The sequence below is a fragment of the Zea mays genome, chromosome 9, assembly GCF_902167145.1.
Source record: "Zea mays cultivar B73 chromosome 9, Zm-B73-REFERENCE-NAM-5.0, whole genome shotgun sequence".
NCBI lineage: Eukaryota > Viridiplantae > Streptophyta > Magnoliopsida > Poales > Poaceae > Zea > Zea mays.
Window position 1 is genome coordinate 152,248,261 of NC_050104.1, and position 70,930 is coordinate 152,319,190.

General features: G+C 50.5%; 2 protein-coding genes across 4 annotated transcripts; both read left to right on the forward strand.

Annotated features, from left to right (window-relative positions):
• Nucleotides 1-31,904: 31,904 nt before the first annotated feature.
• On the forward strand, nucleotides 31,905-39,717 carry LOC542215 (glutamine synthetase 3). 3 transcript variants are annotated; one of them, NM_001111827.2, is made up of 12 exons: nucleotides 31,917-32,089; nucleotides 32,285-32,324; nucleotides 32,483-32,582; nucleotides 32,879-32,882; nucleotides 37,469-37,517; nucleotides 37,881-37,987; nucleotides 38,257-38,344; nucleotides 38,472-38,600; nucleotides 38,684-38,758; nucleotides 38,910-38,963; nucleotides 39,033-39,230; nucleotides 39,310-39,717. In NM_001111827.2, exons 1-12 carry the CDS (start codon nucleotides 32,016-32,018, stop codon nucleotides 39,463-39,465), a joined length of 1,074 nt encoding a protein of 357 aa, NP_001105297.2. In that variant the 5' UTR covers nucleotides 31,917-32,015; the 3' UTR covers nucleotides 39,466-39,717. The 3 variants fall into 3 exon arrangements, with proteins under 3 accessions (XP_008659016.1, NP_001105297.2, XP_035818326.1); XM_008660794.2 differs by lacking the exons at nucleotides 32,483-32,582; nucleotides 32,879-32,882; nucleotides 37,469-37,517 and having other exon boundaries at nucleotides 31,905-32,089; nucleotides 39,310-39,638; XM_035962433.1 differs by lacking the exons at nucleotides 31,917-32,089; nucleotides 32,285-32,324; nucleotides 32,483-32,582; nucleotides 32,879-32,882; nucleotides 37,469-37,517 and adding an exon at nucleotides 33,208-33,685 and having other exon boundaries at nucleotides 39,310-39,638.
• A 13,343-nt stretch (nucleotides 39,718-53,060) lies between these two features.
• LOC100285980 (uncharacterized) lies at nucleotides 53,061-56,496 on the forward strand. Its single transcript, NM_001158869.2, has 2 exons — nucleotides 53,061-54,595; nucleotides 55,525-56,496. The coding sequence occupies exons 1-2, from the start codon at nucleotides 53,203-53,205 to the stop codon at nucleotides 56,139-56,141; spliced, it is 2,010 nt and encodes a 669-aa protein (NP_001152341.2). The 5' UTR covers nucleotides 53,061-53,202; the 3' UTR covers nucleotides 56,142-56,496.
• Nucleotides 56,497-70,930: the final 14,434 nt, after the last annotated feature.

Below are 70,930 nucleotides of genomic sequence, written 5' to 3' on the forward strand. Positions count from 1 at the left end.
TGGCTTTCTCTACTAGTAAGTAATAATCTGACCAACTAAAAGCAACTGCTTGACTTATCCCCACATAAAGCTAGTCCACTACAGCCAAACAGGATACTTGCTGAGTATGTTGATGTGTACTCACCCTTGCTCTACACACCAAACCCCCCCCCCAGGTTGTCAGCATTGCAACCACTGCTCAGGCGAAGATGAAGCTGTGGAAGGAGACTTCCAGGAGTTCCAAGATTACGACGAGTTCTAGGTGTGGGTTAGCGGCAACCCCCAGTCGGCTGCCTGTGAAGGCCGCGTTATCTACGTTTCTTTTCCGCACTTTGATTTATTGTAAGAACTATATGGACGTCTCAGACGTATGATGTAATCGACTATTTCCCTTATTAATACTATTTTGAGCACTGTGTGATGATGTCCATATTATGTAACTGCTGTGTACGTGAATAACTGATCCTGGCACGTACATGGTTCGCATTCGGTTTGCCTTCTAAAACCGGGTGTGACAGAAAGAGACCCGGTTTTTATGACCACCTCAACGGGGAGTAGGTTTGCAAGAACCGAACCTCGGTAAAACAAATCCTTGTGTCTCACTTCTTATTCGCTCACGATTTGTTTTGCGCCCTCTCTCTCGAACTCGTTTCTATTTCTAACGCTAACCCGGCTTGTAGTTGTGCTTAAATTGTTAAATTTCAGATTCGCCCTATTCACCCCCTCTAAGCGACTTTCAATTGGTATCGGAGCTCGGTGCTTCATTAGAGCCTAACCGCTCGAAGTGATGTTGGGAGATCACGCCAAGAAGGAGATGGTGACCGGCGAGAAGCCCGCTACAAGCCACGGGAAAGCTCCATCGGGAGAGTCCCGCAACAAGGGGAAGGAAAAGGAATCCCCTTCACACAAGTCACGTCGGAGCGGTGACAAGAAGAAGAAGATGAGGAAGGTGGTCTACTACGAGACCGACACCTCATCGCCATCCACCTCCGGCTCCGACACGCCGTCCGTAACTTCTGAGCGCCATGAGCGCAAGAAGTTTAGTAAGATTCCCCTACGCTATCCTCGCATTCCTAAACATACGCCTTTACTTTCCGTCCCATTAGGCAAACCACCAACTTTTGATGGTGAAGATTATGCTAGGTGGAGTGATATGATGCGATATCACCTAACCTCACTCCACAAAAGTATATGGGATGTTGTTGAGTTTGGTGTACAGGTACCATCCGTAGGGGATGAAGACTATGATGAGGACGAAGTAGCCCAAATTGTGCACTTCAACTCCCAAGCCACCACTATACTCCTCGCCTCTCTAAGTCGAGAGGAGTATAATAAGGTGCAAGGGTTGAAGAGCGCAAAGGAGATTTGGGACGTGCTAAAGACCGCGCACGAAGGAGACGAGGTGACCAAGATCACCAAGCGGGAAACGATCGAGGGGGAGCTCGGTCGTTTCCGTCTTCGCCAAGGGGAGGAGCCACAAGACATGTACAACCGGCTCAAAACCTTGGTGAACCAAGTGCGCAACCTCAGGAGCAAAAAATGGGATGACCACGAAGTGGTTAAGGTTATTCTTAGATCACTTGTTTTCCTTAACCCTACTCAAGTTCAATTAATTCGTGGTAATCTTAGATATACACTAATGACTCCCGAGGAAGTGATATGAAACTTTGTGAGCTTTGAATTGATGACCAAAGGCTCAAAGAAAATCAACGAGCTAGATGGCCCCTCCACATCCGAAGCACAACCGGTTGCATTCAAGGCAACGGAGGAGAAGAGGGAGGAATCTACATCAAGTAGAATACCCATCGACGCCTCCAAGCTCGACAACGAGGAAATGACGCTCATCATCAAGAGCTTCCGCCAAATCCTCAAGCAAAGGAGGGGGAAGGATTACAAGCCCCGCTCCAAGAAAGTGTGCTACAAATGTGGTAAGCCCGGTCATTTCATTGCTAAATGTCCATTATCTAGTGATAGTGACAGGGGCGATGACAAGAAGGGGAGAAGAAAGGAGAAGAAGAGATACTACAAGAAGAAGGGCGGCGATGCCCATGTTTGCCGGGAGTGGGACTCCGACGAGAGCTCCACCGACTCCTCCTCTGACGAGGACGCCGCAAACATCGCCGTCACCAAGGGTCTTCTCTTCCCTAACGTCGGCCACAAGTGTCTCATGGCAAAGGACGGCAAGAGGAAGAAGGTAAAATCTAAATCATCCTCTAAATATGTATCCTCTAGTGATGAAGATAATGCTAGTGATGAGGAGGATAATTTGTGTACCCTTTTTGCCAACCTAAATATGCAACAAAAGGAAAAATTAAATGAATTGATTAGTGCTATCCATGAGAAGGATGATCTCTTGGACACCCAAGAGGACTTCCTTATTAAAGAAAACAAGAAGCATGTTAAGGTTAAAAATGCTTACGCTCTAGAAGTAGAAAAATGTGAAAAACTATCTAGTGAGCTAAGCACTTGCCATGATGTTATTTCCAACCTTAGAAATGAGAATGCAAATTTAGTTGCTAAGGTTGATTCAAATGTTTGTGATGCTTCAATTCCCAATCTTACAAATGATAATGTTGATTTGCTTGCTAAGATTGAAGAATTGAATATCTCTCTTGCTAGCCTTAAGATTGAAAATGAAAAATTGCTTGCTAAGGCTAAAGATTTTGATGTTTGCAATGTTACTATTTCTAACCTTAGAAGTGAAAACGATATATTACATGCTAAGGTTGTAGAATTAAAATCTTGCAAACCCTCTACATCTACCGTTGAGCATACTTCCATTTGCACTAGATGTAGAGATATTAACATTGATGCTATTCATGATCACATAGCTTTAATTAAACAACAAAATGATCATATAGCAAAATTAGATGCTAAAATTGCCGAGCATGACTTAGATAACGAAAAATTCAAATTTGCTAGAAGCATGCTCTATAGTGGGAGACGCCCTGGCATAAAAGATGGCATTGGCTTCCAAAAGGGGGACAATGTCAAACTTAATGCCCCTCCTAAAAGATTGTCTAATTTTGTAAAGGGCAAGGCTCCCATGCCTCAGGATAACGAGGGTTACATTTTGTACCCTGCCGGTTATCCCGAGAGAAAAATTAGGAGATTTCACTCTAGGAAGTCTCACTCTGGCCCCAATCATGCTTTTATGTATAAGGGTGAGACATCTAGTTCTAGACAATCAACCCATGTAAAATTGCCTAAGAAGAAAACTCCTAAGGCATCAAATGATTCTAACATTTCATTTAAGACCTTTGATGCCTCTTATGTTTTAACTAACAAATCCAGCAAGGTAGTTGCCAAATATGTTGGGGGCAAGCACAAGGGGTCAAAGACTTGTGTTTGGGTACCCAAAGTTCTTGTGTCTAATGCCAAAGGACCCAAAACCATTTGGGTACCTAAAATCAAGAACTAAACTTGTTTTGTAGGTTTATGCATCCGGGGGCTCAAGTTGGATCATCGATAGTGGGTGCACAAACCATATGACAGGGGAGAAGAAGATGTTCTCCTCCTACGAGAAAAACCAAGATCCCCAAAGAGCGATCACATTCGGGGATGGAAACCAAGGTTTGGTCAAAGGATTGGGTAAAATTGCTATATCTCCTGACCATTCAATTTCCAATGTTTTTCTTGTAGACTCTTTATATTACAATTTGCTTTCCGTTTCGCAATTATGTCAAATGGGCTACAACTGTCTTTTTACTGATGTAGGTGTCACTGTCTTTAGAAGAAGTGATGATTCAATAGCATTTAAGGGAGTGTTAGAGGGTCAGCTATACTTGGTAGATTTTGATAGAGCTGAACTCGACACTTGCTTAATTGCTAAGACTAACATGGGTTGGCTCTGGCACCACCGACTAGCCCATGTTGGGATGAAGAATCTTCATAAGCTTCTAAAGGGAGAGCACATTTTAGGATTAACAAATGTTCATTTTGAGAAAGACAAGATTTGTAGTGCATGCCAAGCAGGGAAGCAAGTTGGTGTTCATCATCCGCATAAGAACATCATGACGACTGACAGGCCACTCGAGCTCCTACACATGGACCTATTCGGCCCGATAGCTTATATAAGCATCGGCAGGAGTAAGTACTGTCTGGTTATTGTGGATGATTATTCTCGCTTCACTTGGGTGTTCTTTTTGCAGGAAAAATCTCATACCCAAGAGACCTTAAAGGGATTCTTGAGACGAGCTCAAAATGAGTTCGGCTTAAGGATCAAGAAAATAAGAAGCAACAACGGGACGGAGTTCAAGAACTCTCAAATTGAAGGCTTCCTTGAGGAGAGAATCAAGCATGAGTTCTCTTCTCCCTACATGCCACAACAAAATGGTGTAGTGGAGAGGAAAAATAAAACTCTATTGGACATGGCAAGGACCATGCTTGATGAGTACAAGACTTCGGATCGATTTTGGGCCGAGGCGGTCAACACCGCCTGGTACGCCATCAACCGGTTGTATCTACACCGAATCCTCAAGAAGACATCATACGAACTCCTAACCGGTAAAAAGCCCAATATTTCATATTTTAGAGTCTTTGGTAGCAAATGCTTTATTCTTGTTAAAAGAGGTAGAAAATCTAAATTTGCTCCTAAGACTGTAGAAGGCTTTTTACTAGGATATGATTCAAACACAAGGGCATATAGAGTCTTTAACAAGTCCTCAGGACTAGTTGAAGTTTCTTGTGACGTTGTGTTTGATGAGACTAACGGCTCTCAAGTAGAACAAGTTGATCTTGATGAGATATGTGATGAAGAGGCTCCGTGTATCGCGCTAAGGAACATGTCCATTGGGGATGTGTGTCCTAAGGAATCCGAAGAGCCTCCAAATCAACCATCCTCCTCCACGCAAGCATCTCCACCAACTCAAAATGAGATGAGTCTCAAGTTGATGAAGGAGAAGATCAAAGAGATGAGCCACCTCAAGATGACGGCAATGATCAAGGGGGAGATGCAAATGATCAAGACAAGGAGGATGAAAAACCAAGACCGCCACACCCAAGAGTCCACCAAGCAATCCAACGAGATCACCCCGTCGACACCATCCTCGGCGACATTCATAAGGGGGTAACCACTAGATCTCGTGTTGCACATTTTTGTGAGCATTACTCTTTTGTTTCCTCTATTGAGCCACACAAGGTAGAAAAAACACTACAAGATTCGGATTGGGTGGTGGCGATGCAAGAGGAGCTCAACAACTTCACTAGGAACGAGGTATGACATTTAGTTCCACGTCCTAACCAAAATGTTGTAGGAACCAAGTGGGTCTTCTGTAACAAGCAAGACGAGCATGGTGTGGTGACAAGGAACAAAGCCCGACTTGTGGCCAAAGGATATTCACAAGTCGAAGGTTTGGATTTCGGTGAAACCTATGCACCCGTAGCTAGGCTAGAATCAATTCGCATATTACTTGCCTATGCTACTTACCATGGCTTTAAGCTTTATCAAATGGACGTGAAAAGTGCCTTCCTCAATGGACCAATCAAGGAGGAGATCTATGTTGAGCAACCTCCTGGCTTTGAAGATAGTGAGTACCTAACTATGTTTATAAACTCTCTAAGGCGCTTTATGGGCTTAAGCAAGCCCCAAGAGCATGGTATGAATGACTAAGAGGTTTCCTTATCACTAATGGCTTCAAAGTCGGAAAGGCCGATCCTACTTTATTTACTAAAACTCTTGACAATGATTTGTTTGTATGCCAAATTTATGTCGATGATATTATTTTTGGGTGTACTAACGAATCTACATGTGAAGAATTTAGTAGGACCATGACACAAAAATTTGAGATGTCTATGATGGGGGAGTTGAAGTACTTCTTGGGATTTCAAGTGAAGCAACTCCAAGAGGGCACCTTCATTAGCCAAACGAAGTATATTCAAGACATTCTAAACAAGTTTGGGATGAAGGATGCCAAGCCCATCAAGACACCCATGGGAACCAATGGGCATCTCGACCTCGACACGGGAGGTAAATCCGTCGATCAAAAGGTATACCGGTCGATGATAGGCTCTTTACTCTATTTATGTGCATCTCGACCGGATATTATGCTGTCTGTATGCATGTGTGCAAGATTCCAAGCCGACCCTAAGGAAGCTCACCTTACGGCCGTAAAACGAATCTTGAGATATTTAGTTCATACTCCTAAGTTTGGGCTTTGGTATCCTAGGGGATCCACTTTTAATTTAATTGGTTATTCGGATGCCGATTGGGCGGGGTGTAAGATTAATAGAAAAAGCACATCGGTGACTTGCCAGTTCTTGGGAAGATACCTGGTGTCTTGGGCTTCAAAGAAGCAAAATTCAGTCGCTCTTTCTACCGCCGAAGCCGAGTATATTGCCGCAGGTCATTGTTGCGCGCAACTACTTTGGATGAGGCAAACCCTTAGGGACTACAGTTACAAATTAACCAAAGTTCCTCTTCTATGTGATAATGAGAGTGTAATCCGCATGGCGGATAATCCTGTTGAACATAGTCGCACTAAACACATAGCCATTCGGTATCATTTCTTAAGAGATCACCAACAAAAGGGAGATATCGAGATTGCATATATTAACACTAAGGAACAATTAGCTGATATCTTTACCAAGCCACTAGATGAACAAACTTTTAACAAACTTAGGCATGAGCTAAATATTCTTGATTCTAGGAATTTCTTTTGATGTGTTGCACACATAGCTCACGAATATACCTTTGATCATGTCTCTTTTATATATGCTATGACTAATGTGTTTTCAAGTGGATGTCAAACCAAGTCATAGGTGTATTGAAAGGGAATTGGAGTCTTCGGCGAAGACAAAGGCTTCCACTCCACTCCATCAACTCGTCCTTCGCTGTCGCTCCAAGCAACTCTCCGTATTTGGTATAATCTTCACTCATATTATTGATTGCCAAAGGGGGAGAAAGTAGTTCAAAAGGGCTATAATGATTCCGTTTTTGGCGATTTATGCCAAAGGGGGAGAGAGCATGAGCCCAAAGCAAAAGGACCGCACCACCACCAATTTCAAAAATTTTAGTTTTTCAATTTGGTTTTAAAGAAGTATTTTCAAATTGGTATCTTATTTGTGATATAATTTCAAATTGATATACCCTCTTCAAAATTAACATCAAAACCCTCTCGAACACTAAGAGGAGGATTTCATTAAGGGGGAGTTTTGTCTAGTCAAAGGAAAAGCATTTGAAACAGGGGGAGAAAACTTCAAATCTTGAAAATGCTTCTCAAAATCTTATTCATTTACCTTTGACTATTTGCAAAAGAACTTTGAAGAGAATCTACAAAAGAATTTGCAAAAACAAAACAAGTGGTGCAAGCGTGGTCCAAAATGTTAAAAATAAAGAAACAATCCATGTGTATCTTATGAGTATTTATATTGGCTCAATTCTAAGTAACCTTTGCACTTACATTATGCAAACTAGTTCAATTATGCACGTCTATACTTGCTTTGGTTTGTGTGGGCATCAATCACCAAAAAGGGGGAGATTGAAAGGGAATTAGGCTTACACCTATTTCCTAATTGATTTTGGTGGTTGAATTGACCAACACAAATAATTGGACTAACTAGTTTGCTCTAGTCTATAAGTTCTACAGGTGCCAAAGGTTCACAATAAGCCAATAAAAAGACCAAGAAAAGGATTCAAACAAGAGAGCAAAAGACAACCCGAAAGGCACCCTGGTCGGGCGCACCGGACTGTCCGGTGTGCCACCGGAAGTGTCCGGTGCACCAGGGAACTCGACGCCCAACTCTTCACCTTCAGGAATTTTCAGAGGAGCTCCGCTATAATTCACCGGACTGTCTGGTGCACCACCGGACAGTGTCCGGTGCCCCAAGGGAGAGCAACTCTGAACTCGCCAGCTTCGGGAATCCGCTCCGCTATAATTCACCGGACTGTCCAGTGTGACAGCGGAGCAATGGCTACTTCGCGCGCAACGGTCGACTGCAACGCATTAAATGCGCGCCTGCGCGCGCAGAGGAGCAGAGCACGCGTGGGTGGCACACCGGACAGCCTACAGGGCCTGTCCGGTGCACCACCGGACAGCCAGGCGAGCCCACAAGTCAGAGCTCCAACGGTCGGAACCCAACGGCCAGGTGACGTGGCTGGCGCACCGGACAGTGTCCGGTGGCGCACCGGACTGTCCGGTGCGCCCGTCGACAGCAGCCTCCACCAACGGTCAAGTTTGGTGGTTGGGGCTATAAATACCCCAACCACCCCCACATTCAAGTCATCCAAGTTTTCCACTCTTCTACATCTTACAAGAGCTAGCATTCAATACAAGACACACCAAAGAGATCAAATCCTCTCCCAACTCCACACAAAGCTTTAGTGATTAGAGAGTGATTTGTCGTGTTCATTTGAGCTCTTGCGCTTGGATCACTTCTTTTCTTCCTTCATTCTTGTGATCAAACTCAATTGTAACCAAGGCAAGAGACACCAATTGTGTGGTGGTCCTTGCGGGAACTTCGTGTTCCGTTTGATTGAGAAGAGAAGCTCACTCGGTCTAAGTGACCGTTTGAGAGAGGGAAAGAGTTGAAAGAGACCCGGTCTTTGTGACCACCTCAACGGGGAGTAGGTTTGCAAGAACCGAACCTCGGTAAAACAAATCCTTATGTCTCACTTCTTATTCGCTCACGATTTGTTTTGCGCCCTCTCTCTCGAACTCGTTTCTATTTCTAACGCTAACCCGGCTTGTAGTTGTGCTTAAATTGTTAAATTTCAGATTCGCCCTATTCACCCCCCTCTAGGCGACTTTCAGAGCTCATGCACATTATTCCCCATAACTTGTTGAGGGATGAAAGTATGCGAGCTCATCCTTGTTGTACTCACCCCGAGGTCAAGAACAAGTACTGCCAAGATGAGGAGCCTGAAGGATGTCGCGATAAGTTCGTGAGAGGTCTAGGTCGTCGTCTCCCAGTCAAATATGGTTGCAGAGGATCATTGTCTTCATATGATGTAATCATTTAGCTATTTTTAACCTCTATTATGTAATAAAGATGTGGCATTCATTTCCGTATCACGAGTCATCATATACGTCGGACTTGATACTAGCACATATTTAATTCGCGCATGGATTTAGCCTTAAATCCGGGTGTGACACAAGGACTGAAGGTTCAAAGGTGTCGAGGCAAGAGAGGCACAATAATAACTACGACAAACAGGATCACTGTCATTACCACACAAATAGATGTGTTGAGAAGCCGATGAAGGATTATGATGTCCTTGTGAAGGAGACTTGTCGACGGCGTCAGCTGGCAATGTATTTGGCGAAGGCTTTGGCCACTACCTCAGCCTAAGTCCTCGATTGTTGAGGATGATCACATTGCATGGAGGAGTTAACTCGACGAACGGGAGAGGAAGACCAAAAGCGACAATGTCACTCCTGATGAAGGCAAAGCTCCCTTCTGACTTGCTCCTTGCAATAACATCTGATGACATTGGCAACATGGTCTGCGAACAGCAGCAGCAGACCACCACTCGCCCGACAAGCGAGCAATGGAGGCGGGGGGCGTCGTCTTCGGCTCCGGCAGGCGCGGGCGGTGGGCTTCAGCTCCGATAGGCGCGGGGCGGCCTATAGTCGCCCAAACCCTCACACTTCTCCCGGAAGCTGAACTTAAAGACCTAAGAGGTGCTACTCAATCTACCTAAACCAGCTCAATGCTATCCATGTGAAGCAAAAGAAAGCTGACTGAAATGTTCCCCTCTTATGTCGTTGGATGTATCTTTTGGGCATTTCCTCCCCCAAATCAGAGCCATGTCTGGTACATGAGCATGGGAACTCACCTAAACATATTTTTGTTTCTTGCCAGCTGCAACTTGGACTCCCGTCGTGCTGATGGCCAGCCGAGCAGCTTTGCAGCAGCGACAACTGGCGCCACCGATTCTCTGTTCTCATGGAACAGATCCAGCCATCCAGACTGTATATATTCTGAGAACAGTTTGCCATAAGTTCAAGAAGATGATCTGCCATGACTGACGCTCATTCATCGACAAGGCATATTTCTATCTCGCAATCGCGTGCGACGAACATGCACCGCCAAATATGATGGTTTTTGCCCACTTGGTTCCTTGGATGCCGTTCAAGTCCAACGAAAGTAGAAGCGAGGACGACGTTTCTTTGGTTACCCACACACTACCGCTCCTGTCTCGACGCCACAAGCCCACAATCACCCGTCTTATTCTGCAAACGAGCAGATCTGATGGTATGTTTTGAAGATGCAAAGATGCTTGCTGCCAAGGGACTAACTGACCGGCTGAGATGAAGCCATTTTAGCAGCTGCAGTAGCAGTGTTTCCATGTGATCTCATCATGGTTTGCCATCGCAGTGGTATTGTTCCACAGGATGCAGCAGCAGGCGTCGTTGGTTTTGCTTGCGGCCCTGGGACCTTGCTATATACTAGATCCAGGGGCTATATACTAGATCCAGATTAGGGCTTATTCGATTAGGTGTGGATTGAGGAAGATTGGATAGGAGAAGATTTAATCTCCTCCAATCACTCTCAATCCACCTTAGGTCTTGTTCAGTTATTCCAATTTCATCTGGATTTGAGTGTATTGGAATATATTGAGATGGATTTTGACTTGCTATGGATTTAAACCGACTCAATATCACCCAATCTACATGGATTAACAGTGAAAAAGGTTTGTTCGTTTCACCATTAATATATGTGGATTCTATGGTATTGAGTTGAATAAATCCATAGTGTCGGGGACCATAATTAGGGGTACCCTCAAGGCTCCTAATTCTCAGCTGGTAACCCCCATCAGCACAAAGCTGCAAAGGCCTGATGGGTGCGATTAAGTCAGGGATCAGTCCTATCAGCGTTTCAAGACCGGGGGGGGTCCCTCGGGCCGACGAGTGAGTGTCGCCGCGTGCCCCAGCCCAGATGGGTCGAGCGCGAGGGCGAGCGCGAAGGGGGGAGAAGCGAGGCGGCCGGAGACCGGCGTGAGAGAGGTGGGAATCCCGCGGCCTTCGTGTTCGTCCCGCGCCCAGGTCGGGTGTGCTTGCAGTAGGGGGTTACAAGCGTCCACGCGGGAGAGGGAAGCGAGCGGCCCCAAGAGAGCGCCTGTCTCGTCCTCGTCCCCGCGCGGCCAACCCTCTCTAAGAGGGCCCTGGTCCTTCCTTTTATAGGCGTAAGGAGAGGATCCAGGCGTACAATGGGGATGTAGCGGAGTGCTACGTGTCTAGCGGGGGAGAGCTAGCGCCCTAAGTACATGCCGTCGTGGCAGCCGGAGAGATTTTGGCACCCAGCTGGTGTGATGTCGTGGCCGTCGGAGGAGCGATGGAGCCTGGCGGAGGGACAGCTGTCGGAGCGGTTGGGTCCTTGCTGACGTCCTCTTGCTTCCGTAAGGGGGCTGAGAGCCGTCGTCGTCACAGAGCATGCGGGGCGCCATCATTGCCTATCTGGCGGAGCTAGCCAGATGGGACACCGGTCTTGTTCCCTGCGGCCCGAGTCAGCTCGGGGTAGGGTGATGATGGCGCTTCCTGTTGACGTGGCTGGCCTGCGCCCTAGGTTGGGCGATGTGGAGGCTCCTCCGAAGCCGAGGTCGAGCCTGTCTTCCGTGACCGAGGCCGAGTCCGAGCCCCTGGGTCGGGCGAGGCGGAGGTCGTCGGCTGAGGCCAGGGCGGAGTCCGAGCCCTGGGGTCGGTTGAAGCGGAGTTCGTCGTCTTCTGGGGCTGAGCCCGAGTCCGAGCCCTGGGTCGGGCAGAGCGGAGTTCGTCGTCTTCTGGGGCTGAACCCGAGTCTGAGCCCTGGGGTCGGGCGGAGCGGAGTTCGTCGTCTTCTGGGGCTGAGCCCGAGTCCGAGCCCTGGGGTCGGGCGGAGCGGAGTTCGCCGTCTTCCGGGACTTAGCCCGAGTCCGAGCCCTGGGTCGGGCGGAGCGGAGTTCGTCGTCTTCAGGGGCTTAGCCCAAGTCCGAGCCCTGGGGTCGGGCGGAGCGGAGTTCGCCGTCTTCCGGGGCTTAGCCCGAGTCCGAGCCCTGGGGTCGGGCGGAGCGGAGTTCGCCGTCTTCCGGGACTTAGCCCGAGTCCGAGCCCTGGGTCGGTCGGAGCGGAGTTCGCCGTCTTCCGGGACTTAGCCCGAGTCCGAGCCCTGGGTCGGGCGGAGCGGAGTTTCCTATGGTGCCTTTGGCAGGGCCTGACTGCTCGTCAGTCTCACTCTGTCAAGTGGCACTTCAGTCGGAGTGGAGCAGGCGGCGCTGTCCTTCTGTCAGGCCGGTCAGTGGAGCGGCGAAGTGACGGCGGTCACTTCGGCTCTGCCGGGGGGCGCGCGTCAGGATAAAGTTGTCAGGCCACCTTTGCGTTAAATGCTCCTGCGATTTGGTCGGTCGGTGTGGCGATTTATTCAGGGTTGCTTCTTAGCGAAGGCAGGGCCTCGGGCGAGCCAGAAATATGTTCGCCGTCGGAGGGGGGCCTCGGGCGAGACGGAAATCCTCCGAGGTCGGCTGCCCTTGTCCGAGGCTAGGCTCGGGCGAGGCGTGATCAAGTCGCTCGAATGGACCGATCCCTGACTTAATCGCACCCATCAGGCCTTAGCAGCTTTATGCTGATGGGGGTTACTAGCTGAGAATTAGGAGTCTTGAGGGTACCCCTAATTATGGTCCCCGACAGTAGCCCCCGAGCCTCGAAGGGAGTGCTAGCACTCACTTGGAGGCTTTCGTCGCACTTTTTTGCAAGGAGACCAGCCTTTCTCGGTTGCATTTTGTTCCAGTGGGTGCGCGCGAGCGCACCCGCCGGGTGTAGCCCCCGAGGCCTCGAAGGAGTGGTTTCACTCCTTCGAGGTCTTAATGCCTCGCGCAATGCTTCGGCTGGTCTGGTTGTTCCCTCATGCGAGCTGGCCGTAGCCCGGGTGTACGGTCGGGTCCCAAGTCCTCGGGCTGGTATGTTGACGCTGTCAACGGTTCGGCCGGAGCCGGGTTTGCGAGAGTAGCCCCCGAGCCTCTGCACAAGGCGAGAGGACGATTAGGGACAGACTCGGCTTTTTTACATACGCCCCTACGTTGCCTTTCCGCAAGGAGGAGGGGGGGAAAGCGCCATGTTGCCCTCGATGGGCGCCGAACATGGTGTCTCTGGTGAGCTGCAAGCGGGTAATCCGAGTGGACGTCCGTGCCCCGTTCGTTAGGGGTCGGCTAGGGGCCCAAAGGCATGCCCAAAAGTACCTGCGGGTGATCTGCCGGACCCGGTCCCCTGGCGACAGGGTCCGAGGGCTCGATGCCTCCCTCTGATGGGATTCCGTTACAAGATCGCTCCCGCTGGTCTCGGAAATGTCCTAGGGTACCTCGGGAGCGCAGCCCGAGCCTTGGTTATGTATCGAACGTACCCATGGTCATCCCTCGCTCGACGTCTGAGGCGGCTGTGAACCCTTCGGGGGCCAGCCTTCGAACCCCTGATCAGTAATGGGCGCGGAGCCCGAGTAGCCTGAGGCGGCCATGGAACCCTTCGGGGGGCCGGCTTTCGAACCTCTGACCAGTAGTGGGTGTAGGGCCCACGCGATCTGAGGCGGCTGTCGAACCCTTCGGGGGGCCAGCCTTCGAACCTCTGATCAGTAGGGAGGCTCGGAGCCTGGTTCCTTCACGGGGAAGGATCCTTTTCGAGGTATCCCCCTTTCCCGGTCCCTGTTGCAAGAGAGAGAAAGAGGAAAAAAGGAAAAGGATACGAAATCGAACGACGCGGCGTACCTTTTTTTTGGCGCGGTTATTACGGTGAAGGCGAAGCGTCGCCCGCTTCTCCTGCCAGAAGCGCCGCCTGTCCCGCCGCGGAGTTAATGCGACAGGGCGAGTGGTTGGCGGGGCGGCCGTTGCGCGTGCGCGAGCCGTTCGAGGAACGGATCACGGGCGTGTCATCTTCACGCCGTGAGAGGGGGTTCTCTCGCTGCCCCCGGATGGGACGTGAGCTTGGCTGACGACGTGACCGCTGCTCCTGCCTGCCTGCCACCGTCATTACTGCCGGCCCATTTTTGGCCGCATTGACCGCCGCGCCAGGCTGGCGCTGCTGGGTCGTGCGCTGGGTCGCCTTGAGTCGCGGTATTGGTTCCGCAATCGAGGAGGCGCGGTGGTGGCGCAAGTGGCGGTGCAGTTGCATGCACGAAGCAGTCGGCGCGCCGGTTGCATGACGCGTGGGCCTGGGCCTCCAGGCTGGGCGCGTTGGGAGTCGAAGAAGCGCGCCCACTTGGCGCGGTTGCATGCCGCCTGCATGGCTGCCCGCCCCTTTCGCCCGTTGGTCTGGGCAAAAGTGGAGGGTCACTTGTAACCGCTGGGCGGTCGTGTGCACCGCGCGCGGCTGTTTGGCTTCTTCTGCTCTGAGTCGGCTTGCATGACATGCGGGACCCAGCCCCCGCGCCGCAGGGGAGGGCCTTGGAGCGTGTTGGAGAAGACTCAGCCCGTGACGGCTGGGGGTGCAAGTAGGGAGAGTTGCCTTTAAAAGGAGGGTGACCCCCCTTCGGAAGGCGACCATATCTTCGCGCTCCCTTATGCATCGTGTCTTTCCACCTTCCAAGCCCCCGGATGGGGGATACCCGCCGTCTTTTCGCCTCATCGTTGGAGGAACGCAACTCCGTGGGAGTTGGTACCTTTCAACCATCGTTCGGCTTCAAGGATTTTCATCATGCAGCCCGGCTGCACCCCTCCGCCGGCGGTCACCCAAGATGGTGACCTCCAGCTTGATGGTGGGGGAAAGCGAGCCGGGCTGCGGCCTCTGCCCCTCCCTCAGCGTCAAGGATTTTCATCACCAGGGCTGGGGAGGGGAGTGTGCCGAGTTGGGGTCGGCCCTTGCGTGGGCGGTGGCCCGCTCCTTCACTCAGTGATCGGAGGGAAGGGCGGTCGTCGTCCGTGGCGCCGGCAGCTGCACCGTGCCTGACTTTCGGACGCGAGTGGCTTCGGAGCCGCTCGCGGCGCCGGCGTCTGCCACGGCAGCTGGAAGAGGTTCTTCCGCCGACGAGATAGCCAGGGCCGCCCAGGGACCGACCTCCAACTCTACGGCCTTCTGTCCATCCTTGCCTCACAAGTTTGGGCATGAGCGGGGGCCTCCTGGCAGCAGCACCCGCCCTGAGGTCAGTGCTGCCGCTGTTCGCCCCCCCGGAGCAGAATTCGTCATCGTCGCTGCTGCCGGAGTAGGCGACGGCGCGCCGTTCGTCGGTCTTCTGTTGCTCCGCAGGCCCTCCCCCATGGAGTGGGGTTGTTCGTACCTGCGGAGGGGGAACCGGAGTTCCGTTTGTAATGGCACTTTGAATGCCAGTGTTTTTTGTTCATTGTGGCTGTCGAGGCCTGAACATGTATGTAATTTTGGCACGGAGCCGTGTTTTTTCCTCATTTTTGAGCACTAAGACTCGCCTGTTGGTTGTCTGAACCGCTTCACCAAGCGTGAGTCGCCCCGTGTCAAGGTGACGAGTGAGGTATCCGTATCCCGGAGGCGTAGGAATCCCTCGGCTCGGTCGGCCTTGTTGTCTGAGGCTTTTCTAGCTTAGTTAAAGGGACCCCTTGGCCGCTCTTCGATGAGCCGAGGCCAGGGGTAGCGATATCAGCATGAACAGGGGCGAAGTTGGCTCGAAAATGAAACCTGGTTGGCCGGAGCCCAGCCGGGTCGTCCGTTAGCGGGACCGACGCCGGAGTTGACCAGCCGAGGCCTCGGGTCGGGCTGGCTCCCTTAGAAGATGGTTGGCCGAGGCTCCGGGGTGACCGGCCGAGCCGCCTGCTCGGGCCGGATTCCCGGAGAAGGCCCTGGCAGCGATTGCCCGGGCGTGGCGATGACGTCGTCCCTTAGAGCGGAGATCCTTGGACCGCGTCGCCGTCCGAGGCTAGGTCGGACCTCGTCGAAGGTGTCGTCGATGCCGAGGGTGCTGCTGCCCCCTTCCAGCGTCAAGACCCGAGCCTGCAGGATCAGAGTGTCTTGTAGCGTGTGCCTTCTGCGGCCGCCGAGGCCAGAACACACATCCTCGTTGTGTTGTAAAGCTGCGTCTCTTTTCCTCTTGTTTCGAGTATCTGGACTTTTTTGTCGGTAACAGGGATGTTTGTGCGAGCGAGAGTTGCTTCTCGCGGAAGGTGATGAGTGAGGTATTCGTATCCCGGAGGCGTGGGAGTCCCTCGGCTCGGTCGGCCTTGCCGCTTACGCGCACTTTCACCCGTTCATGAGGCTCTGTCACCGACTCAGTCAAGAAGGCTCGAAGGATCGCTTCGGCAGAAGAGCTTCCGAACGTAAAGACTTGTTCGGTCCGCGGAACCACTTATCGAACGTGAGTTACTTATCGCAGAAGGTGATGAGTGAGGTATCCGTATCCCGGAGGCGTAGGAGTCCCTCGGCTCGGTCAGCCTTGGCTGCTTACGTGTACTCCGTCGTTTTCAGGATCCACCTTTCGAAGTAGTCAAAAAGCACGAAAGATATTCTAGCAGAAGAGATCTTTTTTCGAGGAAAATTTCAACGCAGAGGGGGTGCCCCCCTTTTAGCCCCCGAGGGAGGGTCGGGCTTTGCCGAGGCGAGGCCGACCCTTCCTTGATGACTAAACTTTGCGTGGGTGCGAGGTATATGAACAACTTGAAAACATCTTAAGGGTAGAAGCGACGTAGCTGTTGGATGTTCCAAGCGTTGCCGTAGACCTCGCCTCGACTGTTGGCCAGCTTGTACATTCCGGGCTTCAGAACTTTGGCGATGACGAATGGTCCCTCCCAGGGGGTGTGAGCTTGTGCCTCCCTCGGGCGTCTTGTCGCAGCCGAAGCACCAGGTCGCCCACCTGGAGGTCTCGGGACCAGACCCCTCGGGCGTGGTAGCGTCGCAGGGACTGCTGGTACCGCGCTGAGTGTAGTAAGGCCTCATCCTGAGCCTCTTCCAGCTGGTCCAGCGAGTCTTCTCGGCTAGCTTGGTTGCTTTGATCGCTGTAGGCCCTCGTCCTCGGGGAGCCGTATTCCAGGTCTGTGGGCAAGACGGCCTCGGCCCCGTAGACTAGGAAGAACGGCGTGAAACCCGTGGCTCGGCTCGGCGTTGTCCTCAGGCTCCAGACCACCGAGGGGAGTTCCTTCATCCATCGCTTGCCGAACTTGTTGAGGTCGTTGTAAATCCGAGGCTTGAGCCCTTGTAGAATCATGCCGTTGGCACGCTCTACTTGCCCATTTGACATGGGATGAGCCACGGCGGCCCAGTCCACCCGGATGTGGTGATCCTCGCAGAAGTCCAAGAACTTTCTGCCGGTGAACTGGGTGCCGTTGTCGGTGATGATGGAGTTCGGGACCCCGAAACGATGGATGATGTTGGTGAAGAACGCCACTGCATGTTCGGACCTGATGCTGTTCAGAGGTCGGACCTCGATCCACTTGGAGAATTTGTCGATGGCGACCAGCAGGTGCGTGTAGCCCCCGGGCACCTTCTGCAAGGGGCCGACAAGGTCCAGACCCCACACAGCAAAGGGCCAGGTGATGGGTATCGTCTGTAGAGCCTGAGCGGGCAGGTGGGTCTGCCTCGCATAGAATTGGCACCCTTCGTAGGTGCGGACAATTCTAGTGGCGTCAGCCACCTCCGTTGGCCAGTAGAAGCCTTGTCGGAAAGCATTCCCGACAAGGGCTCGAGGCCCTGCGTGATGGCCGCAAGCCCCGAGTGTATTTCTCACAGGAGTTCCTGACCCTCGGTGTCGGAGATGCATCGCTGGAGGATGCCCGAGGGGCTGCGGTGGTAGAGCTCCTTCTCGTCGCCCAGCAAGACGAACGACTTGGCACGCCGCGCCACCCGCCGAGCCTCGGCCCGGTCGAGGGGTAGCTCTCCTTGGTGGAGATATTGCAGGTATGGGGTCTGCCAGTTTCGATCAGGCGTGGCCCCGCTTCGCTCCTCCTCGATGCGCAGTGCCTCACCCTCGGAGGCCGAGGGTACCTCGGGCTGAACCGAGGGCGCCTCGGGCCGAGCTGAGGGTGTCTCGGGCTGTGCCGAGGGTACCTCGGGCTGGACCGAGGGTACCTCGGACTGGGCCGAGGGCGCCTCAGGCTCGGGCGTGTCGTCGATCTTGACGGAGGGTTGATGCAGATCCCGGGAGAAGACGTCCGGGGGAACCATTGTTCGCCCCGAGGCTATTTTAGCCAGCTCGTCCGCAGTCTCGTTGTAGCGCCGAGCGATGTGGTTAAGCTCGAGCCCGTAGAACTTGTCTTCCAGGCGCCGAACCTCATCGCAGTAGGCCTCCATCTTCGGGTCGTGGCAGTGGGAGTTCTTCATGACTTGGTCGATGATGAGCTGCGAGTCACCGCGGGCGTCGAGGCGCCTGACCCCTAGCTCGATGGCGATCCGCAACCCGTTGACCAGAGCTTCATACTCAGCCACATTGTTGGACGCCGGGAAATGGAGGTGTAGCACATAACGTAGGTGTTTCCCGAGGGGCGAGATGAAGAGTAGGCCTGCGCCGGCTCCCGTCTTCATCAGCGACCCATCGAAAAACATGGTCCAGAGCTCCGGTTGGATCGGAGCCGTCGGTAGCTGGGTATCGACCCATTCGGCCACGAAGTCCGCCAAGACCTGGGACTTGATGGCCTTCCGAGGTGCGAACGAGATTGTCTCGCCCATGATTTCCACCGCCCACTTTGCAATCCTGCCCGAGGCCTCTCGGCACTGGATGATCTCCCCCAGGGGGAAGGATGACACCACAGTTACCGGATGAGACTCGAAGTAGTGTCGCAACTTCCGCCGTGTCAGGATCACTGCATACAACAGCTTCTGAACTTGTGGGTAGCGGATTTTGGTTTCGGACAGTACCTCGCTGACGAAGTAAACTGGCCTCTGAACGGGCAATGCATGCCCCTCTTCTTGCCTCTCGACCACAATCGCGGCGCTGACCACCTGAGTGGTCGCGGCGACGTAGACCAAGAGGGCTTCTCCGGCAGCTGGAGGCACCAAGATAGGCGCCTTTGTGAGGAGCGCCTTCAAGTTCCCGAGAGCTTCCTCGGCCTCAGGGGTCCAAGTGAAGCACTCGACCTTCCTTAAGAGGCGGTACAGAGGCAGACCTCTTTCGCCGAGGCGTGAGATGAAGCGGCTCAGAGCCGCGAGACATCCCATGACCCTTTGTACGCCTTTCAAGTCCTTGATGGGCCCCATGCTGGTGATGGCTGCGATCTTCTCCGGGTTGGCTTCGATGCCCCGCTCGGAGATGATGAACCCCAAGAGCATGCCTCGGGGCACCCCGAAGACACACTTCTCGGGATTGAGCTTGACGCCTTTCGCCTTGAGACATCGGAATGTCACTTCAAGGTCGGAAAGGAGGTCGGAAGCTTTCCTCGTCTTGACTACGATGTCATCGACGTAGGCCTCGACCGTGCGACCGATGTGTTCGCCGAACACATGGTTCATGCACCGCTGGTACGTCGCGCCCGCATTCCTCAAGCCGAACGGCATGGTGACATAGCAGTACATGCCGAAGGGCGTGATGAAAGAAGTCGCGAGCTGGTCGGACTCTTTCATCCTGATTTGATGATACCCTGAGTAGGCATCGAGGAAAGACAGGGTTTCGCAGCCAGCGGTGGAATCCACGATTTGATCGATGCGAGGCAGAGGGTAGGGAACCTTCGGACATGCTTTGTTGAGACCAGTGTAGTCTACACACATCCGCCATTTCCCCCCTTTCTTTCTCACAAGCACAGGGTTGGCAAGCCATTCGGGATGGAATACCTCTTTGATGAACCCTGCCGCAATTAGCTTGTGGATCTCCTCGCCTATCGCTTTGCGCTTCTCCTCGTCGAATCGGCGCAGAGGCTGCTTGACAGGTCGGGCTCCGGCCCGAATATCCAGCGAGTGCTCGGCGACATCCCTCGGTATGCCGGGTATGTCCGAGGGACTCCACGCGAAGACGTCGACGTTCGCGCGGAGGAAGTCGACGAGCACTGCTTCCTATTTGGGATCGAGCCCGGAGCCGATCCGGATCTGCTTGGAGGCGTTGCCGCTGGGGTCGAGGGGGACGGCTTTAACCATCTCCACTGGCTCGAAGTTGCTGGCATGACGCTTTACGTCTGGCACCTCTTTGGAGAGGCTTTCCAGGTCGGCGATGAGGGCCTCGGACTCGGCGAGGGCCTCGGCGTACTCCACGCACTCCACGTCGCATTCGAACGCGTGTTTGTACGTGGGTCCGACGGTGATGACCTCGTTGGGGCCCGGCATCTTGAGCTTCAGGTAGGTGTAGTTGGGGACGGCCATGAACTTCGCGTAGCATGGCCTTCCCAGTACCGCGTGGTAGGTTCGTCGGAACCCGACCACCTCGAACGTCAGGGTCTCCCTTCGGAAGTTGGAGGGCGTTCCGAAGCAGACGGGAAGGTCGAGTCGTCCGAGGGGCTGGACGCGCTTCCCGGGTATGATCCCGTGGAAAGGCGCAGCGCCTGCTCGGACGGAGGACAGATCGACGCGCAGGAGCCCAAGGGTCTCGGCGTAGATGATGTTGAGGCTGCTGCCTCCGTCCATAAGGACCTTGGTGAGCCTGACATCGCCGATGACGGGGTCGACAACGAGCGGGTATTTCCCCGGGCTCGGCACGTGGTCGGGGTGGTTGGCTTGGTCGAAGGTGATGGGCTTGTCGGACCAGTCTAGGTAGACTGGCGCCGCCACCTTCACCGAGCAGACCTCCCGGCGCTATTGCTTGCGATGCCGAGCCGAGGGATTCGCCGCATGCCCACCGTAGATCATAAAGCAGTCGCGGACCTCGGGGAACTCTCCTGCTTGGTGATCTTCCTTCTTGTCGTCGTCGCGGGCCCTGCCACCCTCCGCGGGTGGCCCAGCCCTGTGGAAGTGGCGCCGAAGCATGACGCACTCCTCAAGGGTGTGCTTGACAGGCCCCTGATGATAGGGGCACGACTCCTTGAGCATCTTGTCGAAAATGGTTGGCACCTCCGGGGGGCTTCCGAGGGTTCTTGTACTCGGCGGCGGCGACAAGGTCCGCGTCGGCGGCGTCGCGTTTCGCTTGCGACTTTTTCTTGCCTTTCTTCTTGGCGCCACGCTGAGTAGACGCCTCGAGAGCATCTTCCGATGGGCGGCCCTGGGGCTGCTTGTCCTTTCGGAAGATGGCCTCGACCGCCTCCTGGCCAGAGGCAAACTTGGTAGCGATGTCCATCAGCTCGCTCGCCCTGGTGGGGGTCTTGCGACCCAACTTGCTCACCAGGTCGCGGCAGGTGGTGCCGGCGAGGAACGCGCCGATGACATCCGAGTCGGTGATGTTGGGCAGCTCGATGCGCTGCTTCGAGAATCGCCGGATGTAGTCCCGGAGGGACTCTCTCGGCTGCTGCCGGCAGCATCGGAGGTCCCAGGAATTCTCGGGGCGCACGTACGTGCCCTGGAAATTGCCGGCGAAAGCTTGGACTAGGTCGTCCCAGTTGGAGATCTGCCCCAGAGGCAGGTGCTCCAACCAGGCACGAGCGGTGTCGGAGAGGAACAGGGGGAGGTTGCGGATGATGAGGTTGTCGTCGTCCGTTCCACCCAGTTGGCAGGCTAGACGGTAGTCCGCGAGCCACAGTTCCGGTCTCGTCTCCCCCGAGTACTTTGCGATAGTAGTCGGGGGTCGGAACCGGGTCGGGAACGGTGCCCGTCGGATGGCCCGGCTGAAGGCCTGTGGACCGGGTGGCTCGGGCGAGGGACTCCGATCCTCCCCGCTGTCGTAGCGTCCCCCACGCCTAGGGTGGTAGCCTCGGCGCACCATCTCGTCGAGGTGGGCCCGACGGTCGCGGTGATGGTGCTCGTTGCCGAGGCGGCCTGGGGCCGCAGGCGCGGTGTTGCGCGTGCGCCCGGTGTAGACCGAGGCTTCCCGCATGAATCGGGAAGTCGCGGCGTGAGGTTCCGAGGGGTATCCCTGCCTTCGGGAGGCAGAGCTCTCGGCCCGTCGGATCGCGGCGCCTTCCAGGAGATTCTTGAGCTCCTCCTGGATTCGCCGTCCCTCGGTGGTGGATGGCTCCGGCATCGCGCGGAGAAGCATCGCTGCTGCGGCCAGGTTCTGGCCGACCCCACTAGATGCGGGTGGCGGCCTGACCCTGGCGTCGTCGGCGACGCGGTGCTGGAAACCCTGGGGCAGATGACGTATTTCTCCGGTCGGGGGTTGGCCCGCCCATGCCTGCCCGACGTCCCGACGGATCGGCTCAAGCGCTCCTGCTCCCTCGTCGAGCCTGGCCTGCACCCCGCGGATTTGCTCGAGCTGTGGGTCGTGACCCCCCGCCGGAACGGGGACCACAGCTAGCTCCCGTGGGATGTCAACGCGGGGCACCGGCCTAGGGAGATCACCGTCCTCCGGCATGCCGAGATGATTGCCTTCGGAGGGACCCCCTAGATCGACGTGGAAACATTCGCGGCTTGGGCCGCAGTCCTCATCGTCGAGGCTGCGGCTACCGTCAGAACGGTCGGAGAGGCAGTAGTCACATGCGGTCATGAAGTCCCGCATGGCACTGGGGTTGCCAAGTCCAGAGAAATCCCAACAGATGCTGGGCTCGTCGTCTTCCTCGGACCCAGAGGGCCCGTAGGTCGAGACGTCCGTCAGCCGGTCCCAAGGCGACCGCATGCGAAACCCCAGAGTGTTTGGACTCGCCCCTACGAGAGTGCCCGCCAAAGCGAGGTCGCTAGGCGGGTTGAGGCTGAATCCAAATGACGTGGGTTGGGAATCGGTCGGTACCTCTTGGTCGACGAGCGGCGATAAAGTCACATCGGGGGCTGACTGCACTGTCGTCTCAGGTACGAGGGCGACGTCCTGCAGGCTCTCCGCGAGCGCGCTGGCGTCGTCCGCTTGCTCGGGATTGGCGTGTCGCGGGGAGACGGCGCTCGTCTTCGTCTCAGGCGCGAAGTCGATACCCGGTGCGCCCCTCGTTGGGGTGCCGACGCTATCGACTCGCTCGACAGCCGATGAGGCGCTGCCTCCTGCTTGGCCTTGGTTGCCCTGCCTTCCCCTCCACCGACGGGGAAGAAGGCGGGACGAGCTCGAAGATTGTTCTTCCGCCACGCGGGGAAGGCGTCGTCGATTCCGCCACCGGCGGGCGGGCTGTCGGCCGCCATTGTCGTTGTCGCGCGGCGTTGGAAGGAGCATCATGTCGTAGCTACCGTCGAGGGACATGAACTCAAGACTCCCGAAACGGAGCACCGTCCCGGGCTGGAGAGGTTGCTGGAGACTGCCCATCTGGAGCTTGACGGGAAGTTGTTCGTCAACACGCAGCAGGCCCCTAACTGGCGCGCCAACTGTCGGCGTTTCGAGACCGGGGGGTCCCTCGGGCCGACGAGTGAGTGTCGCCGCGTGCCCCAGCCAAGATGGGTCGAGCGCGAGGGCGAGCGCGAAGGGGGGAGAAGCGAGGCGGCCGGAGACCGGCGTGAGAGAGGTGGGAATCCCGCGGCCTTCGTGTTCGTCCCGCGCCCAGGTCGGGTGCGCTTGCAGTAGGGGGTTACAAGCGTCCACGCGGGAGAGGGAAGCGAGCGGCCCCAAGAGAGCGCCTGTCTCGTCCTCGTCCCCGCGCGGCCAACCCTCTCTAAGAGGGCCCTGGTCCTTCCTTTTATAGGCGTAAGGAGAGGATCCAGGCGTACAATGGGGATGTAGCGGAGTGCTACGTGTCTAGCGGGGGAGAGCTAGCGCCCTAAGTACATGCCGTCGTGACAGCCGGAGAGATTTTGGCACCCAGCTGGTGTGATGTCGTGGCCGTCGGAGGAGCGATGGAGCCTGGCGGAGGGACAGCTGTCGAAGCGGTTGGGTCCTTGCTGACGTCCTCTTGCTTCCGTAAGGGGGCTGAGAGCCGTCGTCGTCACAGAGCATGCGGGGCGCCATCATTGCCTATCTGGCGGAGCTAGCCAGATGGGACACCGGTCTTGTTCCCTGCGGCCCGAGTCAGCTCGGGGTAGAGTGATGATGGCGCTTCCTGTTGACGTGGCTGGCCTGCGCCCTAGGTTGGGCGATGTGGAGGCTCCTCCGAAGCCGAGGTCGAGCCTGTCTTCCGTGACCGAGGCCGAGTCCGAGCCCCTGGGTCGGGCGAGGCGGAGGTCGTCGGCTGAGGCCAGGGCGGAGTCCGAGCCCTGGGGTCGGTTGAAGCGGAGTTTGTCGTCTTCTGGGGCTGAGCCCGAGTCCGAGCCCTGGGTCGGGCGGAGCGGAGTTCGTCGTCTTCTAGGGCTGAGCCCGAGTCCGAGCCCTGGGGTCGGGCGGAGCGGAGTTCGTCGTCTTCCGGGGCTTAGCCCGAGTCCGAGCCCTGGGGTCGGGCGGAGCGGAGTTCGCCGTCTTCTGGGGCTTAGCCCGAGTCCGAGCCCTGGGATCGGGCGGAGCGGAGTTCGCCGTCTTCCGGGACTTAGCCCGAGTCCGAGCCCTGGGTCGGGCGGAGCAGAGTTCGCCGTCTTCCGGGACTTAGCCCGAGTCCGAGCCCTGGGTCGGGCGGAGCGGAGTTTCCTATGGTGCCTTTGGCAGGGCCTGACTGCTCGTCAGTCTCACTCTGTCAAGTGGCACTTCAGTCGGAGTGGATCAGGCGGCGCTGTCCTTCTGTCAGGCCGGTCAGTGGAGCGGCGAAGTGACGGCGGTCACTTCGGCTTTGCCGGGGGGCGCGCGTCAGGATAAAGGTGTCAGGCCACCTTTGCGTTAAATGCTCCTGCGATTTGGTCGGTCGGTGCGGCGATTTAGTCAGGGTTGCTTCTTAGCGAAGGCAGGGCCTCGGGCGAGCCGGAAATATGTTCGCCGTCGGAGGGGGGCCTCGGGCGAGACGGAAATCCTCCGGGGTCGGCTGCCCTTGTCCGAGGCTAGGCTCGGGCGAGGCGTGATCAAGTCGCTCGAATGGACCGATCCCTGACTTAATCGCACCCATCAGGCCTTAGCAGCTTTATGCTGATGGGGGTTACCAGCTGAGAATTAGGAGTCTTGAGGGTACCCCTAATTATGGTCCCCGACAAGTCCATTCGAGGGACTCGATCACGCCTCGCCCGAGCCTAGCCTCGGACAAGGGCAGCCGACCCCGGAGGATTTCCGTCTCGCCCGAGGCCCCCCTCCAGCGGCGAACATATTTCTGGCTCGCCCGAGGCCCTGTCTTCGCCAAGAAGCAACCCTGACCAAATCTCCGCACCGACCGACCAAATCGCAGGAGCATTTAATGCAAAGGTGGCCTGACACCTTTATCCTGACGCGCGCCCCCCAGCCGGCAGAGCCGAAATGACCGCCGTCACTTCGCCGCTCCACTGACCGGCCTGACAGAAGGACTGCACCGCCTGCGCCACTCCGACTGCGGTGCCACTTGACAGAGTGAGACTGACAGGCAGTCAGGCCCGGCCGAAGGCACCATAGAAAACTCCGCTCCGCCCGACCCAGGGCTCGAACTCGGGCTAAGTCCCGGAAGACGGCGAACTCCGCTCCGCCCAACCCAGGGCTCGGACTCGGGCTAAGTCCCGGAAGACGGTGAACTCCGCTCCGCCCGACCCAGGGCTCGGACTCGGGCTAAGTCCCAGAAGACGGCGAACTCCGCTCCGCCAGACCCAGGGCTCGGACTCGGGCTCGGCCCCAGAAGACGACGAACTCCGCTTCGCCCGACCCCAGGGCTCGGACTCCGCCCTGACCTCAGCCGGCGGCCTCCGCCTCGCCCGACCCAGGGGCTCGGACTCGACCTCGGCCACGGAAGACAGACTCGACCTCGGCTTCGGAGGAGCTTCCACATCGCCCAACCTAGGGCGCAGACCAACCACGTCAACAGTAGGTGCCATCATCACCCTACCCCGAGCTGACTCGGGCCGCAGGGAACAAGACCGGCGTCCCATCTGGCTCGCTCCGCCAGATAGGCAATGATGGCGCCCCGCATACTCTGTGACGACGGCGGCTCTCAGCCCCCTTACGGAAGCAAGAGGACGTCAGCAAGGACTCAACCGCTCCGACAGCTGTCCCTCCACCAGGCTCCATCACTCCTCCGACGGCCACGACATCACACCAGCTGGGCGCCAAAATCTCTCCGGCTGCCACAACGGCATGTACTTAGGGCGCTAGCTCTCCTCCGCTAGACACGTAGCACTCTGCTACACCCCCATTGTATACCTGGATCCTCTCCTTACGCCTATAAAAGGAAGGACCAGAGCCCTCTTAGAGAAGGTTGGCCGCGCGGGGACGAGGACGAGACAGGCGCTCGCTTGAAGCCGCTCGCTCCCTCTCCCGCGTGGACGCTTGTAACCCCCTACTGCAAGCGCACCCGACCTGGGCGCGGGACGAACACGAAGGCCGCGGGATTCCCACGTCTCTCACGCCGGTCTCCGGCCGCCTCGCTTTTCCCCCCTTAGCGCTCGCCCTCGCGCTCGACCCATCTAGGCTGGGGCACACGGCGACATTCACTCGTCGGCTCGGGGACCCCCCGGTCTCGGAACGCCGACACATAGCAAGTCAAAATATATCACAATCCATTCGAACACACTCCAATCCACATGAAATTGGAATAACCGAACAAGTCCTTAAAGCGAACAAGCCCTTAGGACTGATTTAGTGACTAGGAAATTGGAGGGGATCCATGGAAAGAAATTCCTTCCTCCCCGTGGATCCTCTCTAATCTCTTGGTCACCAAATCAACCCGTAATGTGTATACATAGACAATACACCCCCTTTCTCGACTATTTTGAACATAAAGTAACAAAAATGTAATTTGGATCATGTAGTAATCAATTATATAATTGTGTTTAACATTACACACCTTCCCTAAAATAGCAATTCCACTTTGTGATATTCCACATCTCGAGATAGTAGGCTAGGTTGGATGGAAGACGACGAAACATTTCCTACATCTGTTACAGTGTTACTGTTAGTTTTTTTAGAGAAGGATGACTATTCGTTTCGAATTAAAGCCAGCTGTTCGAACTGTTACATCTGCAATTCATAGTGACAAAACACCGTAAAAGTAGTAAAAACCGATACGGATTAAAACCAAGCGAACAGTCCGGACAATTGGGACAACCCAGTGATGCAATGAAGATGCGGATTCATCAAATAAATTTGCTGTCGAACTGCAACTTGAACTCTTGGACGGAAAATAGAGGAACATAAATTAGCTGACTTGTTCTCTTGGGGAAATAGTGTCACACAACTTGGCATGACATTTTGTGAGCCCAAAGGGACATCAACCATCTTCAGGTATTATTCTCTTCAACCTCTGAATGGTTGGATCATCTGAAGAGGCGGCAAAAATTGTTGCCTTGTTGCTTGATGCACCAAAGATCATATAGGAGTATGACTTCCGGTGATAGAATTGCAGACAGAGCATGCTGATGTCAGAGCCTACACAATTCTCAAAATCAAAAGATGCTGATATTGTGCTCTGCAAGTGGGCTATCCCGAACAGCAAAAGAGAAAAGAGGCTTGTTCGAAGTTTATATATATATATATATATATATATATATATATATATATATATATATATATATATATATATATATATATATATATATATATATATATATATATACCCTGGGCTCTCTCTAACTAATGGAAGCCCCGACCAGGTGCGCTGACCGCACCGTACCGACCAGACGCTGACTGTACCACCTAGTTACGTCAATTATAACTACGCGTTATGCTCAATCCTGTTACGTTTTACACACTTTTGGTGTGCACATGTTTCGCGGCATCCGGGCCCACGAAAAGATCGTGTCCCCGCAATCTGGGCAGCTTACGTCTATCGGGCCCACGAATCAAGGAACCGAGCACTCATTTTTTCAGCTCATCTCTCCCGTAACTCTCGCGGCGGCCGAACCCTAGCGTCTGCGTCCTTGCCCAGCCGCCGGCCACCACCTCCATCCTCGCTCAGATCCGTCCGCGTCCTCGCCCCCTCTGAACTCGCCCAGCCGCCGGGCACCGGTGATGCGTCCGCGTCCTTGCCCCCTCCGGGCTTGCCCAGCCGCCGGGCACCGGCGATCCGTTCGCACCCTCGCCCCCTCCGGACTCGCCCAGCCGCCGACAACCAGCGATCCATCCACGCCCTCGCCCGCTCCGGACCACGCCCGCGCCGCCTCCGCGCCCTACGAACTTCCCGTCATGGGCCCGTACACCGTTTCTGTCTTCCTCGAGAAGGGCTTCTTCTCCATCCCCGGGTTCATCCTCGCCGGCGACAACCTCATCGCCAAGTGCCCCTCCTGGTTCTGGTGCATTCTTTACTCATCTCGCCCTGCTCTTGTGATTTTTATTCCTAAATACATCTTTTATGCTAATTTGAATGTGTTATTATGCTCAATTACCAGATCTCGTGTACGCTCCGCATTATAAACACGTAGACCACCAGTTCTATATCATTTTTATGTTCTTTTGGTAAATACGTAGATCCAAGTTATATTTCCCCTAAATAAACTGGACAAACCTAGGAGCAACTACATGATTTATATAAAAAAGATATAGGCACCCCAATTCTGTATCGGCTATAACTCTGATTTGGGTAGTCTGTGTGTACATCCACACTTTCAATCAGCTCAGTTGTCGCGACCCTCTATCAGTTATGATAATGTGTTTGAAGATGCTTGAATGGTTTCTTAGTTTTCTGGAATCGGAATAATTGTTCAAACTTTTATTAGCATGGTGTAACCTAATTTGATCAATTTTGAGGAATTATTGCCTCTCCTAATAGACTTTTGCATCTTTCATGTATGTGTACATGTTGAATTATCAATACTATTTTTAGTTGTGATCGTCAATGACGTATGCTATAGTAGATAGACTTTTACCAATTACTACTATTTATGATCACTGCCCGATTCTAATTTTCTAAACATTTCTTTGCTGGATTTTGAGAGGGCCTTCATTGATTTCTATAACTCAATATTGCATAAAAATGAAACCGTTTTTCAAGTAATTGGATGGAGAGGGGCTTATAGCCATATGCATCTGTTTGTTTGCATAGTCTAAAACTGAAGTGAACTTAGGTAAGCAGGAGATTCAGTGTAGCATGGCTTTATATTAAGGATTCAGATGAAAAGAGAGCTGAGTTTTAATGTAGCAGGGTGTGTATATTTGCACCTTTTCGTCGTAATCTGATCTTCTAACTCAAGAGATTTTTCTTTTGGTAATCTGATCTTCTAACTCAAGTGTGCATTCAGTTTAGACTGTAGGTTATGTTAGTCATAACAAGCTAGAAAAGTATATCATATTAACGAGGAAAGATCATATTAACAGTTCATGTTACGTTTGCAGATATGGACCTCGATGGTTTTCTCCACATTAGGAAAGCTGGAAGAGCCTTTTGAACTCACTTTTTTTTGCTAACAATGGTGTTACGGTGGAACATAGTTTTGCGTGCATGTACCAACAACTAAAATGTAAACACGACATTATCATAGTTGAGTACAGGAATAATTATCTCTTATATCTTATTGTAAAATCTAAAACAGTTCTCCTGTAGATGGGTAGCTTGCATTTTACGCCACAATTACCTCAGATCACTTCTTGTTGTATTTACTCCAATTTACGATATTTCTTGATGCATTTTATGACAACCTCGTGCGCAGAGAGATATATTCGGTCTACATTCGTTATTATGAAACAGATGAATGATTTACGCTAAAATTCGTACTCATTTACGTTGTTTTGGTTCACGTTTTACGCATAAATCCGTCCGAGCCAAAACCCGCGTACGTCCGGTGACGCGCGATTTTCGCGCCGTAAATTTCGGCTCCATTCGCCATTACGAAACAGATATACGATTTACGCTAACATTCGTACTAATTTACGATGTTTAGGTTCACGTTTACGCTAAAATCCATTCGAGCCAGAACCTGCGCACTCGGCCGCACATAATTTTCACGCCGTAATCTCGGGACCTATTTGTTGTTACGAAACAGATAAATGATTTACGCTAAATTTCGTATTAATTTACGTTGTTTTAGCTCACGTTTTACGCTGGAATCCGCCCGAGCCAGAACCCGTGCACGATCGGCTGCACACAATTTTCACGCCGTAATTTTAGGCTTCATTTGCTGTTACAAAACATATATAAGATTTACGCTAAATTTTGTACTCATTTACGCTGGAATCGGCCCGAGCAAGGACCCGCGCACGATCGGTTGCACGCGATTTTCACGCCGTAATTTTAGGCCCCGTTTGCTGTTACAAAATAGAAATATGATTTACGCTAAATTTCGAACTCATTTACGCTGTTTTAGCTCACGGTTTACGCTGGAATCCGCCCGAGCCAGAACCAGAACCACATACTGCATGATTTATGCTGTCAAGTACATGTCATTATGCAGTCGTAAATGCTGTCCACAGTGTCATATTCATTCCACGTGTTTCGGGCGTCAAAAGATTCCTTTATGCATGGTTTACGCATCTTTATCCATATATATATGCATTCGTATATTGCCTTACGCGCTTATCGTCCTGGATTCCTGGCTGTTGACTGCATGGCTGCGCGGGTGCTGGGTTGACCGCGTCCTGGCTGGGGGAAGCCCAGGGCTTCCATTACCTCTTCCCTGGCACAATATGTTGGTTCAGAATATACATGGGCCTTTCAAAAGATAACTGGAGACATGTCAAAGAATGAGAGAAATGTGAGCAAACACTAATTTGTCAAGATGTGACATACATCATGTGACGGCATTATACACAAACAAAGTCAATGCCCGAAAAAGAAGAAAAAGAAAGCGACGCTAGGAGGGGACAAAATTGCAAATAATGTAGATGCAAAGTCAACCAATGCGGTGAATGGAAGACGTTGAAGATGCTACAGGATGCAAAAACCGTACCACCATTTGGCTTTGGTTTCTTGTTTTTTAAAAAATGTAAATCAACGTGGCAGATGCAGACAGCGTCATACAGAATCAGCGACTCCGTCCCGTCCAGATTGGCTGAACAAAGACCAGCGTTGTACATTCGTGTCTGGATCGAGGATTTGAAGCGAAGACCTCTAAAACTTGTCGGCACTGATCATCACTGGAGTTTCAGGAACGCGGCGGATCGGAACGGCGAAGATACAGCGCACACCACACATCTCTCTCTCTCTCTCTCTCTGAAGGAAATACAGCGCACACATCGTTCTTGGATGCAGTGGTTCTTGCCCTTTTCAGCAAAGCAAGCTTATTGGCAATGCAAATCCATCTAGGGCTGTGATGAACTGATGATCAATAGACCGTTATTCTTTTTAGCTTTTGCCTTGCCGACGATCCTACTGCTATATACTTTCTTTTTTTTCTTTGAAAGGCGTCCTGAATTGCTACATGCAGACACAGAACAGTGACGAAGGAAGGCCCCGTTTTCTCTAGTCCATCCTTTTCGGTAGATTGGATTAGATTCTTCTTGTCAAGGAAACAACAGTGAAAGCATGGCTCCTTTTCCGGGTGTGCGTGCTTTTCGTTTGAGTGGTTCATAAGAGTTAAGAACCGACAAGTTAAAAAAATGATACACATTCGTTGGACCCAGTTGACACGAAGCAGGAAGTAGGCATCCTTTCACCATTGCGGGACGGGTTCAGGATAAGAGGATAGGTGGCCATACGTGCCTGGCTGCCTGCTGTTTTTAGCTTCTTCCAGCACAGAACAAGGCCGGCTGGCCATTGACGAGCAAGCTGCACTGCCACAGTCCTTCCTTCTGCCTGTGATCAACGGAAGAAACAAAATGTATCGTAAATGACAATGATTATGATTCACACTCGAGTATCAACACTAATAAGTTTGAATAGACGGGTTACAATTTGTAGTGTAGTGTCAAACATGTTTTAATATTATTGGTTACCTATTACGTTAAAAATATATGAGCCAAACATCACATGCATCTATAAATTGCCGATGTCGTAATAGATTATATTAAGGCCTTCTTTGTTTGTGTCGGATTGCGTCCGGAATCGTTCTAGCTAATCAAAGTTTATATAAATTAGAGAAGCAATCCGGTTAGAAATCGTTCCGACCTACTAATCCGGCACAAACGAACAAGGCGTAAGGGAGCCAGAAAAGAAACCACACTTTATCTCTACATGAAAATGATACACGCACGCCCTTCACATCGCAGCCACCAGCCAGCTTCGCTCTATAAATAACCCTTTCGCCTCACGGCTTCTGACCATCCACTGCGATACTTCAGACAGCTCTTCTTGCGTTGCCTACTAAGATCTCTCTCTCTCTCTCTCTTGTGTTCTTGCCTTCTGCCTACTACGAGTGATGGCCAGCCTCACTGACCTCGTCAACCTCGACCTGAGTGACTGCACCGACAGGATCATCGCCGAGTACATCTGGTTCGCTCCCCTCTGTTCTCGCTCTCGTTGTCCTTGTTCAGAATCGTCTTTGCATTCAGAAATCAGAACACGATCCTTGCAAGTTGCACTCGATCGGCCGTCGCCCGAAATTTGCGGCGTCCGCGCCTTATCTCTGCAAGTTTGGCTGGCCCCTTTCTGACGTCGCGCTCTCCTGGGCTGTGCTGTGCTGTGCAGGGTTGGAGGATCCGGCATAGACCTCAGGAGCAAAGCAAGGGTGCGTCGTAGTCGTAGTCTTCTTGTTCACGTCGTTTCTTTCTGAAACCTGACCTACATCATTCACCTCTTTGGTTGGCTGTAATTGAACTATATTATTGTTGTTTCCTAATTCCTAGCACGATATATCTCTGATCATGCATGCTGTTGTTGGAGCAGACGGTGAAAGGCCCCATCACCGATCCGAGCCAGCTGCCAAAATGGAACTACGACGGCTCCAGCACCGGGCAGGCTCCCGGAGAGGACAGCGAAGTCATCTGTTCGAACCCAAAATGACCGTGCGGACGGTCCGGCCCGGAGGCCGGACGGTCCGCGGTCCGGACCGTCCGCGGTGGTGGCGCGGACGGTCCGCTCGTGCGCAGAGTCAGTTAGGGTTCCTAGTTTCTCGCGGGATTTGTTACCTAAAACCGCGGGATTAACTCGGAAATTAGTTGGAAGCGGATCCAGACCTCCCCCTTTATATAGATGAAGGGCTACGGCCGATTAAAGCCCCCAACAATCGAACAAATCAAGTCTATTACTCATTTTTACCTTATGCATTAGGAGTAGTTCTAGTCTAGTTCTAGTTTAGCCCTAGTTTAGTATTCCAATCCCCAAATTCTCCGCCTCTCCTCGACTCTACGTCGATTAGAGGAGTCTAGGTCGGCCTGCCCGAGCCTAGACAACTCCTAGGATCTCTCCTCCCCGACGGGGTCCCTCCCGGGAGTGAGATCCAGGCGCCGTCGGCGATCTACCGTCGCCCCTGCGCACGCGCGGACCGTCCGGCCCTAAGGCGCGGACCGTCCGGCCGTCAGGCAGGGAACCCGAGCTCCTGCACCAGGTCGCGGACCGTCCGGCCCTGTGCCGCGGACCGTCCGCGTCCGACCAGAGAGCGTCGCCGTCTCGCACCAGGCCGCGGACCGTCCGGCCCCTGCGCGCGGACCGTCCGCCCCTGTGCAGAGGGCACCGCCGCCGGTTCTTCTTGAGTGATTGGCGCTCCGAAAAAGCGTCAACATACTTTTGGCGACTCCGCTGGGGAATAGGTGTCTAGATCTGCTAAAAATCGGCCCATAAATGGCCGGTTCTAAGGATCACACCAAGATCTCCACTACCAACATCATCAAGCCGGCCATGGAGGCGCTCCCGGCTGATGACCAAAGGCCCTTTGAAGACCTCGTAATGCGCGATGAGAAGGAGGTGATGCGGCAATGGAACGAACAACGCGACAAGGAAGAGGCGGAACTGCTACATAAACTCTCCGAACGGCGCAAGGAGGCGGCGGACAAGTACTTGTCACACTTCACGGTAGATCGCCACCAGAAGATCGTCCGCCAAGGGGAGATCGATATGGAATCTCTCCTACCTCCACTTCAGGGTCCCGCTGTAAGTACTCCAGATCTATCTCTTACGACTTTCATGGATCAACGAGGAGATCAGTTAAAGCAATATGTAGATGAATCTATTAAAATGCATTTACGTGCATACGAGAAATCAGCTGCTCCTAACTTTCCATCGCGAGAGTCTAATACAGTGCCACCCGCGTCAAACACATCGGCTATAAATGGGTCACCCTTGACCCAGCCATCATATGGTATGCCGATGCACGCTTTCGCACCACCACCACAGCCACAACCACTAGGCACGCGGCAAGTACTGGACGCGGCCGGACCGTCCGAACATCATCTCAGACAGTCCGGTTATACCGCGGACCGTCCGGCGTATTTCGCCGGACCGTCCGACCAGATGCAGGCCCGCACACAAAACACTCAGGTCGCACCGTACATGGCCGGACCATCAGGATACAACCCTGAACACTTCGGCCCCATCACGGACCGTCCGGTGCATCACGCCGGACCGTCCGGATATGTTGCGGACCGTCCGCCATCTTACGTCGGACCGTCCGGATATGGCATGAACCGGCCGACGTATTACGCTGGACCATCCGACTCTACACGGGTCCATGCGCAGACTGCCCAAGTCACGCCATATATGGCCGATCCATCCGGGTACAACCCTGGACCATTCGGCCCGATCGCGGACCGTCCAGTTCTTTACGACAGACGGTCTGGGTACGAGACTACCCACGTAGCACCATATACGGCTGGACAATCTGGATATACCTTCAGACCATTTGGCCAGGTCGCGGACCATTCGGCCTCTTACGCCGGACCGTCCGGATATGCATACGCAGAGCCGAGAGCTGCGCAATACGCACAGTTCCCACATTCATCGCAGCAACATTATGGTGCCCCACCAGCAACACATTATAATCATGCCATACCACCTCATGGACATAGGGCTGAATACTATTCGGCCACAAGAGAGCCTGAGGGGTATAGGGCAGGAGCTGGTGACATTAATAGGACACCTAACACACACCTCAAACATACCTGGGAGGAAAGCCGACAGAGTAATGTCAGGCAACCTGAAATCTCCACCCACAAACTCAATGGATGGTCGCCAGACATGGCAGAGAGGGTCAGAGACGAGGTAGCCGGGATGTTCAGGGACAAACTCGGTGTTAGTGTGTCAGGTACAGGGCAATCGTATCGGAAGCCTTATAGCCACCGATTCGACACCGTGCCATACCCACAGGGAACTAGAATACCGGACTTCTCTAAGTTTTCTGGTGAAAGTGGGAAAAGCACACACGAACATATAAGCCAATTCATAGCACACTTGGGAGAATTGGCTGATGGGGAAGCCTACCGCGTTCGTTTATTCTCGTTGTCCCTTACTGATACTGCATTTGCATGGTACGCTGCTTTGCCACCAAATTCTATTAACTCTTGGGAAGAATTAGAGCAGAAATTTCATGAGCACTTCTTCTCAGGAGAACATGAGTTAGAATTGGCTGACTTAGCTTCAGTCCGACAGGGGCCTGAAGAATCGGTTAATGACTATATCCGGAGATTCCGGGACACTAGAAACCGATGCTTTCAGATTCATGTCGCGGAAAAAACAACTAACAGGGCTAGCTTTCAATGGGTTGCGACCCTACTTAAAAGAAAAATTAGATGGCACTCAATTCTTTTCGCTAGTGCACTTGCACCAGCGGGCTATGACATGTGAAAGCCGAAGTAAGGAAACATCAAAATCGGCTAGCCATAAGATGCATCTAGTGGGATACGATAACTCGGACGATGAATCCACGGATGTATACACCGCCGAACTGGTTTGGCCAGGGCAGGCTAAACCTTCACCATGTTCTGCTTTACAGTCGATTCGAAAGAATCGACAAGAAGAAGTTAAGTTTACGTTTAATGTTGCCAAATGCGATAAAATATTTGACGAGTTACTGAAAAACGGCAACATTAAATTAACTCATACTATTCCTCCTCCTGATGAATTAAAGAGGCGTGCTTATTGTAAGTGGCATAATTCCTTTTCTCATGCCACCAATGATTGTAATGTTTTTCGTCGACAGATACAATCGGCCATAAATGAGGGTCGATTGGCTTTTCAGGAGATGCAAGTAGACACACAACCCTTTCCTGTTAATACAATAGAACTCACATGCAAAAAGGTCTTGGTTCGGCCCGAAATGGCCGATAAAGGCAAAGGCAAGGGTATCGTCATTGGCGATCCCCGCATGTCAGATATATCACAAAAGGAGATTGCTCGAAAGGCTTCGGACGAGAAGGCTAAAAAGTCCGAAGACACTGGGGGGCAGGCACAGTTAATGAACCAAACACATCAGCCTAGCCCGAACATCGTAGATGGTCCGGCACCTACGTGCGGACGATCCGGTGCTCAGACAAACGGTCCGGCTAACTCAGCCGGACAGTCCCCCTATGACCAAAGGCGTCAACCTCTACATAAAGCAAGAAAAAAGACGCAAGGTCAAAGCACATATAATCGGCTGATCAAAGCCGATCCTACTTTTGATCAGTTGCTCTCCAAAAATGCTAGCAAAAAGACTGTTCCACGTGATCGGTCAACAAAGAAACCCTGGCCACCTGCTAAAACAAAACGGTTAAACAAAACGGCCCAAAAGGCGACACAACAAGCATCGCCTATTCATTCTATGAGACCAGGGTACTTTCCACCTATTTACTCATCGTCGGTATATTATCCTGTTCAAACATGGAATGGCACGATGATGAATCCTTGGTACATGTATAATCCCTTCGTCTATCCCGACTGGGGGGCACCTCCATTCTATTCTTTTTGATCCATTGATCAAATGGTCATGGCCGAGAAAGATACAATCCGAAACGGCCTTTATATTGGTGCTTTATTGAATAATCTTCATATCGAAAAGCCGGTGACTTACATCAGGTTTAGTTCATATGCTTTTGGTTCGTCAACCTTCACCAAAAGGCAGGGGGGCATATGTTCGAACCCAAAATGACCGTGCGGACGGTCCGGCCCGGAGGCCGGACGGTCCGCGGTCCGGACCGTCCGCGGTGGTGGCGCGGACGGTCCGCTCGTGCGCAGAGTCAGTTAGGGTTCCTAGTTTCTCGCGGGATTTGTTACCTAAAACCGCGGGATTAACTCAGAAATTAGTTGGAAGCGGATCCAGACCTCCCCCTTTATATAGATGAAGGGCTACGGCCGATTAAAGCCCCCAACAATCGAACAAATCAAGTCTATTACTCATTTTTACCTTATGCATTAGGAGTAGTTCTAGTCTAGTTCTAGTTTAGCCCTAGTTTAGTATTCCAATCCCCAAATTCTCCGCCTCTCCTCGACTCTACGTCGATTAGAGGAGTCTAGGTCGGCCTGCCCGAGCCTAGACAACTCCTAGGATCTCTCCTCCCCGACGGGGTCCCTCCCGGGAGCGAGATCCAGGCGCCGTCGGCGATCTACCGTCGCCCCTGCGCACGCGCGGACCGTCCGGCCCTAAGGCGCGGACCGTCCGGCCGTCAGGCAGGGAACCCGAGCTCCTGCACCAGGTCGCAGACCGTCCGGCCCTGTGCCGCGGACCGTCCGCGTCCGACCAGAGAGCGTCGCCGTCTCGCACCAGGCCGCGGACCGTCCGGCCCCTGCGCGCGGATCGTCCGCCCCTGTACAGAGGGCACCGCCGTCGGTTCTTCTTGAGTGATTGGCGCTCCGAAAAAGCGTCAACATCATCCTCTAGTACGATCCTCGTCTCCTTTCTTCTACCTTGTTCATTGTTGCTTACCTGGTCGCTCCTTCTGTTTTTTTCACTCTGAACTGAAGCCCTCAAGCCATTTTCAAGGACCCGTTCAGGAAGGGTAACAACATCCTTGTAAGCCTCTGCGTACCTTCTCGTTTTGCGTTGATTTCTCTTGGAAGCCATAAAAAACGGCCAATTTTTTTTTAATATACAAAAAAATATAAGAAGATGAGGAAGGAAAAGCTAGAGGGGCCAAAATGCCATCCTTACTCTGGAATTACATGATTTTGTTTCTATGTTTGTTTTTCCACTACTTTCTCTGGGATTTCTCTAAAAAAAAGAAGGATGATACAAAAAAAAGTATCTGAGTAAAGGTAGCAATAAAATATTTGAACCATGTGAGTAAAAGTTTTTTAAAAAAAAATTGGCAAGCAAGCTTAAGTTGGTTGGTTTGTTATTATGCTTCTTATTCAAACTACTATATCTGCTGTATAGGTGATGTGTGACTGCTACACGCCACAAGGCGAGCCAATCCCCAGTAACAAGAGGTACAAAGCTGCCACGGTTTTCAGCCACCCCGATGTTGCAGCTGAGGTGCCATGGTATGAATGTTGACCCAGTTTCAGATAGTGTTTCTTTTTTTTTTCCTCAGCCTACAAAAAATCAGCATTTTAATTTGCTGTAGTCGCATCACACGATCGAAGATGGTATAGTAGTGACCAAAATCGACAAAAGATATTATTGTAGCCAATCAGATAAATGTTTCAACATAGAAGTTTTGAAAAGGACCACCATGTTTGGAACTTCCAACTTCAAATTAGTGTCTTATCTGGCTCCTCATCAGAACCTCTGTCTGTCTGAATTGAAACAGGTACGGTATTGAGCAGGAGTACACTCTCCTTCAGAAGGATGTGAGCTGGCCCCTTGGCTGGCCTGTTGGTGGATACCCTGGTCCCCAGGCAAGAGATCGATCCTTTCCTTCTTCAACTTTTATCGATTGCATGCGAGTTATATGTTGGCGGAAGAGGCAGGGCTTTGCAAAGTTATCAACTGTTCGGTGTATTTTTTATTTAATTTTTTTGGCAGGGACCATACTACTGTGCTGCCGGTGCCGATAAGGCCTTTGGGCGCGACGTGGTTGACGCCCACTACAAAGCCTGCCTCTACGCCGGCATCAACATCAGCGGCATCAACGGCGAAGTCATGCCTGGACAGGTAGTAGTACTCGATGCATGCTGCTGATCTGAACTGCTGGTTCTGTTCTGAACCACCGGCCGGGTTCCTTCCTTGTCAAACAGTGGGAGTTCCAAGTCGGGCCGTCCGTTGGGATCTCTGCCGGCGACGAGATATGGGTCGCCCGCTACATTCTCGAGGTCCGTCCGTCTCGCGGTGTCGTCTTAGCTTCCAGTACTCCAGTAGTGCAGTGTGAAACTAGACTAAACTAGTACAGTGCTGCGTGCGGCTAATTGACATCGCATTGTCTTTTTTTTTTTTTTTTGCTGACTGATTGATTGGTTCTTCCAGAGGATCACTGAGATGGCCGGAATCGTTCTCTCCCTCGACCCGAAGCCGATCAAGGTGTTTCTTGTGATTCTTGGGAGTATATATAGCGACGAGAGTAGTACTGAATCTGTTTTGCTTGCACAGGGTGACTGGAACGGCGCCGGCGCTCACACCAACTACAGCACCAAGTCGATGAGGGAGGCCGGTGGCTACGAGGTGATCAAGGAGGCGATCGAGAAGCTGGGGAAGAGGCACAGGGAGCACATCGCCGCGTACGGCGAGGGCAACGAGCGCCGCCTCACGGGCCGCCACGAGACCGCCGACATCAACACCTTCAAATGGGTGGGTTGGGTTGTGTATCTGCCGCTGCGGATGGTTTCTTTCTGCTGGTTCCACTCGCCGCTCACACCATTCCCTGCAGGGCGTGGCGAACCGCGGCGCGTCCATCCGCGTCGGCCGCGACACCGAGAAGGAGGGCAAGGGATATTTCGAGGACCGCAGGCCGGCTTCCAACATGGACCCCTACGTCGTCACCGGCATGATCGCCGACACCACCATCCTGTGGAAGGGAAACTGATAAAACCACTGTTCTTCTCCTGCACGCATGCATCCGCCCCGTGCTGTCACTTTTTGTTTTTCAAATTTCGATTCCCGTCCTAAAGTTTGTTAGCACTTATTATTTCGCTCTCCAGTGTACTGCTCGGAAAGTCCGAATAAAAACGGCTCTAATGATTTTGTTTTTTTTTTTAATTTTGCCTTCGCCATAGGTGTACGATTGGCTGCGCTTCCCGTTTATTGGGTACTAGATATGAATCAATTGTCATTAACGAAACATCTCAAGACCTCAGACATATCGGCAATGCAACAATAATGAAATCTACTCTAGGATTAGAATAAAAAACAATAATTAATGTACTTAGTCGCTACATGGTACAATAGCTGTAATCTTGTGAAAGAGCAATCCGATGAGCTTACGAACAAAGGACTCTTGCAACAGTCTTTCCTCTCAAGTAGCCGCTACGAAGTCGAATAACCATGTGCTATGTGCAGGGCCTTCAACCTCTTCGTCAGCACCTCCGCATCGTCCGATTCCGGCAGTCGGCCGCCCATCGTCTCTTGGACACGGCAGGCGCGCTTCCGCCCTACGTGGAGTGTGCCTAAGCTCTTGGCCAGCGCCGCCTCTGCGTCGCACACCTGATCCGCATCCGGTCGGCAAGTGATGTACTCTTGGATGAGGAGGCGGCGATTCTGGAGGCACCGACGGTGGCGCATGATCGCGTCGATGTCGGTCGCCGCTCTCATCTTCACTAACGCCACGTGCACCTCGGCGATCTCCTTGACCTTAGGGCTCCAGTAGCCACTTTCCTTCGCCATACTGAGCAGCGTGACCTCCAACTGGATCGCCGCGTCGAGGCGTGCATTGATCGTCTCCAGCACCCCGAGGATGCCCTTGTTGGCGACGTCCGGCCGAACATCCGCGCACGCCCAGTAGTCCCCCCGTCCCCCGCCGTCGACTCGTGCTAGGTGAAGCGTGCCCCGCGAGGCGGTGATGCTCGAGCGAGCGAGGCGGTACTGCAAGTTGCTGCTCTGCTCCGCCGAGGTGGCATTCGTTTGATCTTGGCCCCCGCCGCCGCCGTAGAAGGTGTCGGTCAGGCTAATGCAGCAGTGTGTGGGGCTGGCGTTGACGCTGAGCATCGGCGACTCAGGGTCGGCGGGGTCCACGGGCTGGCTGACCTGGATCTGGATGTGCCCGTCGCTAGAAGGCGGTGCCTCAGGACCGTAGATCTCAAGCAAGGCAGAGTACGTCTGGTCTATGATGATCATAACCATGCTGTCGACCATATTCCGTGGATGATGCTAGTCGCCAAACAGCTCCTGGACACGCGGACACGGGGGCGCCGTCGTTATTGTCCTCGCGCTCGGTGATACGGTAAGACGTAGGGTAAACGCGAACTGAGACATTGATAGGGCGACTGTTGATCTCTTTGTTGATCTCTGCCTTTATATTGAGGCAATGTTCTCGGACTCCGACCGGGATTTCGGGATCGTATCCCGTGCCGTGCGGCCGTGCACAAGGACCACATCGTGCACAAATACGCAACCGTCTCCCATCCAACGGCCGTCACAAATATGCAGTTGAACCCTCCCGCAGCCCCCGTAGCTCGCCGAGTCTATTTTGTGAAAATACCCATGCGGCGTCATTCTTTCTCCCCGGGCTACTTCATTCCCCAAATCGAAGTGAAGATGCGACGCCACACGGCCTCCTGCATCCCTTGGCGACGGCTATGCAGCCGGATCTGCGCTGTCGCGCTTGAGTTCTAGCGAGTCCGAGGTCTGCCAAGCTCCAATTCCATGTCAAGCTTCAGTCTTCCAAGCTCCAGTTCCACGTCCACGGCACGCAGCTCCTCGGCACGGACACCGTCGCTAGCTGCCTCGTCCTCGTGCATGGTCGACATGGATCTGATGGTGGCCACGGTAGCTGCCTCAGGTCCGGGTGAAGCTGTTCGGCGTAATGTTCTGATGCTGCTGCTTGTCACAACGAGACTGAAGCCTCCCTCGGTCTGAAAAATGATTTTCGAGCACAATTGTTCGTTGCTCCAGCATCAATTTTGTTAGCTGTCCAGGTTTCTTGCAGGTGATTGTAAACTATTGGAGTCCAGTATGTGTGGTTGAGGTCGGCGGCGTGGAGGTGTGTCTCATGCTTCGTGCCTGCTGCGATTAGGAAGAAAGAATGAGGACACAAGGGTTTTTCACAAAACAGACTTGGTAAGGTGCAGGAGCTACGGGAGGGCTCATCTGCATATTTGCGACGGGCGTCGGATGAGAGACGGACGGCCAGGTTTCGTTTTGTGCATTTGTGCACGGCGTGGCCCTCTAGGTATGCCCAACTTTCCGCGAAGTGCGTGACGCCGTGACCGTCTGCAGGCCACGTGTCAGGGGCCTCGAAGACTTCGTTGTTTTTTCTTCGTGCGCGGAATGTAAAGTGTAATCCTGCCGCGCGAAACAACCGCTCAGAATGGACCGCTATGTCCAATCGGCCCGACAGGCCATGGAGGTCCACGTTTCACGGCATACAAAATTCTACTATTTCTATAATATTTTATCTCTATAAATTACAGCAACATCAGTTTAAACGGCTGGTTTTAATCCGAACCGAACAATCTGTCAGTGTCATATAACTTTTTTTTGCTGGTGGGCTGAGCTGGACACCTTGGCGTTGGGGAGCCCGTATATATGCCTTGGCGTTGGGGAGCCCGTATATATGTTTCCAATGGTAAATCTTACTAGTGGATGGCGCGCGCCCGCGCGTTGTAAAATTTCATTCTAGAATACTTCTAGGTAGAGAAGCGACAACCAAACCTAAATTTGATTCTAGAATACTTCTAGGCAAAGTATAACTGTATCTCTGTTGACACATCTGACATAGATTGTTTCTCAATTTTAAACAGCCTTAAAACATGTGAATTGAAGAATACTACTATTGCATCACGGTATGTGCAAGCTACTTTCTACAAAAGAAGTGCCAAGACGTCCATGTGGAAACAGAGTTCAGTAAGTTGTCTTAAACAGAGTGATGGCGACCAATTAGCTCATTCTTCTCCCGACATTGATGCAAGACATAATATATGTATATGAAACCCATATGTGATTATCCCATGATATTTCCCATAAACTGATGCTGAACAGAATGTATAAAATATCAACATTTATGTTGCACTAATAGGACAAACAATAATATTTGTGTTATCCGCTAGTTTGGCAGTAAGCTGAATTTTAGGTAATATCAGTTGTGCAACTAATGAAAACTTTGCAAAACATTTACCTGCAAATCAAGTTGATGGACATTAAAAATGTCTTTCATAGTGTGAGAGCCCTATGCCAAAACATAGGATCTATAGGCTTCTTTGGCAGATTGGTCCAGAAAGTAATTCTTGCCAACAATATTCTCTAGTTTAGTGGCTCAAATTAACTATATATATATGATAATGTGTGAAGACTAAATAAGTACATGTGTTAACAACACATTTGCATTGTATCAAATAGTGTACATTGCCCATATAAGCCATTGTACTAACAGGTTGTTTTCCAAACGCCAATTGAGGTACATGCCACAGAAAAGGATTTGTAGAACCGACAGAAATGCAAATCAAAACAATGTCCTAGGCGTACCTAATTAACTGTGTGTGCCTTCCTAGGAGCTGTATCCGGATGTTCTAGGCCAGCCCATGGACCCGGCTTCAGCCTAGAGCTTCTGGGTGAGCCAGCAACGTGACGCTACAGGGCAAGGGGGAGGGGACCGCCACCGTGACGCTACAGTCTACAGGGCAGGGGTGGCGGCGATCGGTAGCGTGAGGGGCCGAGGGGGCAGCGTCATCTGGGGGAAGGGAGGGGGGATGAACCACCTACCGGTTTGGGGGGTGGGACGACGACGGGAGGTGGTGGCAAGCATCTGTTGCGTCTGCTTATGGTCGACGGTAGGAAAGCTAGCGGCGGGAAGGGGGCGAGCACCTACTGGAAACATCGCGGACAACGACAAGAAAGCTATCAGGTGGAGGGAGGCATAACATTGAGGTGCAATCCGACGGTCAAAAATTTAAGGGTCGACGTGGACACCGTCCGCGTCGCCGTTTTGGAGTTGCTTTCATATATAGGAAATAATGTAATACTGTTGCATAATTTATATAAAAAAATCATTGCCGTTTTGTTGGCGATCACATTATTCCTGGTTCCAGTCCAATCTATCGGTGCGTGCCAGCCTGATGCGAAGGAGTCACTTATGCACTGTTTGGTTGAGGAGCCAAGTAGAACGGAGCCGTTCCATCCCTGATTCTAGGAACGGAGCCGCTCTGTTCTGTGTTTGGTAATCTGGAACGGAGCGGTTCTGTTTTTTGTTTGGTTGCAGAGTGAACGGAACGGAGCGTGACTGTGAGAGCGGGATTGGAACGGAGCGGCTCCGTCCCATTGATTTTTTGGAGCGGAATGGTTCCGGATCTGAGGAGAATATTCCCTAATTGGAGTCATTCCGTTCTAGTTACTTTGTAACCAAACAACAACAAAACTGGGACAGAACGGTTCCGTTCTACTTGGCTCTTCAACCAAACACTACCTTAGATATCCCGTCTGTCTCGTGACCACTGACCACCGAGGCACCCAAACAAATATATATGATGTTGTGTTTCTACCTATGTGCTGCTGCTCTGCAACCCTTCTTCTTATCTATTGTGGATGAGGCGCACACCGCCTTTACTAGTTAGATATTGGCCCGTGCTTTGCTCACGGGCACATATATTTTGTATGAAATAATATAGTTGTCAAAAGCTGATAAAACAAATTATGATGGATATAGAATTTTCACTTTAGTTCAACCTGCACAAGAGTTTTACTTCAGTTTCATGTAATTTGTATGCCACGTATACTGTTACTATCAGTGCGTCTTGCTAGTGCCCCATGGTGAGTGATCTTCTGTCTAAATCTAAAGTATTAAAAGACGTTGGGTTTTGGAACGCTCTCCGCGTTTCGCGTGACTTTCCCCACACCGGCCCCGACGCGTGGAAAGCGACCACTGAAGCGAATTGTTCAGCTGGTCAAACTTTTTGGCATGCGTGTCCTCTCATGAATTCTTATATTAAAAAACTTGGTGTGCCGAAAAGTTCTGGCCTCCTCAACAGTCAACAACCCAGCCGAGTAGTATGCTACTGCTACAGTGCTACTGTTCCCTCCACAGCTGAAAGGTTCTAGACGCTGACTCCATCCACCTACCTTGATGTCCGCGATCTCTTCCCACCTGCATCAAGGGTTTCCTTCTCCATCTGCGTGGAACGCTCTAGGGAACAGGGGATGGCGGCGGCGGCCGAGATGGATAGGATCTCATACCGGCCACGAAAGACGGCCGCATAGCCTCCTCCGTGGACGGAGCCAGAGCGCGAGACGACGACGGTGGCGCCCGTCCCCACGAGCATGCAGATCCCGAGGCCGCGGCGGCGCGCGACATCCCCATTGCTTGGGACCTTGAGCACATGCGGGCGCATGGCCACTGCGGGCTCCACGCCCCAGCGCGGCGGTGTGCTCTACTGCCTCCTCGCCCTCTTGTCGCTGTTGTTCCTCGCTTCCGGTGAGGTCGTCTTTGAGGAGCGCTTCGATGATGTGTCCTGCAGGCGCTCGAGAGGAAGAACCAGAAGCCGCTCTTCGAGGAACTGCTCAAGGTCAAAGAAGGTGCCTCCATTTCCCGATCTTTATATTTTCGCTTCAAGATAAGGGGTCTCCTTCGAGGAGCGCTTTGATGATGTGATGTGTCCTGCAGACGCAGAGGAAGAACCAGAAGCTGCTCTTCGAGGAGCTGCTCAAGGTCAAAGAAGGTGCCTCCATTTCCAAATCTTTATTTTTTCGCTTCAAGATAACTAAATCATAGATAATGATATAATATAGATAAAAAAGGATGGCAAAAAATATAAGGTAAAATCAGTTTTACGAGGATAAAACTTGTATGTCCTAAGTCTTGACTATCAAGAACACCGGGCACTGGTTGTCCTTCGTACAATTGAACCAAAATGAAAGAGCAGTTGGCTATTTAAAAATGTTGACAGCAACAAGACGTAACTTTTTTCAGGTATGCAATAATCCTAACACACCCTCAGTCTTCCTTTCCTTTTCTCTATGATTCCAGATAAGATACATATGTTTATGGCACAAACCTTACCTCTTTGTCTCTGTGTGATGCAGAGTTGATGCTTCTGAGGTTCATCTTCCTACTGCTGACAGTGTTTCAGGGGATGACTCAGAGGACATGTATCCCTAAAGGCTGGACATTCAGCATGCTGCCATGCAAGACACCAGACGATGAGGCCGGTGAGGCCGCCACCAAGGAGAATTTCGTTGCTATCGGAACTACCCATACGAAGGTGATCAGACTCTAGAATTAGAATTTTGGAATAACCTTATTGTCCATTACATTTTTGTTTGAGTTGTGCTGGTGAGTTAGATGGAATCTACTAAGACATGATTTTGACTGGCATCCACCAACTAATTTACTAAGAAATGGGATTCGTCATTCGAGGTGTTTGTTTTTACTTGTGTTTCGATTTAAAATGGTATATCTACGTTGTTTGTTTGTTTGTTTTATGTACCCTATATAGTTACTCCCTCCATCCTACAATAGGTGCACATCTTAGACCTCACATTTTGAGAAGCCAGACATTCTCAACTTTGACTAGATTTTTAGAAAAATAGTATTAATATTTCTATCTTAAAATATCTTTACTACACACAATGTGACTCACCTAATGATGTCTATTCGATATCATATATATTAATGTTTTTTCATATACTTAATCAAATATAGAATCCGTCGACTCGAAGTGCAAGATATACACCTATTTTAGGACGGATGAAGTATCCAACGAGAAATTTATAGCTCTACTCTACATATAAATAAATCACATTCTACAATTTGTCTCTAGGTGAAGTTTTAATTGCTACGGGTGACCAATGTACATGTTGATCAATTCTTGTGCAAAGGAAATCCTAATTTCTAAACACATGTTAAATGGACTGGTATGGTTACTTAATGACTTTAGATACTATATTCTTCTTTCTCTTTAGATATTGATGCTTTGACCTATATTGATGTATTTTTGTCTACTAAGTTTTAGAACGTGGATCGAAGTGTCTTATTCAAGTTACTTGAAGAAATATGTATCTAAATATCTGTACTCTTCTAAAAGAGATGATGTTTGACATACTTACTACAACTGACTTGCTCTTCCTTTCTATTCATCTGATATAGGCGAAAAGGTAGAAAAGAAACTATGTATTATATGGCCTACACATGTCACACAGAGGTTTCTTTTACTGGTATTCCTGCACTAAATATCTTTTTCTTATGTGTGCCAGTTGACCATTTATGGTGGCGTGATAACAGATCACTTGTCTAGGTCCTATCCAGATTCTGCTCGCATCATATGTGATTAGTTTAGTACTTTCATGGGCATCCCTTTCTCATGGATCCTCCTTACAGTCATTCCTCACTTTGTTGATTACTGGTCTACCTATGTTTTCACGCTCTTTTTAATGGGAATTACCATAAGATGGTCTGCTACTTGTGCAAACAACCCCATGTTTGCACAGAGGTAGTCCCTCCCTATCGAGTATCTTGCTAGAGTTGTGAAACAAATTTTGCAAGACCTGACAAATATGAATGTATTGCCTTCCATGTCTCACTCGTTTCCTCAGTTTATCCTGTTTTAGATATGCTTATATCTGATCTGAATGATATTTTTTTTCATCTGCCTCTTTAAAGTTGTGGCTTAGGTTGCCTCTAGAGAAGTCCAAGGCTGTGGATGACGATCTTGGTAAAGTAAAGAACAATCATCACTACTCCTGTTACCATGTGATTCACATACATAAACCTTTCTTTAGTGTCCTTATAACTATTGTTCAGCTTTGTATACGGGCGCCTCATGTTCTAGTTGCTATTAACAGAATGGAATTTAATTTCGAGTCGAGGATCTAAACCACGGGGTGTAAAGGGAAACAGAGAAATGGCGGGCCGTGCGAGACGATGCTTTTTGTGGACTAAATGGACGAGGACAGCCCAAGTAACTTGAAGCCACAAATACGTGGGCCGGATGTTGGGTCTGCTTCTGTGACCTGGCGCTCGCGTCGCAACCGCCAACCGCACAACCTTGACTCTACGATTATCATCAGCGTCGTGACGTCAGGTCCCGACAAACATCACATCAACCATCATGGGCACACCGGCGCAGGCTCACCAGCACCATCATGCCCTTGTGCTGGCACAGGCGCGCGAACTTGAAGCTCCGCTTCACTGAAGCTTCCGTCGTTCTGTGTTCATCTTGTGATGCACTGTTTATTTTCAGAGTGTTGTCCACTGGTGATGTAGGACTTTCTGAAGGAAGGTGCAAGCAGACCGACCTCGACGGGGGACGGTCAATATCAACCGAAAAGAAACAGCAAGAGCGATCATTTTGCTTTACTTCGGTTCTCTTCTCTTAGAGAGGAGGTAAGTGAAGAAGCACAGATAAATCTACGCTAACTTGCTTCAAAGCAAGGGAGCTTGTGGGCTTCCAGTGTTCTTCAACCTGGATTCAAGCAAAGAACATGGAGCCTGACCCCGCTCCGGTCTAGGGCATAGCCTAGAAAAGTGAAGTACTCCTAGTACTAAGACAATACCGTAGTATTTAAGTATATAATGGTATTTTAGAACAAAAGGTATTTAGTAACACATCTAAAAACTCTGTATCTTAAACCATGGTTGTAACAATATCTTTTAGTATTAAAAAAAACTTAGTCTAGACCAAATCCGTTTGCTTTCACCGTTTCACGAAGCTGCAGCTTCTCCTACACTATAACTGAAATACCGTGTCTTTAAATAGGTGTTGAATTGGACTCATGTAAAATATATCACAGTTATGTAATGACATATAATAAATTGTAGTATTATAAACTATGGTTTGAAGAAATAGAGTTTTCTAAACAGGCCCTAAGCCTCTGACCTCTGGAATCAAATAGCAAACCCCTCACATAAAATCCGTGCGGACAGATTAGAAAGAACTAGTCTCAAACTTTCAACTAGCTTGTACACTGACAGCAGCGCTCTTCTATCTGACGAAAGAACGGCCTCCAATTTTCACCTGCCTACTGTTGCTTTCGCGCTAGGCTGAAGTAAACCCTGATTACCATATGATTAGTAAGTCTTAGCTAACGGTCCCTTTCTGGCTCATGCCCTTTCGTTGCGTCTAGCTTTCTCTTCTTTCCACAAAGGAGGGAAAAAAAAAACACGCAGTATCTGCTTCGCTTTGCTCGACCCGTGCCCAGAGAAAAAGAAACCTGCTCGCTTTGCGTTGTCTGCAAGCCTCCGGTCGATTTGGTCTCGTCCAAGGACAAGGAGACAAAGCTGCAGCCCCGGCTTGGCCTCTGCCGGAGCGCAGGTAAACCGTGGGCGATGTCGATCCGCTGCTGGGGTAGAAGAAAACGACATGCTAATTACCTCGCTACTGCACTGCACTGGCTTCTCACTCAGCTCGGAGGCACACGCGCGGGCACACACACTGATGCTGCAGTGACACTGTGGAGCAGCACACGGGTGACAGACACAGACACGGGTCTGGCAGGTAGTTCATTACGGGTACTTGGGAAGTAAACTAGCGCGCAGATTTCGGTTTTAAAAAAATTAGGTCTAATAATCAGCATTCTGTCTCAAAAGTCTACTACGTTATTTCTCCCCGGACCACCGCTTTGTTATTTATACATTACTCTTATCATTCAGGATTAATAGCGAACGTGGTATCTGTCAGAGCTGAGTCATCGAATAATGTCTCTGCTGATCATGGAAGGGGGTGATACGGGACCGATTGGTTTTGGTTGTTGTTGTTGTGAGTGGTAACCTCGAGTTCAAATCACTACACGATCGCTAGTTCTTGGAGTCTGGACATGCTTCGCTTTCGGTATTAGGCGATGCACTCCTTTCCTTCACTGATGGATCAAGTAACGCGGACAGATGCCTGTACTTTGACGACGTTTATCGGTCTGACAAGCACACTTCGGTCAGTGGGACAAAGATCCAGTACTGGGCTGACACTGACAGCCACTACCACCGTCACAGTCAACGTTAGGCTGTCTCCAGCAACGTCCTCTATATCCATCCTCTATATCCGTCCTTTACAGTCTTCTCTAAAAGATTCCATCCTCTATATCTCTTTCCTCTCCAACAACGTCCTCTAAATCACGTCCTCTATACTCAAATATCTATATTAGAGACATTTTTTATTTTTATTTTTTGTACATACGTATTTGCCGTACTCTCAAATGTATTGTACATATTTTAGTTTTGCTAAACCGGTTATTTAAAGTATTCAAATGGATAGAGGACCGTTTAGAGAAACTCTATACATAGAGAATCCAGCAGCGTCCTCTAAATTTAGAGGACCGTTTAGAGGACGCTGCTGGAGGGCGTAGATGACCATTTGATCCTCTATATTTAGGGTACAGAACCCTTTAGGGTTTCTTGCTGGAGCTAGCCTTACGAAAGAAGTGTCCGGGCCACATGGATCCGATGGTGTTTTTCTGTCCTAAAAAGAATACAGTTTTAATGGTCGAAAATGCAGTCTCTAACTTTAAATTTGTTCAGCATTTGTTTAGGAGAAATGGCTTAACACTTGGCCAGAATCGTTTTTGATGCAACCTGGTTGGGAGCACAAGTGTTTCTAGCTTACCTGTAGTTCGAAGCAGAAGCACTTGCGAGCAGGCATGCATTGCAACGGTCTCATGTCAACTCGTATTCACAGGCATAGGTTTTTTCTTCTAGCTGTACTCCCATCCGCCATCATAAAGTATGATTCATGCGTCCGAAATCGCGCTCCTCCTGTTCAAGACATCCATGCTAAAAGAAAGGAAACAGAACCCACCCAATCCAACGACTAGCTGCAATTTGCAAGCATTATTAAGCTGACAACAATAAAATACTTATGCTAGCCAGATCACTTCCACCCTACTCCTTGACCTGTAGCGATATATATTCTAATCGAAATTATAGTGAAACCGACCGAATACTCTACTACGCCCATCATTGGAAGCGAACAAGAGTTTCACAGAGGTCATGTGTCCAGGTCACATCCCTTGTACTCCTGCCTAGTGATACTGTGATAGTCTAGCAGCAGGTGACTAACGGAGCCATGGAATGAAAGCAGCGAGAGGAATTAGGTGTGTTGGTGGTACACAGCAGGCAGCAGCAGCAGCAAGGAAAGCAAATAATGGAACCTTTTCCCTCGCCTAATTCCATTAACGGAGGTGAAGGTCAACATTAGGTGAGCAATGCCGCGCAGCCAGCCAGCCAGGGACTGACATAGGGCATGGGTCTGGTTGATCAGCAAACACAGCACACAGGTCCAATCTCAGGGCAGACAGTTGTGATCTTCTTGCAAAAGCCACAGAAACGAAGATGGTTGTTGAGGACTAAATTTGACCCAGAGCTAAAAGGTCGTTTGGTTTGAGAAATCACTCTATCTAAAATGAGATAGTGCATCATGAATATATTTCTTAAACTTGGTGTGATGACCGTGTTCCTCATGTTATACTAACTAACTATGAAAAATGAGTTAGTGATGGATTAACTCATTTCATTCCACAAACCAATCAAAAAAAATTAAGAGTGAGAAAATAATAAACTAGCTTATTCCTTCAACCAAACACCCTATAAAGTAACGAGCTGGTGGTTCACTTGGCTTTAATCTAGATATCAATGATCATGAAAAATACATTGAAGTCTTGAGAGGAGAGGGGGAGGACAGAGGACACAGCTCCTCTACCGTAATGTCCTACGGCTGACGCGTGGGCCAGGTTACGGTAGACCCACACGCTAACCGCCTTCTACCGTAACATTCACGGATTTTACGGCAGAGGATCTTGCCGGGGGATGGAGCTCAGCCTTGCCAAGGTCGATTCTGTTGAGTTTGTGATCTAAATTCTGAAGATTGCGACCAAGTTGGTGAGCGAATCGGAGGCTCGTCGCCGGGAGGTTTGGGCCAGAGCGCAGCGATGCCAACTGGCCTTCCCGCGGCCCAGGGACGCCTGGGGTGCGGGGGGGGGGGGTACGGATCGTTTCCCTACTCGTTTTAGGGTTTCACCTCTATAAATATCTTTGTAAGCCGCAGGAGATAATCATCTCAATTGTAAATCTCCTGCGATCTGTAACCACCTGAAAAAAATGAGAAGTTGTTGGCCGGCGCCCGTGGTTTTTCCCTTCGCTTTAGAGGGTTTTTCCACGTTAAATCTGTGTCTTCTCTGTGATTGATCCCCTTTGTGTCGTATTCATTTATAACAGATTCCTGTGTTGTGCTGCAACTACCCTAGCCGATCTCGATATGACTAGTTTAGGATCTTGTTAGCCTGGTTCCTATACACCTTAGAGCATCTCCAACATAGTGAATCTAAATAATGCTAAAAAATCAAATACTATATCATTCAAAGCGACACTAAAAATAAATTGTGTTTCTATAGTTAAGTCCTAAATCATGTATTTTTTGTGAGTGAATTAAAGAAAATATTGAAAATGATATAGAAAATAATGATATGACACTAGTCTGGGTGCGAAATATTTGAGTCACTTTATGGAGTGCCTTACATTTTTTTGCCATTTTTTTAAAAATCGAACACTATTTGAGTTGTTTTTTATGAATTGGGATATTTTAAGATAGAGCTACTATTTTAAGGTATTATTGGAAATGTTGTTAGGCTATCTTTAATTATCACTACATTTCTTCTGTTACATGTATTTTCTATTATATTTTACTATACCATCCTAAAATACCATCCTAAAAGATAGTTCCTTATATACAGGATGTCTCTAATCATTGATCCTACTTGGATCCTCTATTTATTATAATTAAATTATTTAATATAACATCTGTTTTTAAATATTTATCTTGCTCTAGTTTATTTTTAACTAAAACGCGACAGAAAAAAAAACGGAAGTAATATGTTTTAGGACTTTGGAGTTGTCCTATGAGAAACCTTACGCTGTAAGCTTTAAAAATGATACTCATGTATGTGGTTCGAACTCGCCTACGATGCCACGCTGGAGCGCAGCATGACAAATTACCTCCGTGTATGTGTATATGCATCCATCGTGTGTTAAATTGTTTTGATAGATTTAAGATTAAATTTTTACATTAAACTCCTCCAACATATATAGATTAAAGTGAAGAATATTTGACACCTAAACAAAACCTGAAGAATATTTACATAGGGAATTTCTTACTGTCAAATGCATTCTAGCAAACGCTATATAGACTGACAAATCAACATGAGGAGTAGCAGGGCAAAGGATCAGAAGAAATTCGAATGTCTCGGTGGCCGCTCAACTTATCTACCATAACCATTGTTTTTTTTCATAACTGAAATCATGAGGAAATTTATACTAATTGCCCTTGCTCCTGTCCAGCCGGTCCCACATACAGACTTAAAAACAGAACAACTGCCATGTTGCCCTTTTCTCCCAGTAGCATTGGATGGAAAGCGAAAATCCTCCAACCAAGCTCCAGTAAGAGCCACCTGCAGCGGCTATCATTAAAGCAATCAGGCCAGGCGTTAAGCCAATGAGCTCTCCGAATCCCACCTTTAATCAGCTCCTCCAGCTCCCAAACCTTCCATTATAACGCATAAATCCGTGCTCACTCTATTTCTACTGCTTCTAGTACTCTCCCCACAAGCATCCCCCTCCATGATAGTGCTTCCTCTGAGCTAAGGCTCTCTCACCTAAACACCCGCTCACCCCAAGTCCACGCCGGCGATTGCCGCAATGCCGGCGCCGGCAGCGGGCTTGTCCGTCCTGGTGCTCTTCGTCTTCGCCGCCGCCCTGCCGGCCCTTTCTGCCGATGACCTCAACACCGACGCGCAGGCGCTGCAGGCGCTACGCTCGGCGGTCGGCCGCTCCGCGCTGCCATCGTGGAACAGCAGCACGCCCACGTGCCAGTGGCAGGGCGTCACCTGCGAGAGCGGCCGCGTCGTCGAGCTCCGCCTCCCCGGCGCCGGGCTCATGGGCAACCTCCCTTCGGGCGTGCTCGGCAACCTGTCGGCGCTCCGCACGCTCTCCCTCCGGTACAACGCGCTCACGGGGCCCATTCCGGACGACCTCTCCCGCCTGTCCGAGCTCAGGGCCATCTACTTCCAGCACAACAGCTTCTCCGGCGAGGTCCCGGCATCGCTGTTCGAGCTCAAGAACCTCGTGAGGCTGGACATCGCGGGGAACAAGTTCAGCGGCAAGATCTCGCAAGACTTCAACAAGCTGATCCGCCTCGGAACGCTGTACCTCGACGGGAACAGCTTCACCGGCGAGATCCCCAAGCTGCAGCTGCCTGCATTGGAGCAGTTCAACGTGTCGTACAACCAGCTCAACGGGTCCATCCCCAACACGCTCCGGAAGATGCCCAAAGACTCATTCTTAGGCAACACGGGCCTCTGCGGCGGTCCACTCGGCCTGTGCCCCGGCGAGTCCGCGCCCACGCCGGCCGGAGCGCCGGAGTCGCAGCCAGGCGCGGGCGGTGCAGGCGACGTCGGTGGCGGCAAGAAGAAGAAGCTCTCCGGCGGCGCCATCGCTGGCATTGCCATCGGCTCTGTGTTCGGCGTGCTGCTCTTGCTCGCCCTGCTTTTCTTCCTCTGCCGGAAGAGGTCCAGCGCGCCACGGTCGGCGGCGGCGGCGGCGGAGAAGGGGCGGGAACTCGGCATGGGGCCGATGGATGTCGAGCCAAAGGGACAGAACGGCTCAGCAGGCGGCCACAACGGCGTTGCGGCGGCCGTCGCAGTTCCTACCGCCGCCGCTGCCGCCGCTGTGGCTACGGCGGCAGCAAAGACCGGCGGGTCGACCGGGTCCAAGAAGCTCATCTTCTTCGGCCCCATGGCGGCGGCCCCGCCGTTCGACCTGGAGGACCTGCTGCGCGCCTCGGCGGAGGTGCTTGGCAAGGGCGCGTTCGGGACGGCGTACAAGGCGGTGATGGAGAACGGGTCCGCCGTGGCGGTGAAGCGGCTCAAGGACGTGGACCTCCCGGAGCCGGAGTTCCGGGAGCGCATCGCGGCCATCGGCGCCGTGCAGCACGAGCTGGTGGTGCCCCTCCGCGCCTACTACTTCAGCAAGGACGAGAAGCTCCTCGTCTACGACTACATGTCCATGGGCAGCCTCTCCGCCCTGCTGCACGGTAAAATTTCCCGCCTTCCACCATTTTTACCGTTTCTTCCTGACGAGGTCGTTACCCCCGTACTGTCGGTGGGCGGGTTGGGCGAGGACGATCGTTTCGCCATACACAGCCTGGCAATATTCTGTGACAGGTGAAGAGGGAGAAAAATCCCTCCATCCGGATTGGTGGCGGCCCTCAATCAATTCGCTGGAACCTAATCTTCTGCCTGCCCCACGTTGCATCCGGTCCCCTACTCCCCTTGCAACCGAGCCCCGCCCCGCCCCCCGGGGGTATTGCGTGTTTTCCGTCATGCCAGTGCAGCCATGGCGCGGCGTAGTTGCTGTGTCGCTGCGAACGAACCAACTGTTTGCTAGCAATTGGTTATAGCGGCATTGGCAGCTAGCCCAGATAGTCGAGTTTAAGGCCAGACGTGACAACCATGACTGGTCCTGGAGACCGCCGTTTCGAGGCCAGCTCCTCCACCCACCCACCCCTGCCTTGCTTGGTCCTTTGAACATCTCTCTATAGTTTCTACTTTCTAAATGCTGAGCACTGAACCGGTAGTAGATTCGTGGAGGCAAAGTCCCAGGGCAAGTTGCGCATGTGAGCCGGTGTCCGGAGTTGCAGGCCGGGCCGGCTAGGGTAGTTTCGCTGATCCATGTGACATTAGTTGGCGCCACTGTTCCTCTTCCTCGGGATTCCTTCCTCTCTCTTCCCGCGCCAATTATTAGCCTCGCGTATGTACGTACGGTACGGGATTTTAAAGAAGCATTCAAAAAGTCCGGACCGCCGGCCAGATGGCACCGGGTGCGTGAGACGTGTAACCGAAGCAATCTGTACGCGCCGGAGTAATTGGCATCGACCGTGAATTTTATCGAGCAGCTGACATTCCTGTGGCGTGGTGCCGATCTCGTGGTTATGTTATGTTTCTTCCTCTTGGTGTGACGCAGGGAACCGCGCCTCCGGCCGGACGCCGCTGGACTGGGAGACGCGGTCGGCGATCGCGCTGGCGGCGGCTCGCGGCGTGGCGCACATCCACTCCACGGGGCCCACGGCGTCGCACGGCAACATCAAGTCCTCCAACGTCCTTCTCACCAAGAACTACGAGGCGCGCGTGTCGGACCACGGCCTCCCCACGCTCGTCGGCCCCTCCTTCTCGCCCACCAGGGTGTCCGGCTACCGCGCACCGGAGGTCACCGACATCCGCCGCGTCTCGCAGAAGGCCGACGTCTACAGCTTCGGCGTCCTCCTGCTGGAGCTGCTCACGGGGAAGGCGCCCACGCACGCCGTCGTCAACGAGGAGGGGCTCGACCTGCCGCGCTGGGTGCAGTCCGTCGTGCGGGAGGAGTGGACCGCCGAGGTGTTCGACCAGGAGCTCCTCAGGTACCAAAACGTCGAGGAGGAGATGGTGCAGCTCCTCCAGCTCGCCATCGACTGCTCCGCGCAGCACCCCGACAGGAGGCCCGCCATGTCCGAGGTGGCCACGCGGATCGACGAGATCCGCCGCTCCAGCCTCGGCGACCGGCAGGTGGCCGACAGCGCCGAAGGCGACGAGCCATCTCTATAACCGCCGTAGCAGTAGCTCCTCCCCTGATCCACCACCACACGTACTGTGTCAATCTCAGTGAATGAAAATTGCTTAGTTCTTTGCATGGATCGATATTGCTCTTGCTTCACATCAGCAACTTGTGCATGTATGCTTTTTCTCTTTTTCTTCTCTTCTTTATCTTTTTTTTTTGGCCTCTTTCTCACGGGCTTTGATGATTCTATTCTATAGCACATGTCACTGTACTCTTTTATTCTTGGAAAGCAACATTTGGTGATGCCTTACTTGTATCTAAGACCAGCACCATTGCCAGCTGCATTAGTGCTGTATTGTTTGCTATACTAAAAAATACGCGCGAAATGAAATGATTCGTTCATGGACCATGGTAGCTCGGCTTTCGTTGCCAGGTCTTGCTTCACATCAGCCTCTCTTGTCGTGGTTGTTAGGGGGAGGTAATGGCTGTTGGCCTGGCCATTCTCTAGCGTAATTAACCTATGGGGCAGCTCCTTTTCCGGTTGAGAAGATTGCGGCCTGTGCCTGCCGATGAAAGCTCTGCTAATGGCGTCGCGTTCGTAGCCTGTGAAATCTGGTTGGTTATACTTAGTATGTGAATGTCAGAAAGAAGAAGGGAGCGCAATGTTTATCTACGAGTGTTGTTTAAGTAAAATGGCAGAAAGAGACCTGTGATGACTTGTGTTCATCTGCAGCTACCTGTGAAAATGAGAGGATGTCGTGTATGCCTGTCTTTACCGGGTTTCTAGCTGATGAATAAGCCCGGCCAGTTTGTTTAGACCGAGCGTTCATGTAAGGCGTCATGCCACGCATGTAGGAGGAAAGGCAACTAGTGCCACGTTTAGGGCTAGTTTGATTTCCAATGGAAATTAGTTTATTTTCCCTTGGAAAATAAGAATTCTTTGGGAAAATGTAGTTCTCAAACTAGCCCTTAGCTCTTTGTTTCCTTTAAATGTTCAGCTAATGCATACGAGAAAAGTTGCCGAAATTACAGCACACTCTGTCCAGTGTCCACAACACCTCACGTGTGTGAACTTCATGCAGGCTCCGTTCATCATCGGCGTTCGAGATGGCCAAGAACAACAGCATTTGGCATCAGAGCAATAAGTTCCCGGGACCATTATTATCGTGCTCTGGGAGGCAGAGACAATGCCTCGGGCATGTTCCACCTCGCCGAGCTCCTCATCTCGCCAAAATGGTGGTCGCACTGACGGTGAAGAGATGTAGGCAGACTACCCCACGCTGACGCCGACCGACTACGCTCTTCTCATGAAGGTGAAGAGATGTAGGCAGTAGGCATATGGACTCTGCGACGCCATTGAGCGCAGCGGCATTGATGCCCTGAAGGATACGATGGTTGTAAACACCATGTGCAACACCTAGCCCGGCTCTAAATCATGCTGACTGTGCCGATCTAAGTCCGGCCCATATATGTGACCACCTAAAATCAAAATATAACAACCACGTGAAGTCCATATCTTACTAAATTAAAGATATATTAAATAATGCTACCATCATTTGACTACACAAAGTCCAAATATCACAATAATATAAAGTATATAACTTATTAAACCAAAGAAATTAAACAATATAGATTTCATTGGGTCGTGCCGGGCCAAACCTGACCCATCTGTGTGGGCCGTATCGGGGGCTCGATGGACCAAAATTTGAGGCCAGTCCAGACCCGCATTTAGACCGTGTTAGTCCAACCTATATTATTTCGTGATGGGGTCGTGCTTGAGGCCCCTGCTTTTTGAGCGTGCTTGTGTTGGCCCAAAAAACACAGCCCATATTTCCAGCACTAAAGTCGATGTTTAATGCGGAAAAGGTGACCGACTGACCGCCTGACCGGGGGCAACTAAAAGCCGCTGAGGATGAGGGCGATCCATCGCCTGCCATAGTCAGTGGCAAGTTGTACTCACTGATGAGTGGAAGGCTCGAATGAAGAAAAGAACAGCAATGTCGACTCATCAAAGTCCAACCATCGTCCTCAGCGCTCATGTTAGGGTAGTGGCAGACACAGAACATGAAATTCATGAGAAACAAGAAGATTGTATGACAAAATCGAACAAGCTCGAAAAAAACTAATATTGCATAAAATTCAAGTTTCATATCAACATATGATACAAGTTGAAAAAACTATATGAACAAAAGAAGCAAATGGACTTAGGGGTGGTAATGGATCACGATCTTAATGCTTCTTCACAATTTATTTCAGCCTTTAAAAATGTAGTTTAAATATGAATAGAAATAGAGTCCGGTGGTAATCTGATTCGTTCCTTAAATTTTATAGTGTCGATCTTACTGATCGAATATACCGTTAAGTTCTTGCTGATTGAATCGAAATCAAACGTACCTTATCGAATGTCGATCTTTTCGAAGGGTGGGGACACTAGAAAGAGGAGGGTCCAGCAGGCTCTCCGGTAGAGAGCCAGTGCTCACTGGTACGCTAAGATTGTTGGGCGTCAGCATTGGTCGCATCGTCGCGATGAGCAAGATCGGATCTCCTAAGCGGACTACCGTCGCAACGATGACATGCAGGGTGGGGCATCGGGAATCAGCCATCGTGCGGATTGGTTCAAGTGGCATCGGGAATAATTGGATCAAACGGATAAATGCAAGGACTAGACCGAGAATGAGGACAATAGTCATGAGGACTGGATCGATCTAACTAAGAGGCCTAACACAGAACTGATTTGATCCATCCAAAACTTTTATATTTTTTCTACACTTAACATTAATGAATACTAGGTATAATAGGTATTAAAAATTAAGGGCGTTGTGGCTCCATTTACCCCATGTGGATCCACCCATGTGTGAGGGTGCGTTGGTGGATGGCAAAGGAACGCTAGAACTCAGGCTCCAGGCACTCAGGTTGGAACCAGTTCCGAAAATGGTGGAAGGTAGTCCATTAGGACAAATAATGCCTGTCCATACTAAAACAAGGTAAGGCCCATGTCAAACACCCTAAAGAGGTGGAAGGCACCCTTGTGATGGCCTAGATCTACTATGTGATGATCCACTCATTCGATGGATGGCGGATCTCCACCCTCGACCCCGTTCTCAATGTAGGAGGCGTGACCGGCTAAAGGATCTATATGGCTAGAGAATGTCTGAATAACCTACAATTAATTTAACAAAACTGAACACAAGAACTAGAGTCATGTCGGTGTTTCGAACCTCGCTCCGACAAGTAAATTTATTGTTCGTGTTTCGGACTCCAGACGGCGGACTGAACGTCCCAACTTCCAGTCATCGGTGGCTCGCGCTAAGCTCGTAGTCGAGGTTATAAGCAGGCGAGATAGGGAGGAGAGGCTCCCAAGTCTCTTATCGTGGTGGAGCTGGAGCTGAGAATTATAGAGTGGAGTCCTAGCTAAGTCCTGGCTTGGCGGCGAGGCTCCGGGCTCTAGGTCCTCGTCGGTGCGTCCTCCTCCTATTTGTTGACTCGTCCTTATGCGTGCGTCCGTCTATCCGTTCGGGGATTCCGTGGTTCGAGGACTAACCTCTTCCTTTTATAGGCCAATGAAGGAGTCGGTCAGCGGTGGCTTTCTTGTGAAGGAGTCACAAGGCAGCAACAAACCAATCGTTTTACCATGGGGTGAAGCCACACGTGCTCGTGGGTCTCGGGTCGCCTAATTGTCTCGTATTCTTTATGGCGGATGGTTAGCTGTCTCGTATTCTTTATGCTGGATGGTGCGAGCAGCGTGGGGCCCAAGCGCCATCATTTAGGCTATGCCGCCCCCTGGCTTTCAGAGTCTGGGCTCGGCGCGGCTCGTCGTGTTGCCAACGATATGTGCACTCGGGCCTAGTCCGATAGGTCATGAGTGCATCGCAGGCCGAGGGTGCGCAAGCCATAAATGTGTCACAATTCGAGAGGTTCGTAGGTCATGGGTGTACTGTGGCCCGAAGGGTTCATAGATCATGAGTGGGAGCTGGACTGACGCCTCCTCCGTGAGGAGGCGACAGACGCAAACTTGAGGGTAACGCACTAGTACACAGAAGCTCTATAGTGGCGGTTCTAAACCTATTTACACTGGCGTTTTTCAGTACCGCCAATGCTAGGGGTCAGTGGAAATCAGCATTTCCACTGGCGGTTATTTTGGAACCGCCAGTGAAAAGTGCATTTTCACTGGCGGCTGAATAAAGAAAACCGCCAGTGAAAATGCATTTCTACTGGCGGTTTTATAAAGCAAACCGCCAGTGGAAATGCACTTTTCACTGGCGGTTTTCTTTATTTAGCCGCCAGTGGAAGTTTTCCCGCCTTTTTTCAAAATTTCAAACAATACTGAATTATATATATATTTATTTACACACACACAAACATATATATATATAGATCTATATTGATATTGAAAGCAACATGAAATTAAATTCTATCATACATTTATATACATCAAAGTATTCTGTTTACAACCATATATGCTTCATGCATTCTATACATCATAAGTTTTCACCTAAGCTCTAATAACTATCTCGGCTAAGAGATAATCTACTAATTTCTGTTAGTATTCTAAACTCTGGCAAAGCTAATGTTCCGGAAGCATCGTGATATTTTCCTTCTGCGGGAATGACCTCTTTCAATATGAATGTGCAGAGGTCCTCGACTATGCCATACAATGCAACTTCGGTCAAGTTCTCCGGGTTTCCTCGTTGAAATTGCTGTAAAGGAATTTTATAAACATCATCTATTTATACTCAATAATAACACATTTGCATCTTTAATGACATAAATACATACTTGACTATTACTAATAATACCTTGTCAGGGTTCGTGATGTATCGTCCGTTCACTCTCATGAACTCGCACGCATAGAATCCACATAGGACCGATCCTTGTGGTTGCTTGTGGCACTACATAACGGGAGATTGGTTATTTAGTTGCAAAATTGTGTATGATATGTATTCATAAAATCACGTACTTACCGGCCAGTGATGATGGATGTCTAGTGGCACAAGTTTTTTCGACAGGTCGTACTTTCCACCTCTCATCTTATAGAATCTATAAGCCCTGTGATCTCAAATAGAATCACCATGTTATTCTCAAATTTTAATCGATAAAAGTATGCATGCATAGAAAAGGCTTACAGCTCTAAGATGCTGAGGAATGTTGCATATGTCGAAGGGTCGAAGTTCAAGGAGTCGAGCACCAGCACCTTTCCAACCTTAGGATAAATGAGGAAGCATATCCAGTGGTCCCTGTACGAATCAAATTTGTGATGCATGTGTATTGAAATTATTAATTTTATTTATGCAAAATCACACTTACTTAAAGTTGTACGGGGCCATTATGGCTTCCCTGTCTTGAAATTGAAGCATTGCATGTCCTATGTAGGTGGCGTATCGAGCTTCAAAATCCTTCTTCATATCCTTTATACGCTTCTCAACTTCTTCGTCTGTCTTTCCCCGTATTTCATCGTTGTCTTTCCCGATTCTAAAAGTGTGGCTTTCCTCGGATATAAGTATTGGGTTGAGATACCCAACCCTTTTACTGGCACTAGCATTGGGCTTGGTACCGTAAAGAATCTCCTGCTGATCATGTTGCATTCTGCAATTCACACGTGCATGTCAGATATTGAAATTTTATACAGCTCACTAATAATAACACACATATGTGGAAGTATGAGCGACACTTACAATGCAAACATCGTTACAAGTTGCACGTCGAGTCTCTGAAGGTTCATCATTAACCACATGTCCTCGAATGTAACAACAGCCTTTTGGTCCGAACCAATAAAAGCATGGTCTGGTATATGCACACTGATGGTGTCGATGCCAACCGATGATGCCCGCATGTACCAGTCATGCAACCTTTTAACACCAGCCGGGACCTTTCTTAGTTTCTCAAGAGGTAGCAGAGGTCTGCCCGGCACATATTTTTTAGGCACGTTTTTGTAATCTGCCTTAGTTGGCTTCTTTATCTTTGCGGCCATTGCCTCAGCCTTTTTTGCAGACTCCTCGTGCTCGGCCAAATCAACAGTTTGTGACGTGAGGCTCCGTCCAATCCCTTTCAAAAACCGAGCTGTGCCAGCAGTAGTAGCTTTACTCTTCTTTTTCTGATACGGGGACACCAATTTTGGTATAGGAAGTTTAGATTTCTTTGATGGCCGTGGATCCTTTGATGGCTGTGGAGAAGGTGGATCCCTTGATGGTGGCGTAGACAGTGGGTCACCAAGAGGATGGGGAGGAGAAGGTGGTGGAGCCCTGAATGGTGATGCTTGTGGCGGAGACGGTGGGTCAGAAAAAGGATGAGGAGCAGCATGTGAAGTTTGAGGAGGTGATGATGGATGTACAATAGGAACAGCAATTTGAGAAGGCGGAGACGGTTGGGCCTGCGACGCCTGCGACGTCTGCGACGAATTCGACCAATCAAGCAATTCGACATCCCTTCGAGGCCAAAGGATAATATTCTTGATAGCTTGTCCAAGTTTCTCGATACCTTCGGTCCCAGGGATGTCTAGCATGTCTTCCTCGGATCCTTGGACGACCGTCGTCACTTCTACTTTGCAATAATCATCTGGAATATCGTTTCCATGGAACTTGCGTCCTGGGATCGCAAGGCCTGTGGCTACTTTCTTTGTACGTTTATTGTTAATACCATATCTTATAACCAGTGTGCACGCCACAGGCCTTGTGATGTCATCAACTGGATAACGGACCTTATTTCCCGTTGAAGCAACAGAGCTTGGTAATGTCGTACAATCTGTGGAAGCCGGCGGTTGAGCTGCTGGAATTATTTGTATCTGTGGAGTGGTCATCTGTTGAACAGACATCGCACTCGCCAACTGTTGCATCAATTCTGGAGGAGGATTCGATAGCATTTGAGACATCATGGCTTTGAACTCTTTCTTGGCCTCCTCCTTAAAATAATCCGCCATCTCTTCCTTGTATCAATCACGTTTCTTGTACAGACCTTCCCACTGTGGTCCGAATCCTTCCTTCCATCCTTCTTTAGACGAGATTCCTCGTACACGACCAGGATGCTCAGGGTTACCGAGACCAGCCGTTAGGATGTCTCTTTCCCTTTGTGGCTTAAAAGTTCCTTGGCTCTGCTTAGCTGCCATTGTATATATGTTTTTTGCCGCTTCTTCGACAATGGGATCATCAAAAGATACACCGGTCTCGGTTTCCCTTGGTTTTCTAGCACGGAGCCAATTTGCCGCCCTTTCACCAAGTTGCTCGGACAGCGTCGGCAACCCTGCGGCCTTCTTCTCGGCGTCTTCTTGTGTCCATTTAGGAACCTGGCGCTTGTAACCACCTGTGCCTAGGTGGTGGCGGTACTTGTTCTTCTTTGATAGTTCCGAATTTGCCTCACTTAGAGATATGAAATCAGGGCTGCTCCTCTGCTCTAGAAATACTTCCCACTGACCTGCTGAGATTTTATATTTTTTGGTCGGGTCCAGACCTTTCTTTGCAAACTTTGTGTTCATCTCAGACCTCCAGTTTCGGAAATTTATTGCAAGCTGCTTCATCGTGTATTCCTTCACGAGTTCTTCTGAACCCCGAGGCAGAACGAACCTCATTAATAGCTTATTCCATATTTGATTCTTGACATCATCTGACACATCTCTCCACTGTCGTATTGTTATGTCAAGATTATCTCTAACTAAAAACCCAAGTGCATTCCGGAACTTAGGTAGTGCCTCTTCTGGAGCTAGGGGCTGACCTTTCGGGCTCACGTCTGAGATTTTGTATGTTTTGTCGGGAAACTTGTTCAGCCCCCTGTCACCTCTTTTTCGATCGCTCTGCTTCCTTTTCCTTGACGTCTCGGTTGTTGTCTTGGTCTGTTCCGGTGCGTCTTGGGTCGGCTCCGGTACGTCTTCGTATCGTGCCACGGCTTCTTCGAGTATCACACGAAATTCAGACACGACCTCCTATTCATGTAATAAAATGCACAAGAGATCATGCATGTGAAATCAGTAGGGTACACATACGAAGCTAAAGATGCGTACTTTTACCTCAGCTTCTCGTGGATCATAAGTAGGGTCACGTTGCAACTCACGGAGAGCGGCCCTATCTATGCTAGTGGTAGGAAAAGGGTCGCTAGGCGTTTCATATCCTTCACTGCTGGATTGTTCTTGAGCAACACTTTTGTCCATGTGCTCGGGCACTAATCCTTGGTCCTTGATCGGAGAACTCATTGAGCTATATATATACAAATACATAAGCAATAATTAAATACATATTAACACATATTAACGTAAGCAATAATTAAATTCATATTAACAAATAGTATAATTAAATACATCCTCGGGCACTAAACCCTTAACCCTAACCCTAACCCAAAACCCTAACCCTAACCCTAAACCCTAACCCAAAACCCTAACCCTAACCCTAACCCTAAACCCTAACCCAAAACCCGAACCATAACCCTAACCCTAACCCTAACCCTAACCCTAAACCCTAACCCTAACCCTAACCCTAAACCCTAACCCTAACCCTAACTATAACCCTTAACCCTAACCCTTAACCCTAACCCTAACCCTAAACCCTTAACCCAAAACCCGAACCCTTAACCCTAAACCCTAACCCTAACCCTAACTATAACCCTTAACCCTAACCCTAACCCTAACCCAAAACCCGAACCCTTAACCCAAAACCCGAACCCTTAACCCTAACCCTAACCCTAACCCTAAACCCTAACCCTTAACCCTAACCCTAACTATAACCCTTAACCCTAACCCTAACCCTTAACCATAACCCTAACCCTAACCCTAAACCCTAAACCCTAACCATATAGTATCGTATAGTCGTATAGTATCGTGTAGGACGGGGAGAGAGTCGCATAGGACGTATAAAGAGGGAGAGAGGGAGAATCGTATGGATATTATCGAGTTACGTATAGAGAGGGAGAGAGGGAGAGTCGTATAGGACGAGGAGAGGGAGAGAGGGAGAGTCGCATAGGACGTATAGAGAGGGAGAGTCGTACGAAAATTATCGAGTTCAGATCGAATTCGGATCGGATCGGATACGTATATTATCGAGTTGTGACGGATAAAATTACAATGTATATATTCAACATACATTTGAACACATATGAACACACATATATATATTGAACACATAAGAACACACATATATATTGAACACATACATTTGAACAACATATGAACACATATATATATTGAACACATACATTTGAACACATATGAACACACATATGAATAAAAATAAGTATTGTATGAATACTCTCATCTCCTCTCCTCTCTCTCCCTCTCCCTCCTCTCTCTATCTCTCTCCCTCTCCCTCTCTCTATCTCTATCTCTCTCCTCTCCCTCCTCTCTCTCTCACCCTCCTCTCCCTCCCTCTATCTCTCTCCTCTCCCTCTATCTCTCTCCCTCTCTCTATCTCTCTCCTCTCTCTCTCACCCTCCTCTCCCTCCCTCTATCTCTCTCCTCTCCCTCTATCTCTCTCCCTCTCTCTATCTCTCTCCTCTCCCTCCTCTCTCTCTCTCACCCTCCTCTCCCTCCCTCTATCTCTCTCCCTCTCCCTCCTCTCTCTTCCCTCTCCCTCTCCTTCCTCTCTCTTCCTCCCTCTCGGCGGCGGCGGCGCGTGCGCCCTCCTCTCTCCTCCCTCTCCCTCTCCCTCCTCTCTCTTCCCTCTCCCTCTCCTTCCTCTCTCTTCCTCCCTCTCGGCGGCGGCGCGTGCCCTAGGGTTTACTAAACGCGGCGACGGCGGCTGCCAGCGCGGTAGACGGCGGCGGTACGACAGATTAGGGGAAAGAGAAAGAAACCTGGAGACGGCGGTGCGGGGGCGGGAATGGCGGCGTGGGGACGGGCGCGGGGACGATCGCCGGCGAAACCCTCGGGGTCGAAATCCAGCAGCCTGATGGCGTCGTCTTGAAGTGAACTGGCGCCAGGGACTTGTAAATTTTTCGGCTCCCGCGAGCCACCCTTTATATAGGCGCCATTTCTAGTGGCGGTTGTCATAGAGAACCGCCAGTAGAAATAGTATTTTATTATTATTAACATAGTTTTTTATATATTGTTTTACTTCACTTTTTATATATTATATTAAGTATACTTTCCCTCTCTCTCTCCTCTCTCTCCCTCTACCTCTCCTCTCTTTACTCTCCACTCTCTCTCCCCTCTCCCTCTCCATCCTCTCTCTCCTCTCCACTCTCTCTCCCCTCTCCCTCTCCATCCTCTCTCTCCTCTCCACTCTCTCTCCCCTCTCCCTCTCCATCCTCTCTCTCCTCTCCACTCTCTCTCCCCTCTCCCTCTCCATCCTCTCTCTCCTCTCCACTCTCTCTCCCCTCTCCCTCTCCATCCTCTCTCTCCATCCCCTCTCTCTCTCTCTCGTCTCCATCCTCTCCTCTCTTTCCATCCTCTCTCTCTCCTCTCCACTCTCTCTCCCCTCTCCCTCTCCATCCTCTCTCTCCTCTCCACTCTCTCTCCCCTCTCCCTCTCCATCCTCTCTCTCCATCCCCTCTCTCTCCCCTCTCCCTCTCCATCCTCTCTCTCCATCCCCTCTCTCTCTCCTCTCTCTCCATCCTCTCCTCTCTCTCCTCTCCACTCTCTCTCCCCTCTCCCTCTCCATCCTCTCTCTCCATCCCCTCTCTCTCCCCTCTCCCTCTCCATCCTCTCTCTCCATCCCCTCTCTCTCTCCTCTCTCTCCATCCTCTCCTCTCTTTCCATCCTCTCTCTCCTCTCCACTCTCTCTTCCCTCTCCCTCTCCATCCTCTATCTCCTCTCCACTCTCTCTCCCCTCTCCCTCTCCATCCTCTCTCTCCATCCACTCTCTCTCTCCTCTCTCTCCATCCTCTCTCTCTCCTCTCTCTCCATCCTCTCTCTCCTCTCCTCTCCTCTCTCTCCTCTCTCTCTCCCTCTCCTCTCTCTCTATAAAGTCAATAGAAAGTCATGTAAAATTGTAAATGGTAGCCACGAAAATTGAATGAAGACAATTACATGCTTCGGTTTGTCGCTAACAATAATCAATTACATGACAAGTCCTAACAATAATCAATTACATGACAAGTATATAATCTAGGAAGCTATTGTTCTGCCTTGTCCATCGTGGCGTACCCAGGGCAACGAATTGCGTGGGATGCTTCGCTCAACGTTCCTTATCTTGGTTGGATGGTCTATGAAAAGAGACATGTCGTTGAACTGGTTAAAATTCTCTAAATCAGATACACCATCAACTCCTATAGCTTGTTGTTTTCCAGGAAAAACTACATGCTTCGGTTTGTCGGTGCTTTTCTTCTCATTGTTAGAAATGATCTGTTCAGCATAGAAGACCTATGCAGCACGATTAGCAAGGATCCATGGGTCATCTTTGTAACCTACCTTACTTAGATCAAGAACTCTGACCCCATAGTTGTCTACCGTGACATGTTTGTCTTCAACCCATTGACATCGGAAAACCGAGATCTGAAATGTACCATAGTCTAGTTCCCATATGTCCTCAATAAAGCCAAAATATGTAATAATCTCACCAGTTTCATCATCTATGGCCTCGCATCGAACACCACTGTTTTGTGACATGCTCTTTTTGTCCTTGGACTTGGTACAAAATGTGAATCCACTAATGTCATAGGTTTGCCATGTTGTGACCTGGCGTGATGGTCCAGATGCCAAGCCCTTGATGGTTTGTTCTTCTATTGTTTCTCCACGTGGAATGTCCTTCACCATTAGCCATGTGTTGAACCGCTGCTTATGTTGCTTCATTACCCAATCATCCGTATGCCCAGGATTTTGCTCGCGAAGCTCATTGATGTGTTGTTGGATAAATGGCTCCTGTTGGGGACTTGTTCTCAAATGCTAAGAGTTAAGAACAAGGCAACATAAAAAGTGTTAAGTGTTAAAGTCCTTCGTCCTTCGAAGCATTATGTCCCTTCGGGAAATAATGAGTTTCGGACGAAGGTCATAAGAGACATACCTTCGTAAACATAACAAGTAATGACGAAGGATTCATATAAAGCATGAAATATAATATAAGCATCATCATAGAATCATTTCTATTTTATTAACATGGAAAAATAGAAATGATTTCAAATTACAAATGTACCTTCGGTCTTGAAGAATACAAGTGTGATGTGAAGGCCAATGACAGGTTCGTGTGTCCAGTACAGAGGTACTGTTCATCTATTTATAGACACAGGTCGCAGCCTGTGACAAATTACAATTATGCCCCTTGCGGAAGTTTACAACATTGACTCGGACATACATGTATAAAAAGGTCATTCTGCCTCTATGTCGGTTTAAAACGCCGAAGCTCCATGAAAAGGGACCTTCGGCCATCTCTTAGAAACGACTTTGGCCGAAGCTGCTTCTTCGTGTGAGACCTTCGGCGTACCGAAGCACGATCCCAACAGTAGCCCCTTTCGCGGTGCTAGATCGTTCTTCGTAACGAGCTTGGCCCGTGAAAAAAAAACCTCTTCAGCTTCGGGAAGCCGAAGGTCCAAAAAACACCTTCCCTGAGCTCGTTGCGGAGAAACGATCCGACTTCCGAGCGCGTGCCAAGCCCACTTTGTAGAGTTACTGTTTGGTCTTTGCGGTCCACTGCACAGCGGGTATGAGTTACTGCGCGCCTGGTGTAACAGTTCCACCGCTTCGCCTTCCTACCTGCAGCACTATATAAACAAACAGGTGGGTGTGAAGTTACCACAGCATTCATTGCTATTTGCACTGTTTCGCTGCCAAAATTTTTCACCATAGCCGAAGCTTAAGTCTCAGAATCGAACGAAGGTGCTTCTCAACGTCCGCTTCGTCAGAAAGAAGAGCTTCGGAGAAAAGAAAAAAGGAAAAAGTTTTTGACTTCCCAAACTTAGAATCAAATGGCGAGAATACGATCTACTGCCAAAGTTGTACGTGAGGGAGACGAAGCCGAAGGTTCAGACACTGTGCCCATCTCCGAAGCAATGCAGCGTTCCGGTCTACTGACTACAGAAGAAATGCCTGCTGCTGAAGCAGGCCCAACAACCGCCGAAGGAAAAGAAAACATTGAAGGTTCTAACTCCGAAGATGACTATCACCTTGCTATGCCCAGCAAGCCCAGTCACCTGGATTTTGGGAAATCAACTGTTTCAAAAGCTGACCTTTCGAAGATGGTGAAAGCAGGTTATTTCAATGAGGACCAGAAGAAGCTACTCCGCTTCGGGGAAGAAGAAACCACCCCGAAGCCAAGGAAGGATGAGATTGTTATTTTCAAGAGTTTTTTAAAAGCCGGGCTTAGATTCCCTCTCCACGATATTGTTGCGGAGATACTAAGGAGGTTTGGTATCTACTTTCATCAATTGACTCCTAACGCCATCGTTAGGCTCAATGTTTATATCTGGGCCCTCCGAAGCCAAGCTGTGGAACCATTTGCTGACAGCTTCTGCCGAGCTCACGAATTACATTACCAAACAAAGGCCAGAAAAGATGGGCTACATGATAATTTCGGTTGCTATAATTTTGCCTACCGGAAGACAACAAAGTGTCCTGTCATCAGCTACCGAAGCAAATGGCCAGCAGGTTGGAAATCTGAGTGGTTTTATGTAAAAGTCGATGAAGACAAAGAAAAATTGGTACAAAGCCCTCTGGAGTTAATCTTCGGAGAGACAAGGCCACAATGCCGCATTGGCGACCTAAAAGGTCCCACCTGGGCTGCTCTGGGTGAATTTGAAATTATCTCAGAACATATTGGCACCAGGGATCTAGTTCAAGAGTTCTTGGCATTCAGAGTTTTCCCTACTCTAAAAGAGTGGGAGATGCCGAAGCTGGAGGGAGAGAAGAAGAAGGGGGAGCTTGTCCGGCTTCCCTATTACTTCAAGTTCAAGAAGTTCTTCAAAAAACCCTGCAAAGAATGGTTAGACACTGTTGAGGTGATGTGCAACGAAATCCTGGGGAATTACTCCAAAAAAGAGGATCAACTAATGACAGCAGCCTTCGGTGCCCGACCGAAACGAAGGCTGAACCGAGTGCTTGACGCCCTAGGCTTCGAATACCCAGACTACGAACAATTGAACAAGGGCGCCGAGGGCCTCAAAAGAAAAAGAGTAGCCGAAGCTCTGATCAGGGATGAAGAAATACCAGCAAAGGAGAAGAAAGTTCTCAAGAAAAGAAAAATATCTGCTCCGAAGCGCAAATCACCCGAAGAAGAGGAGACCCCCACACCGCCTTCTACCAGCGACGTGGAGGAAATTTTAAAGGTAATGACTGAACCCATGCCTACGAAGCTAAGTCCACTAGGGCTCCAACTGACGAAGCTTTTTGAAAAGGTGGACGAGCCGGATCAACCGAAGATAAACAAACCCAAACGGCAAAGAATTATTGCGGTAACTGAGGTTATCGACAAAACTCCACCTAGGTTGTCAATTCAGAAAACGGCAGCTGCTGAAGGTAGAGCTTCGGAAGTCGCGGCTACCGAAGCTGCCACACCCGAAGATGTAAATTTAGAAACTACTCTTGAAAATATTGACAAAATTTTGACGGAAAACATTGAAGAAGCTGCCACCGTTACTGAAGAAATCCTGGCCACAGTGCCAGGGAAAGGGAAAGAAATAGTCGAAGAAACTCCGGACGACGAAGCCTATTCTTTCCAGAATCTAATTGGGCAGAAACTGACGAAGGACGAAATAGAAGAACTCAAAGACTATGCCAAATCTTGCGGCTACAAGCCAGGAGCCCTTCTATTTGGGGGTGTAGATGATGAAAAACTAGGCTGTATTCGAGACCAGACTGGAGCTAAGGTAATCTGTACTCTATCGAAGAGTATCGGTTTTCCGAAGTTAGAGACAGACATCAGCCGCTACCGACGACAACATATCGTCGGCAGCTTGTTTTATTCCAACTTCAAGGTAAACAACCTTTTTCTCT

What these genes read in the sequence shown, in the direction of transcription:
- LOC542215 (XM_035962433.1), top strand. Translation starts at nt 33,377, where the DNA reads ATGGCCGGTTCTAAGGATCACACCAAGATCTCCACTACCAACATCATC. An exon ending in GTTGCAGCTGAGGTGCCATG is followed by an intron (nt 37,988 to 38,256) that starts GTATGAATGTTG and finishes GAATTGAAACAG; the next exon opens with GTACGGTATTGAGCAGGAGT. An exon ending in GTGGATACCCTGGTCCCCAG is followed by an intron (nt 38,345 to 38,471) that starts GCAAGAGATCGA and finishes TTTTTTTGGCAG; the next exon opens with GGACCATACTACTGTGCTGC.
- LOC100285980 (NM_001158869.2), top strand. Translation starts at nt 53,203, where the DNA reads ATGCCGGCGCCGGCAGCGGGCTTGTCCGTCCTGGTGCTCTTCGTCTTC. An exon ending in CCTCTCCGCCCTGCTGCACG is followed by an intron (nt 54,596 to 55,524) that starts GTAAAATTTCCC and finishes GGTGTGACGCAG; the next exon opens with GGAACCGCGCCTCCGGCCGG.